Source organism: Lissotriton helveticus, chromosome 2_1 (assembly GCF_964261635.1).
Source record: "Lissotriton helveticus chromosome 2_1, aLisHel1.1, whole genome shotgun sequence".
In the NCBI taxonomy this organism is placed as follows: Eukaryota; Metazoa; Chordata; class Amphibia; order Caudata; family Salamandridae; genus Lissotriton; species Lissotriton helveticus.
The window spans coordinates 309,719,821-309,791,909 of record NC_136059.1 but is presented as its reverse complement, the minus strand read 5'-3'; the positions used below and the strand labels follow the sequence as shown (position 1 = coordinate 309,791,909).

At 44.4% G+C, this 72,089-nt stretch overlaps 1 protein-coding gene across 1 annotated transcript; it reads right to left on the bottom strand.

Moving 5' to 3' along the window:
* Window positions 1–28,039: 28,039 nt before the first annotated feature.
* Window positions 28,040–61,561, bottom strand: GRP (gastrin releasing peptide). Its single transcript, XM_078677270.1, has 3 exons — window positions 61,307–61,561; window positions 56,813–57,060; window positions 28,040–28,352 (listed from the first exon to the last, which is right to left on the bottom strand). Exons 1-3 carry the CDS (start codon window positions 61,461–61,463, stop codon window positions 28,299–28,301), a joined length of 459 nt encoding a protein of 152 aa, XP_078533396.1. The 5' UTR covers window positions 61,464–61,561; the 3' UTR covers window positions 28,040–28,298.
* Between the last annotated feature and the right edge of the window lie 10,528 nt (window positions 61,562–72,089).

The window sequence follows — 72,089 nt, the reverse complement described above, 5'->3', positions numbered from 1 at the left end:
CAGTCTCAATTGCGTTCTATTGTACAGCTTGGCTGGACGTTACAAAATCTGCGTTCAGGCTATGTGCCTTGGCGTTTAATCAACACAACGTCACTATTCAATATCTTTAACCTTACTGATAAACAAATCAGTATGGCACAGAAGGGGGCTGATTATACAATCCTGAGCATTGAGAAACTCGAGAGATTACCAGTGACAATGTCAGAACGACCTGTCAGTGAATGGATAATACATGGGATAATTAATATTCCAATATCAACCTTCAGGTTTCAATACTGCCAAAAATATATACAGGCTGGCATGTTCGAAAAATTGGGAAAAGGGTACATTAAGACAACATGGAACTTGCCCTATTCACATGCATGTGTCAGTAATAAAGGACAGAAAGTGTTTCTTAGTGGCAATAATTGTGCGATGTCACTAAGCGGTACACTTCTGTGTAATGGAATTAGTTTGCATGGAGCCTGTGAAGGGAACTCAAATAACCTTTCATGTCACCAGCTAGGCGCACCTGCATCAGAGATAGAACCATTCCTTAAAAGATGCTATAACGGGAGTTACATTCTAATTGTGGATCGCAGATGTTGTAGTCTTATGCCCGGGACTCCTTATCTCGTAACTACGACTGCGAAGGTCATGTGCTGTGGACACTCATTGTTCCCCAGCTCCTTTCCAGACAGGGAGGCAAGGGCATGGCCTAACTTGAAAATTACTTCTATTCGAATAGATACTTTAAGCAGAATGAAAACAGTGCTTCTTCAGACGCCGACCAGACTCACGTCATCAAAAGAAACGTATGATCTCCTAGTCGCAAGGACGACTGCAGAGATTCACTCATTGTTATCAACTAATTCCCCCATACATTTCGCAGAAATCCTGAATGAAATCTTAAATATTTCTGATACCAGTGGAGTCTCAAAAGTATTTAAGACAGTATTTTCGATGGCGTTAACACCATTCAAAGCCATACTGGGTATTTTTCCAGATTTCGTCCATTCGATTTTTGGCGGACTTCCCCTCATTTTAGGACTAATTGCAGGAATCCTATTCTTGGTCCTGATATTTCGTTATGGCAAACCGTGTCACAGACAAAACACCTGCGACAAGGGAAGAAACAATCCGAGCCATTGGATACCGGGACCGGATATCAAAAATCCTGGGACTATCCCGGCTTAGAGACCTGAACATGACTTGGTTTCTTTCATTTCGACCAATGTGGCATCAATGTGTTTTACCTGTATTAAGGTGCCTGCTGTGCGGAGAAGAATGCGTGTTGGACACCTGTCTGACGCTACAATCAGATGCGCCAATGGATGCAGAAACATTGTTGAGTCCAATAAAGGCTCATGCTTTGTGCTGCCCTCAACGGCTGCCAATCCTGATGACGGCATTCGTGGAAACTTCACCACTACGATTAAGGGGTAGTGGAGTTCAAGATGAAAGCAGCATCGATCAGGTACGACCTTCTGTCAGCAATACTAATCAAGACGTCAATGGAGACAATCATGCGCACGAATTCATGGTTACACCTTTTTCCGAGTTAGTGGAACTCTCCCAGGAAGCTGTTGACAGCTTTTTCGACAGTCTAAATGATATGATGTTCTCACCAGAGCAGAAATAGAGACTTTTGAGCAAGCTAGCACACGGCGTTCCAAACACCCTGAATTTGGCCTTCAACTTAATAGCAAAATAACATGAACAATTTTCCCTCAAGTTCACGGACAGCGATTTTTTCAGCAGCCCCAAAATATTTTTACGAATTTTCGGGACACTTATCTTCTGCTTAAAGTAAGAACTATTCTTAGAGAACTAAAATTTCTATTTTTAGAAACTTTATAGACATTAGCTGCCCGCTGGTATGTTCATAATTATTTTTATTCTGTGATGAAATGGTCTCGAACCTTTTTCTTCTGTATTAAGAGCCATTTCATGTGTAAATTCTCATATACCAATTAGCAATAATGTATACATATGCGTGATTACTTTAGCATTATTCTACAGCTTGAGTGCATATAGTACATGTGAATATTTTTTTCCGTATATTACATTATTACATTACATTATTCGAAATGCATTGTATGTTTTTTGGGGTGGTAAGGTATACACGATACTCTACAGTATGTTTTACTATGCCTAGATTCGTAAACATGGCCATAGTTAGCGTGGAGTGGGTGTGATGTATTCCTATAGGTTCTGTATCGATCCCCCTATTCCTGACCCTGTTCTGGTTAACAAGTTAACTAGCAGCCATCCCATGATGCAGAAACCGTTATCTGATTAAGCCACACTACGGCACAGGAACGTGTTATCTGATTAGGTCATAACGCTTGCCATCTAATTAGACAAGCGATATTTCTCCAGCCCCTGATAAGGCATACGGAGTTCTCAAAACAAATCAAACCTATGACAACCTGGGAAAAACCCTGCGGCCATTGTTTTGATTTCATTGAGAACTTCAGCAAAAGAATGTGCTAACGACCAAGTCGTATGACATCCTTATTGACGTATCTATGTCCATCCTTACGTCAATCTCGGCACCTTACAGGTATAAATATTACCGGTATTGCCTCAAGCAAACACACGCGGTGGTGACGAGATCGGAGCAGCCAGACTTGCCGAAGCCCAGAGCAGAGCAGACCCCGCTGGCGCAGCCCCGCCTTCCTGACGCGCTGAGAACGAGACGCTGCTTTCTCCTGCCGAGAAATCCAGCTCCGGCGCTTCCGGGTAGCCCTCGCAGGCAGCCTGGAATATCGAGACCAGAGACGAGAGATACCATCCCTCATTCATCCCAGATTCCAGGTACAGAACTGAATAACCCCTTGCAGAGAATTCTTGAGTCAGTCACTTGGCAAAACAAACTTAACTTAAACTGCTACTTTCTATTCCCGCCCACGTATTAGGCTTAGGTCAGGTACACCAATGCATCCAGCACAATAGCTGTACTGGATAAAGTGTTTGCTGCGTGGGGTGTTCCTAAGGAACTTAAAACCGACAATGGCCCTCCTTTCAATAGCCATTAATTCAGTGATTTTGCAAAACACCTGAACTTTCACCATCGGAAGGTCACCCCTTTGTGGCCTCAGGCCAATGGCACCATTGAGAGATTCATGGCCACGTTGAAAAAGACTTTCCAACAAGCTATGCTAGAAAAAAAAGATCTGCAGATGGCTTTGAATGAAGTACTAAGGGCTTATCGAACCACCCCCCACGCGACCACTGGAAAATGCCCTGCCACACTCATGTTAGGTAGGCCCATCAGGACAAGGATTCCTACGTGGGAAGGAGCTCTAACACCGGTGTCCCCGACACGCATTCATCACGAAACTGTTAAAGCTGATTGTGCGGAGAAGAATCGAATGAAAACATATGCTGATGCCCGACGGCATGCCAAGCTCCCCTCCTTGCAAACTGGAGATTGTGTAGTGGTCAAACAAGAACAGACCAAAAAGACTGACTGCAGGTTCAAAGATGAACCTCTTACTGTTATCCAACACAAAGGCACTGTGATGTATTCCTATAGGTTCTGTATCGATCCCCCTATTCCTGACCCTATTCTGGTTAACAAGTTAACTAGCAGCCATCCCATGATGCAGAAACCGTTATCTGATTACGCCAGACCACGGCACAGGAGTGCGTTATCTGATTAGGTCATAACGCTTGCCATCTAATTAGGCAAAAGCAATATTCCTCCAGCCCCTGATAAGGCATACGGAGTTCTCAAAACAAATCAAACCTATGACAACCTGGGAAAAACCCTGCGGCCATTGTTTTGATTTCACCGAGAACTTCAGTAAAAGAATGTGCTAACGACCAGCTCGTATGACATCCTTATTGACGTATCTATGTCCATCCTTACGTCAATCTCGGCACCTTACAGGTATAAATATTACCGATATTGCCTTAAGCAAACACACGCGGTGGTGACGAGATCGGAGCAGCGAGACTTGCCGAAGCCCAGCAGAGAGCGAAGCCCACTGGCGCTGCCCCCGCCTTCCTGACGCGCTGAGAACGAGACGCTGCTTTCTCCTGCCGAGAAATCCAGCTCCGGCGCTTCCGAGCAGCCCTCGCAGGCAGCTTGGAATATCGAGACCTCAGACGAGAGATACTATCCCTCAACCATCCTAGATCTCAGGTACAGAGCTGAATCACCCCTTGCAGAGAATTCTTGAGTCAGTCACTTGGCAAAACAAACTTAACTTAAACTGCTACTTTCTATCCCCACCCACGTATTAGGCTTAGGTCAGGTACACTGGGGTAGGCGTAGTTAGAAGCACCAGTTGAGTACTATTAGTTAAATGTATATGTGTATGTATATATTCTGTCCATTTTAAATAACGTATGGCTTAGAAACCATATCAATGTTTTTACAGTATTATTTTATAATTCTGCTTTTATTGTATGCACTTTACTTAACCATAAGTATTGCGATAATATCGATCCATTTCTCTTGTACGAGAAAAGAGACTGATCAATAAATAACATCTTTTATTGAACACGCCCGTCTCTTCCTTTTCTCTACAATCTGGTGAAACTAAGAATGCACGTACTGACTGAGTAAAATAAGTTGTCTTTTGTTTTCACACGACTCTAGAGATACACTCTTGATTAGGGGAGAGCAAAGTTGTCATGTTCTATGGTTGTCAGAAACTAAATCCCTTCTTGTCTATCCAGGGAGATTCAACTCCTCCTTGCCTATTCGAGAAAGTTTCTAGTGAACTCTGAGCTAGCTGGCAAACCCAAAACTTTAAGTCTAATATCGACAATAGAAGACCTAGTTAACGTCTGGTCTAGGCCTATACTATTGAAGGTATTATTCCAATGCGCAGAGCCTATTGGGATAATAGGAACTACACTACAGCGCCCCTCGAGGTCTGATCATCTCCAATAAAACCCTTATCTTCTTAGAAGATGCAACATTCCGAAAAGATTGGGCCCTGATAGCTTGGAAATGTACAAGGGACTGGCTTATTTTGATCATGAATACAGCCAAAAGAACAGCAGATACCCTCTACATTAAAATCCTGGCTAGTGAACAGGGCCCGAAAGGAAACATTCTTTTGGTTACATACAAAAAGAAATTGGAAGAAGCCAATAACGAGATAGGAGAATATAAAGACTATCTTTTAAGATCTAACGTAGACAAACTTCAGAACGACCTTAAAAATTCTCTAGAGAAAAGGTCTACCCCTACACCACGGAAGAATACATTCAAAAGAAATTGAAGGATATGATGAAAGGCCCAAACAGGGAAGTCAGGAACTCAAATAGAACGAGCACAAGCAGTGAGAACAGTGACTATGAGAGGAAACCATGCAGAAGAGGAAGAGGGAGGGGGTTATTTGGAGGACCACGCCCCTCATTTAACCTAATGTACCCCAATTTCTCTGGTCAAAGTTTTGGGTGGCCGCCCATGTATCAACAATTCCCACATATGCAGGGAGGCCAAACACCACAGTTTCCACAGATGCCAAATCCTTTTTTAGGGATAGGCAGGGCCAAGCAGAAGGGTACGACAGGTGTACAATGGAAGGACCTGGATCAGAGGGTGACCAGGAGCATGGCGAGGGATCCATCACCGGGGACAAGCAGGGAGTGACCCTGGTGATGATCATGACTGATACACCCCTAACAGGCCCCCAGGAAGTACTTTTTAACAAGGGACTTGGGTTTGTCCCCACTAATACCCTAGATGTATTTAGGATCCTCCAGGAACTGGCAGGATTCTTTTGCAACATTAGACTCAGCTTCTTCTTTGAAGATAAACCAGAGAATACTGAGGGGACACAAATGTTCACCCGAAGTCCAAATTTACACCTCCCCATTGTGACCCCCCCCCCCATTGAAGTGAAAACATTCGAACAAGCAGTTATTCACGAATTGGAAACTGTTGCGAGACAAGAAACAGTTCCTTATAAGAATATGACTAGACAAGAAAAAGAAGCCCTAGAACAACTGAGGAACAATTCGAACATCGTGATAAATTCGGCAAACAAGGGGAGAGACATAGTGATCCAGAAGAGAGACACCTATGAGGAAGAGTGTTGTAGGCTCCTCTCAGACGATAGAAGCTACAGCATGCTTCGCGGAGACCCAACCTCGGACATTAAGAAGCAAATAGCCTCTGTGGTTGAGGAAGCGGTGAACAACGAATGGATTACAGTGAAGAAGGGAGATTTTTGTGTCAAGAAGATCCAGTGACACCATATTTATATACCCTCCTGAAGGTGCATAAACCGATGAGACTATCGCCAGGGAGGCCCATCGTATCCAGCATAGGTTCGATCCTGGAGCCCCTTTCACAATTTTGTGATTTTTTGCTGAAGCCATTGGTACAGAACAGCACAGCTTACCTGGAGGACACTACGGATGTCCTCAATTTATTGAAGGACCTGTATTTTTATCCCAAGAGGGAGTTCCTGATGGGATTAGATATAGAGTCACTATACACAGACATACCCCAGAGAGAGACACTACGAGTGGTGGAAGAGATACTCTTTAACCAAGACTGGGACTTCTGCACCCTGAGGCCATTCATTCTGCACCTCACGGAGATAGCACTAAGAACTTTTTTGAGTTTCAAGGTACATACTATCTCCAAACCCATGGTACTTTCAGGGGGAGCATTTTTGCGCCCAGTTTGGTGGGACTTTATGTGGCAGCCTTTGAAAATCAGTACATCTACGACCCACTAGTACCTGGAGATGCAAAATAAAAGTTTGGAGGCACTACATCAATGACGTGCATCTGATTTGGAAGGGGGATGCCCAGTCCATTAGAGATTTCTTGGATTGGTTGAACAACAGGAACACCCTCTTGCACTTTACATCGACCATCACGATGGAGAGTCTACCCTACTTGGATATGGAGAGCTTCTCTAGCGAAGGACGCCTACACACTAGGGTGTTCCATAAACCCACCGATAGGAACAGCCTCCTTCTTTTTGAGAGCTTCCACCCAAAGTCATTAAGGATAACCTCCGGTGGGGCAGTTCCTGCACCTTCGCAGGTACTGTTCCAACACAGGAGACTTCAGAACAGGAGCCGATACACTGACGGACAAACTACTGAAGAAAAAGGTACCCATTCAAGACAGTCAAAAGAGCACGGAAGAGGGTGACCAACTAAAACCGTGAAGCACTTTTGGAAACAGTGGAGAAACCAACTACCAGCAAGACAATCTGTGTGACCACTTTTAACACTGCGTTGAACAGCATCAAGAGGATCATTCTACGCAACTGGAGAATTCTTAACTCCAATGGTGTACACCTAGAGAAACCCCTTATCTCATTCAAAAGAAGCCAAAACACTAGGGACCTAGTGGTACAAACCAGACCTAGAAACACATCGACGAGATCCGTCGCCAGGATCGACCAGGAGAACACATGGGGACTCCCTCCAGTCACTGGACATATGAGATGCGGGGCATGTGGCGCTTGTCATTTGACTGCAAACACGAAAACCGTTGACATCGATCTGCACCACCCATGGGAACAACGCAGGCATACTAACTACAACTCGACCAACGTCATCTATATGATCAAATGTCCGTGTGGTCTGATCTACATTGGAATGACAACACATAGAGTGAAAGTAAGGATAATGGAACACAGATCCACCATCAGATACCAAAGGACAGCCACTCGCCTGACGACTCATTACAAAGACGGGCAATGATTTATTCTGAACAGTCCTGGATAAACCTACTATTACTGCAACTGCCCATAACCCAGAAAACACTCTTTTTATAAGAGAGAAGAAGTGGATATACAGGGTCCGTAGCCACATCAGTGACTTGAACGATGATATACCCTGGAACATACTGAATAACTTGTGAGACACCTTCGGGCCACAGTATGACCTGTTTGGCCACCTCCTTAGGGCTAGCATATGGTATCTAAGGCACTCCTATGCAGAAACCATGTATGGGCAACACTTCGTAACATTGTCCATTCCCCTGCTCCCATGACGTTGTCCCTACTGAGACCATCTCTGTGTCAGGGCAAGCCAGGTTAAAGGACTATTCACATACCATCACATACCAAGGGTTACTGTGTATATTAAGGAATGGGCACTATATATATATATATATATATATATATATATATATATATATATATATATATATATATATATATATATATATATATATATATTTCTCTTCTCCTGAATGCATACCCAGTGTGGTAGGATGGCCATTACAACACTGTCACCAGGAACCTGATTTTAAACGATAAGGAGGGTTCGGATCCTAATCATAGGCAAGGGTAGAGCCCACTCCGGGACCGATGCATGCAGTAGATCCACTCATTCACTGCACATGCGCTCCTCTGTTTCCTTTTCCTCCAATATGGAGAAGGAGGTTAGCAATCTAGACCATTCCTTGCTTAGAATCAATCACCAATCGCATTTGTCACTCACGTGATGACACGCATCAGCCGAGTTAGAGGATTTACCGGCTCCAGCCGCGCAGCCCACAGCAGCTGCACGGAGCCGTGAGAGACAATGAGTCTGCGTTAGCTCACCTTGACGAAGTAAGTCCTTTCTTTCCAATCCCACTCTGGGGGGTAAAGTGTGCAAATTCTGAGCAAAGCACTTTAACAGATGGACCACATCCCCACTATTTCTCGTGGCTATAGTCTTATGGAGTATTCAACCTCTATGGTCTCTGCACGTGGGGGTCACGGCTCCAATAGCTACACCGTGACAGTTAGTAGTCAATCAAAGCCATACCAACCTCATCTGTGAGATTCGCGTTTACAACCTGTTGAACAGTAACTGCTGCATACAACCCTTATTTCTCCTTTTTTATCTCAGTATCTTCACAGCGTGTGACTATAGGGAGTTGTCCTCCCCCTGCCAGTTCAAGCATTGTTTTTATGAAACTCAGTAAGATTTGTCGAATGAATGCTCGTGTCTCTGGTTAAAGCAATGATGCTCTCTGGGTAAAATACATTTAACGAGCGTGTATTGTTGAGTCCCATGGGACGTTTAGCCTCACAAATTTCAGAGGAGGCTAATTTTAAATTGTTACGCCCACAGTGAATCGTTTGTCTGATCTGGAGAATTAAAACCCCTTTTTCTACCCTCCTGCTCAATCTATTTTTCTCATTGAGGGCACCTCACTGTATATGTTGATGTATGTAATTTTGTTTATTTACTTACAGGTTTCCCCCGAGGAGCAAGTTATTCTTCCCCTATTCTGATCATTCACTCAGATTTGTGTCTACGCTCTACCCCATGAGTGAGGAGGTAGGGATAATACCTAAGGGATCTTTCTAGTTTTAGTCCTGATGAAAGCCAGGGAAATTGCGTTAGCCGGCTGAAACATGTTGACAGTTTGCAGATTGGAGGAGTAGAGGGTTCATTACAGCCCATCATACCACCATCCACTGGTCCTTAAATGACCTTTTACTCTGACCAGGGAATTAATCCAGTACTAATGAATGAAATTCTTTATTGTATAGTTAATAAAAACCATTACAATGTTACATGGTATATTAGTTAAAAAAAAAAGAAAAAAAGTGTACTTATGAAGAGAAAAAGAGTGCTTCGAGTACTCATATTAAAACACTATTGATAAAAGAGGAAAGAACATTGGCGGTTCTGTAAGTCCAAATGATTCTTGTACTCGTTCAAAACTAATGTAAAATACAGATTAAAAAAATTCGAGATTTCTAATTTGTATGATCGTTTCTTCTGTTTTCAAAGTTATTAACATACTTGATTGCTCTACAAATAAATTGAGGGTCCACTGAGTCCAGCATTTGTAGGATCGCTGACCGGCATGTGCGAATTCCTTTCTCCTTAAATTTTGCCTTTAGTAAGCATCGGCGTTCACTATCCAATGCTGGACAAATGCAAATCAGGTGGATCATATCTTGCACAGCTGCACCACATAAGTTGCACCCCTTTAGACCTGATGTTCTCCAGCCAGGTTGGTCCGCATTTGTGGATCATTTTTCCATACGTAGAGTTAAATATTTATGTCTGAAGTGCGATGGAAAGGCAAGCCCGAAATACGCTGCGGGTGCCAGCTTTTTGTAAGAATGTAATACCATCCATGCGTGTGATCGATGTCTCAGGGTTGCTTTATCATTGTTCAAGGAATGCATGTTGGCTGCCTTTTTTGTTACCTTCTTAAATGAGGATAAAGGTAACTTCCTGTTCCACAATGATGCCAACTCTGTGATTTCAAGGGAAGATTTTAGGTACTTCGCATACTTGGAGTTGGGATTATTTTGGATGACTTCCCAAATTGCAAAGTTGATTTCGGTTTCACGGTTCAACCAGATGCCGTTCCAAAATTTGACTGTCTCATAATTTTTGTGCAATGTTTGTAACTGCAAGCCAAGTTCGAGCCGTACCTGCGTGGGAGAGGCATCACATGGTACTCCAAATATGCGTTTGTACACTCTTATTTGGATTTTATCTAAGAGTGGAGCACTCCTTCCGCAATGTAACACGCTACCGTAGGCTATTGTTGGAATTAGCTTGGTTTTGATAACTGTTAAAAGGGGAGTGAGCAAGGGACCTTTTAACTTCTTGGATAAAGTGCTGAATGCATGTAGTAGGGCTGACCCTTTCTTCTCTATGGCGACAAAGTGCGTGCAAAAGGTGAACCGTCTGTCCAAAAGTATCCCCAGATACTTGTAGCTTTCTACTACTGCCAGTTTCTTATTGTTGATGGTAATATTTGACTGTTTTATACGGTGCTGGGTTGTTATCATGACCTTTGTTTTCTTGATGTTTATTTCCAAGAGTTTCTGTTCAGTGTAGTCCTCCAGTTCCTGCATGAGGCGTTGCAGTCCTATTTTGGTGTGACTAAGGAGTGCGACGTCATCGGCGTAGGAAAGATTTGTGATGGGCAATGTTCCTAGCCGTGGAGGATGTGCGTTGACCCCATCTAGTCTTGGTGACAAATCGGCCATGAATAAGTTGAACAAATGAGGGGCCAAGACACAGCCTTGCTTTAGTCCTGCGCACGTGCTGATTTTCTGCGTAAGCCGATGACCGTTGTCAATCTTTGCCTGCATCCAGGTATTGGTATATGGTTCCATTATTGGGTTTAAGATCGCATATGGAAGACCCTGCTGCTTTAGTTTGGCCCAGAGTAACTGTCGGCATACACGGTCAAATGCCGCCTTGAAATCCACGAAACATAGATATAGAGTTTGATGATTTTGCAAGCTTTTCTCGGCTATCAGACTTATTGCTGTGGCATTCAGCATGGAACCTGTACCGCGGCGGAACCCGGACTGATTCACGGGAATTTTGTTGTTGTCATCTGACCATTTTAGAAGGTCAGCTAATACCAGTGAGGCATAATATTTGACCTCGGCGTCAATGAGCGCTATTAGGCGGTAATTAGCAGGGTTTTTCCGATCACCGCTTTTGTAAATTGGGTTGATGACTGCCCCTCTCCAGCTTTCTGGGATCCGACTAATGATGTGTATTGTCCGGAACAGTTTGTTGAAGTTGCTGGCCCAATAATGGGGGTCTACTTTATAAATTGCCTGGGGAATGCCATTCGGTCCTGGTGCACTGTCTTGCCTGCTTTTCTTTATTATTTGTAATATATCTAAATCGTCATATGTTCGTGGTATATCGTCTGGACCTTTCTATTTGTTATCCGCGATGTCTGTCAAATCAGAGGCTGTTGTCAACTGTGTCTCAGCATTAGAGATTTTAAATACTGAGACTGCTTTTGATGGTGAATATATCTAGAATTTATTGAAAAGGTGTCATATAAATGTGGTACCCATGCCGTTTCTGTGATGCATGTCGTGCTTATACCATTTGCAGGTCTATTTAGAGAGTTTACCTGCAGCCAAAAAGCTCTGGAGTCGTTTTTTTTACGTTATATAATATTTTTGTAAATGTAAACAATGAGATTCTATCAATGTGAAAGGGTGCAAAAAAAATTATTTTTATATTGTTTTTATAGAATTTTTGATCCAGTAGAATACTAGGCTCTCTCTTAGGATTGAAAAGACAAGAGCACAATGTGCTTGTTAAAATACCCCTCACACACTAAAAAAATCCTTTAGTGTCATGCTTCATCATAGGGGTCTTCCCGTCCCTATAACGGGGCGGGGCGTGCTATGACCAAACGAACTACGCGGGCGCACTATGAATGTGACAGGGCTATGTGTCGGTGTAGGGGTGTCAGTGAAGTGTAGGGACCTATCTAGTGAGTGCAAAAATTACAAAAATTAAAAATTCCCTGGCTTAGTAGAAAAATATATTTTATTTGCTTCTCTAGCTGGGAACGTTAAGAAGGGGAAAGTGAGGTAGAGCAATAGCTAGCTACCTAGTCGACATGTTTCGTAGGCAGTCCCCTACTGCCTACTCATCAGGACCATATAGTGGTCCCTACTACTAATAGCTCGGTTCTACAGTGATAAGCCTACTGTCCTACAAATAAAACAGCAAAAATAAGCTGAATATTTGAGCTTCAGGGCATGAGCTGGCCCGAGTGAAGCGTGGTACTTAGCAATGAATACCAAAAAGAATAATGACCATTGGTCTCTGTAAATAAAAAGGGAGAAAAAGAGAGGGAGAAAGCAAAAACAGATTCAAGTTTTTCTTCGATCGAAATGCTGCTATAATTGATCTATTGTAACATTGATAACATTGTGAATAGAGCGAATCGCCTTTCGTTTCTAAAAGCGTTTATTTTGCTTTATTTAATACAAAGCAATCATTATACACCTCTCATGACTGGTTGCATATACCAGATGTTTCACCCAGAACCCTCCAACTGAAGTGGTTCGCAATTGTGTCATCACCCATACAAATGTGACTCAACACACTCACACATTCGATCCTACAGATAAGAGACCCTTGTATTCCGTTTTTCTAAAAAAGCGGTAATCTAGAAAGATGGTAATGTCAGTCGAGGCCAACATTATAGCATTATACATACTTTCTTTGTCAATGTTCAGTGCCCCATGAGCTTGCAGGCGGAGGCTGTTCGGCACGGTCGACTGAAAGAATAACAAATAAAGCCGCACCCATTTGTTATATACAGCTCGTGTCTTCATTTTTGAAAAAAAGCCCTGTGACCCATTTATTAGAGACTCGAGGTCTGAGTCTATTACTTACATCACCGGCATGAGAGTGTGCCTCTATTCCTACCTCCGTGCAACTCCGAGGACTGTCGGTCTCTCGCTTGCAGCCCAATTATAACAAACCATTCTCTTCCGCGTTGTCTGCTGTATCAGATCAACGCCCACAGAATGAACTAGAGCGCTGACCTAAGATGGCCGCCGCTATTCGGCACAGAGTGGGGAAAAAAACGGAAGTCTTTCTACGCTTTCCACTACTCATTCTAAGGAGAGCGCTGGTATATACAGAGCATTCTACATATGATTTCATATTTCCAAATTATTAGTTTCCATATATTTATTCATATGTCCTGCTTAGAAGATCTCAAATAGTTCCAATAATTACCAGGCATTATTCATATATCGAAATTTGTTCATGGAGCTCTGTGGTCTCATTATGCAGTGTGTGAGAGACTTGTTATAATCATTGGGGTCAAGATATGTGGAATTATTAGTTTCCATATATTTATTCATATGTCCTACTTAGAAGATCTCAAGTAGTTCCAATAATTACCAGGCATTATTCATATATCGAAATTTGTTCATGGAGCTCTGTGGTCTCGTTATGCAGTGTGTGAGAGACTTGTTATAATCATTGGGGTCAAGATATGTGGAATTACAGTTGTCCCCAAGGTATGTCATCGTTCAAACCTGTTTTGTGGGATTGGATGCGAAACACCCACCTCTGTTCTTTTTCCAAAAGGAACCTTTCATTGCCCACCTGTTCTATCACAGTCCAAGATATTTCTTCGGGTCTATGGTTCTTTTCCAGGAAGTGGTTGGTGAGTTTTGTACTTGTTTTTTTGCATTTTATAGTGCTCTTGTGCTCACCTATCCGGATTTTTACGGCCCTACTCGTCATTCCTACATATTCAAGTTTGCAGGGGCAGGTGATTAGGTAAACAACATTTGTACTATTGCAATTACTGAAGTTCCTTTGTTCCCAAACTGTCCCATTGTTGAAGGTCAGATTGTTGCTTTTCCTTGTTAGACAGCAGACTTTGCAACCTCCACATGGATGATGGCCATGTACAAAGTTCGGATTCTTTTGCCCATTGTTGTTATTAGATTTAGGTCTTGTGTGGACTAAGACATCCCTTATGCTTTGTGCTTTTTTATGTGAGAAGATTGGTTTTGGTATTTGCAGACCACCACTGTTCAAAATCTTCCAATTTTTGTTGATAATCTTTGTCACTTGGTTAGAACTTGTGTTATATGTGGTCACGCAAATAGGTCTTTGCTCCTCCTCTTTAGGTGTTTTTTCTTCCAAAAGACTTTCTCGGCAGTTGTTTTTGGCTCGTTTGTATGCTTGATCAATAATTTTATTTGGGTACATTCTAGCTTCTAATTTCCTTTTTAGGTCCTTAGACTGAAGTTTGAAATTAGTGATCTCTGTGCAGTTCCTGCGAAGGCGCAAAAACTGGCCATAGGGGAGGTTGTCCCGTACATGTTTAGGGTGGAAGCTGTTATACATCAATAAACAGTTTTTTGAAGTATTTTTAAAGTGGGTAGTTGTCATTAATCTTCCATTCTTAGGAAATATATTCAAATCCAGGAAGACCAAATTGCTGTTAGAGGTGGTACTTGTGAATTTCAGATAGTCATCTTGTAAATTCAACCAACTTAGGAATTGTTCGGAAGCCCTTTTATCTCCATCCCAGATGATAAGGATATCATCGATGTATCGTTTCCACATCTTGATGTTATCTCTGAAAGGGTTGTTAGAATTCAATATTTTGGTCACCTCCAGGTGGTGCACATAAAGTCCAGCTATGCTAGGGGCAAATGTACTTCCCATGCTACAGCCGTGTTTTTGTAAGTATAAGACGCCTTTATATTCGAAGAAATTTTCTTTCAGTGCTAGGGAGCAGCATTCCATCACCACATTACGCGGTGTCTGATATTCCCAAAAGTCTTCAAATAGGACATCTTCGACAATCTCCAATGTTGCGTGGTGTGGCAGGCTGGTATAGAGACTCTCCACGTCACAGCTAATCAATAGCTGAGTGTTGGGATCAAAGGTGACATCTTCCAGTAGATTCAGTACATCTTTCGTATGAACGAAACGAACGTTGAAGTTTTTTGGACTATCGGTCTAAGAAAAGCGTCTGCGAATCTTGAGATAGGTTCCAGAATAGACCCGATACCAGAGACAATTGGTCGTCCCGGAGGGTTCTGCAGATTTTTGTGAATTTTAGGTAGCGTATACATATATGGGATTCTTGGATTTGTTTGGCAGAGGAATTCTCCTTCCTTTTTCGTAATCCAATCATGTGCTAAGGCCTCCTCTACCATTGTGGAAGATGTCACCTTTGATCCCAACACTCAGCTATTGATTAGCTGTGACGTGGAGAGTCTCTATACCAGCCTGCCACACCACGCAACATTGGAGATTGTCGAAGATGTCCTATTTGAAGACTTTTGGGAATATCAGACACCGCGTAATGTGGTGATGGAATGCTGCTCCCTAGCACTGAAAGAAAATTTCTTCGAATATAAAGGCGTCTTATACTTACAAAAACACGGCTGTAGCATGGGAAGTACATTTGCCCCTAGCATAGCTGGACTTTATGTGCACCACCTGGAGGTGACCAAAATATTGAATTCTAACAACCCTTTCAGAGATAACATCAAGATGTGGAAACGATACATCGATGATATCCTTATCATCTGGGATGGAGATAAAAGGGCTTCCGAACAATTCCTAAGTTGGTTGAATTTACAAGATGACTATCTGAAATTCACAAGTACCACCTCTAACAGCAATTTGGTCTTCCTGGATTTGAATATATTTCCTAAGAATGGAAGATTAATGACAACTACCCACTTTAAAAATACTTCAAAAAACTGTTTATTGATGTATAACAGCTTCCACCCTAAACATGTACGGGACAACCTCCCCTATGGCCAGTTTTTGCGCCTTCGCAGGAACTGCACAGAGATCACTAATTTCAAACTTCAGTCTAAGGACCTAAAAAGGAAATTAGAAGCTAGAATGTACCCAAATAAAATTATTGATCAAGCATACAAACGAGCCAAAAACAACTGCCGAGAAAGTCTTTTGGAAGAAAAAACACCTAAAGAGGAGGAGCAAAGACCTATTTGCGTGACCACATATAACACAAGTTCTAACCAAGTGACAAAGATTATCAACAAAAATTGGAAGATTTTGAACAGTGGTGGTCTGCAAATACCAAAACCAATCTTCTCACATAAAAAAGCACAAAGCATAAGGGATGTCTTAGTCCACACAAGACCTAAATCTAATAACAACAATGGGCAAAAGAATCCGAACTTTGTACATGGCCATCATCCATGTGGAGGTTGCAAAGTCTGCTGTCTAACAAGGAAAAGCAACAATCTGACCTTCAACAATGGGACAGTTTGGGAACAAAGGAACTTCAGTAATTGCAATAGTACAAATGTTGTTTACCTAATCACCTGCCCCTGCAAACTTGAATATGTAGGAATGACGAGTAGGGCCGTAAAAATCCGGATAGGTGAGCACAAGAGCACTATAAAATGCAAAAAAACAAGTACAAAACTCACCAACCACTTCCTGGAAAAGAACCATAGACCCGAAGAAATATCTTGGACTGTGATAGAACAGGTGGGCAATGAAAGGTTCCTTTTGGAAAAAGAACAGAGGTGGGTGTTTCGCATCCAATCCCACAAAACAGGTTTGAACGATGACATACCTTGGGGACAACTGTAATTCCACATATCTTGACCCCAATGATTATAACAAGTCTCTCACACACTGCATAACGAGACCACAGAGCTCCATGAACAAATTTCGATATATGAATAATGCCTGGTAATTATTGGAACTACTTGAGATCTTCTAAGTAGGACATATGAATAAATATATGGAAACTAATAATTCCACATATCTTGACCCCAATGATTATAACAAGTCTCTCACACACTGCATAATGAGACCACAGAGCTCCATGAACAAATTTCGATATATGAATAATGCCTGGTAATTATTGGAACTATTTGAGATCTTCTAAGCAGGACATATGAATAAATATATGGAAACTAATAATTTGGAAATATGAAATCATATGTAGAATGCTCTGTATATACCAGCGCTCTCCTTAGAATGAGTAGTGGAAAGCGTAGAAAGACTTCCGTTTTTTTCCCCACTCTGTGCCGAATAGCGGCGGCCATCTTAGGTCAGCGCTCTAGTTCATTCTGTGGGCGTTGATCTGATACAGCAGACAACGCGGAAGAGAATGGTTTGTTATAATTGGGCTGCAAGCGAGAGACCGACAGTCCTCGGAGTTGCACGGAGGTAGGAATAGAGGCACACTCTCATGCCGGTGATGTAAGTAATAGACTCAGACCTCGAGTCTCTAATAAATGGGTCACAGGGCTTTTTTTCGAAAATGAAGACACGAGCTGTATATAACAAATGGGTGCGGCTTTATTTGTTATTCTTTCAGTCGACCGCGCCGAACAGCCTCCGCCTGCAAGCTCATGGGGCACTGAACATTGACAAAGAAAGTATGTATAATGCTATAATGTTGGCCTCGACTGACATTACCATCTTTCTAGATTACCGTTTTTTTAGAAAAACGGAATACAAGGGTCTCTTATCTGTAGGATCGAATGTGTGAGTGTGTTGAGTCACATTTGTATGGGTGATGACACAATTGCGAACCACTTCAGTTGGAGGGTTCTGGGTGAAACATCTGGTATATGCAACCAGTCATGAGAGGTGTATAATGATTGCTTTGTATTAAATAAAGCAAAATAAACGCTTTTAGAAACGAAAGGCGATTCGCTCTATTCACAATGTTATCAATGTTACAATAGATCAATTATAGCAGCATTTCGATCGAAGAAAAACTTGAATCTGTTTTTGCTTTCTCCCTCTCTTTTTCTCCCTTTTTATTTACAGAGACCAATGGTCATTATTCTTTTTGGTATTCATTGCTAAGTACCACGCTTCACTCGGGCCAGCTCATGCCCTGAAGCTCAAATATTCAGCTTATTTTTGCTGTTTTATTTGTAGGACAGTAGGCTTATCACTGTAGAACCGAGCTATTAGTAGTAGGGACCACTATATGGTCCTGATGAGTAGGCAGTAGGGGACTGCCTACGAAACATGTCGACTAGGTAGCTAGCTATTGCTCTACCTCACTTTCCCCTTCTTAACGTTCCCAGCTAGAGAAGCAAATAAAATATATTTTTCTACTAAGCCAGGGAATTTTTAATTTTTGTAATTTTTGCACTCACTAGATAGGTCCCTACACTTCACTGACACCCCTACACCGACACATAGCCCTGTCACATTCATAGTGCTCCCGCGTAGTTCGTTTGGTCGTAGCACGCCCCGCCCCGTTATAGGGACGGGAAGACCCCTATGATGAAGCATGACACTAAAGGATTTTTTTAGTGTGTGAGGGGTATTTTAACAAGCACATTGTGCTCTTGTCTTTTCAATCCTAAGAGAGAGCCTAGTATTCCACTGGATCAAAAATTCTATAAAAACAATATAAAAATAAATTTTTTTGCACCCTTTCACATTGATAGAATCTCATTGTTTACATGAACCGGCTAGGAGGGTGATTCTATCAGTACCTCTATGCTTCCTCTTTTTGTTTTGGGATATAATATTTTTGCCCAGAAGGTGGTAACCTTATTTTTTTCTCAATCCAGATTCGTTTCTTATAGGATTTCTTGATGAGACGGACATCCTGCCATATCTTGGAATGCGGACTGTGACCTTGTGCTCTCCTCACAGACTGCCGTAAACTCCTTCTCAAAGAGCGAGTTGTCTGACTGAGGTGGTTACAGTTTTGTTTATTGGGCCTTGTTTTGATATTGGTTCCGGTCTTTGGTAAATTGTTTGTGAAATCAGTCCATGTTTCAACTGTCAATTCATTGCCCGTGGAGAACCTTTGCATTAGATTCTTTGCATCTAGTGCTATTTGCGGTAGTGTTGCGCTCGTCCACCTTAAGCGTTTCAGATTTATTGTTGGTGTTTCCCCTGCTAGTATTGGGGCATGTAGATGTTTTGGTGGAGTTAAATTAATTTCTATATACTGAGCCGAGTGGTCACTGTCTGGAGAGTATATGATTTGGAACTTTTTAATTAATCCAACTACGGTGTAATCCAGTATTGTGCTTGAGCAAGGTCCGATATGGGTACTATTGGCGGGTCTATCTTGTTTTATTCTCCCGTTTAAATCTCGCTGCTCAAGCTCCCACATCAATTGCCGACCCACTTTATCGATTCTCATTGCATACAGGATCTCCTGTGATTCAACAGCCCAAAATTCATTTGCAGAGATTATGTTATCTTCATCTTCATGAGGATGTAGTAGATTGGCGTTGAAATCACCTGTGAGTATTATATCCCAATTTGGTTCTTCGAGACGGAGTCCTGATATAACATCGCAGATTTTATTGAAGAGCTCTTGCTTTACTATGCGTTTTGGGTGGGCGTATATATTGATGAGGATAACTGTTCCAATACCGTCCTGAGGGTCCATTTCAAGTTTAATTATTTGCATATCAGCAGTCGATGCGGATAAGTGGGAGGATTTTATATTAAGTGCGGTGGAAATGTAAACCGACAGGCCCCCCTTTGCTCGCCCGAAGTGCTCGGTTCGAGTAGCACTAACATGAAAACCTATTCTACCTGGAACGTCATCTGGAGCTACTAGCCATGTTTCTTGTAGTGCGATGATTTCATAGGTGTCCCAGGAATCTGTTTTTCTTTTGTCAGTTACAATGTCTTTTGCACCAGCGACATTCCAGGATAGAATTTTTACGGGGCTCAGATCCATTTTGCCCTCCTGGGTTTTAATTCAACCTTCTCTTATTGAACAATTTGGTTTAGAAAAGTATTCGGGTTTCGTGTTATCCGCACCCCTGGCACCTTGTAGCACCGAGTGTGTCGATCGTCTTGCCAGTAAACTGTTCTCCCTTGCAGTGTGTTTCATTAAGAGAGGGGACGGGTAACCTGGTATTACCTCTGCCTTCAAGGTGATTCCCCATTCCTCGAATTTAGTGATTTCATGTAATATCTCCTCGGCCGTTTCTGCGTACCTCCAGGTCATTAAGATGCATTCCTTTACTATGTTTGTACCAAGGTTCACGAATTCTATTGACAATAAATCATCTGACGTTATATGGTTGAGAGTTGGAATTGCAGTCATCAGATGTAGGATGTTTCCTCTATTTAAATAATCTTGTGGGCCTCGTGTTTCATAATTTGGAATGAAAATAATCCTACCCTTTTTGTTCGATTTTATTCCTTGCGTTACCACAGGACTGGACAGCGCCCGATTGTTTATCCACTGTCGCGTAGTATTTTCTTTTACTCTGTTCCTTATGTCATGTGATGTATTTTTCGTGTTGTACTTATTCTCATACCTCTGGGTGTCTTCCGGGTGCTCAATTGCAACAACTTTTGACTTTTCACATTTCGAGCCACAGAACTCAAAATTGAATGCGTGTTCATTGAGTGGTTTCACTTTGAGTGGATATATCCTTGTTGCTTTTTCCGGGTCACCAGTTGGCTGTGTGTCTTCAAAATCCGTTTTTATCTTTACTATTAGCTGACATTGAGGATTTTTGTCGTCTTTCGCAATGACTTGCCTGTTATTTTTGGTGTCCCATCTGTTAGAAAATCTGATGGGACTGCACCCAGTTTGCTGGGTAAGGAGTACTCCTTGTTTGGAGCTGTCGTGTTTGGGACTTTCCACCCTTGGGCGTTCCTGCTTATCCATAACGCGCGAGTTATGCTTCTCTCCTATTAGGGTCCTTGTTGTCAAATCTTGGTCCTGCTGGGCAGTCTGGGATTTTTGTATTAATTTAATCCCGTTAACTTTCGATTGACCTTTTGGGTACCCTACTATAGTGTTTGGTTGTGTAGGTACATATTCGGCACTCTCGAGACTCCAGTTAGCGCTGCTCTTTTCTGAGGAGTGAGTCGCGTATTCATCATTGTTACTTACTTCCATGGATAACAATGGATTTAGTCTTGGCACATGAGCTGTCTCAGTAGAGTGTGCCTCCATGTCATTTGGCTGCTGCTCCCCCTCATTTAGATTTTGAGGCTGGTGTTGTTCTTGATTCTTAGCCGTTTTGCATGACTGGTTTTCAACCTTTGCTTTTTGAATTACGGAATTTGTTGACGTTTTGAAGAAGTTGAAGATTGGATAATTGGCCAGGGCCTGCGTGTTACTGGATCTACTGTTTAATTGTTGTTTTCTTATTTTTCTTGCACGTTTTCTCTGTCATTTCGTTAGTGCTTGTTGATGGGGTTCTGCAATATTTGTTTTTTCCAATCCTGGACATACTTTTACAATCAGGGATTGACTTTGATTAGTCTCACCCTGGGGATCTGCCCCTGTTGTAGTTTGTTCTTTAATTAAGTGACCAATTTTTGTATCAGATATCTTTTTTTTTGAGGTTTGAATTTGTTGAAAGTGAAAATGGCAATCCGGCTGTGTCTTCATTGGTCGTGATTTTGTGAGGGTCAAATATGCAGTTGCTGCCATATTTATTGTGTTTATATTCCTGCAAAATGTTTTCCAGTATTGTCGGTAAGTCCTTTAATTTTTCAAGTATAGGACTACATGTGCAATTTGAAGGCTGATCCCAGTGATTCTTATAACCCTGTAGAGTTGCAAAAGCGTTTGCCAAAGTATCCAGTTTTTTATTTATATCAGAAATATGCTCGGCAATTGTGCTCATGAGGTTTATTTGGATGTCAAGTTTGTCAGACTGAATGTTCAACGTTTAGACTGCCGTTTCTAGTATTTTCGCCAGAGCGCTGTGTAATTTGATTATAGATTCTAGATTTTGACTGGTGCCATGCTTTTCTGATTGTTAGCACTGGTTGACCTTGTGGTTCAATGTATTGCCTTTGCTGATTGTGTTTACCTCGCCTTTTCCCCCCGCCTTCTCAGCTCGTTGTTTGATATTTAATTTGGTCGAGGGACTTGTGTTCCCTGGGATTTTTGGTGATACTTCGTCCGACAGTTCCATTGCACTAGATATCTCTATTATGGTGGTATCCTGTCAAGATGCTAGATTTGTTTTTTTAAATGGATCCGCAAGTATGTAAACTTCCTCATCAGACCCACTTGGTATCTCGATTAAATTTACTGTTGCTGGCTCCAAAGGTGCTTGGTTGCATATTTGACCGCCTACCAGAGTTTTACTTTGAGCATCGTTGGATGCTATTGCGAACTTGTTCAATTGATTTGTTTGCTTAGGGTTAGTTTCACTTGCACTCCAATTCGGTTTGACATTGACATTGACTGGGATTATGCTTTGCACTTGTGAGGTTGCTTTGTTGACGAAAGGGGTTTGGGTCTCCAACCAGGAACTACACACCTCGTCTTTTTTTTTGGAGTCAAAAGTTGCTTGGTTAGGTCGTGACTCTTGTCTGGGTGTCGAATGATTGTTTGGTTGATCTTTATATGCTGCGTCTGAGTTGGTGGTGTTAATGCATTGCTGGTCATTACCTGTCCCTTGGGGGCTGCCCACCCCTAGTTTCTCCAGGTTTATGTCACTTATTGGTATGACTAGGGATGTAATTGTCCTTGTTGCTTGCTTTTGACTTGTGTTTGGTGAGCCATTTGTTTGCGAATTTTCCCTGGAGCTATCCATGATCCTTTTGGAGGGGCTTAACAGTATTTTATACTTGAATTGGTCTGGCACCTGGTCATGAGTTCCAACTTCCATGTGAACTTGGGCTTGTGTTTGAATCTGATGCTTATTATTTCCTTTGGTTATGGACAGGTGGGCCTCTTGGGCCGTTGATGTGCACCTGCCTGATTCTTCTTTTCCGATACCATTTGCTGAACAAGGGTTTAGTTTTGGTGTGGTAGATGAAATCAGTACCGTTTGCGTGTTCACTTTACTCGGTGTCAGAGGTTTTTGTAAACCATTTGGAGTTACTGGCATTGTGTAGATTGCTGAAACGGGGTCTTTCAAGAATGAAAATTTGCCCGTGTGATTCATGGTTCCAAAAATCGAATACATTGGAGGAACTAAGGTGGCTTTGGGAGAATTGACTGCGTTGTTATCGGAATTATTAATTACTGATTTGATTTTTGATTTCCGTTTTGTTGGTTGTGGTGGATTCCTTCGCATCCTTCCCGATCTCATTATTCCGCGGGACGTCTGACGTCTGATGTAATGTGAACTGAAATTATCGCCCCTTTGTGTTTATTGTTTTATTGTTTCTACTTTTTTTCCCTTCTCTCTCTTTCCTTGCTCTTTACAGTGACTTACAGGTTCACTGGGCCTGTAGACTTGTTACTTTGTTGCCTTATTGAAATTGTTGGCTTAGCTGGATGAGTCAGGTCAGTGGTTGAATTGTTGATTATCGCTTGTTTCCTCCCTCCTACGCTGCCATCTCTTTACTGCTCTTCATAGCTCCTTAGCGCTCTTTCGAGCTGTCCTGTTATCCTACTATGACACAGGACAGGCGATAGAGTGGCGACTCTGGAGATCCTGTTAGGGGAGGGAGAGAAAATAGGGAAGTACTGGCAGAGCTGCCGGATCGTTCAATGTCCTCTCAAAAAGTTTTGATGATGGCAAAGCGAGGTGAAGGTGAGGTGAAGGCAGCGGGAGTAATGAGGCGGGTCCGGGCCGGGCTGGACGAAGCAGGTCTAGGCTGGGCTAGGCTGGGCTAGGCTGGGCTAGGCTGGACTGGACTGGACTGCCACCATAGACCAACCCAAAATTGCCCCCGAGCTCCCGCAAGTCTCAGCACCCGCCGCCACCACCGCCCCTTTCACCACTCCCTGCTCCTCACCGCTTTGTTCCCGGCTGTGCTTGCGTACTCGCTGACAGTCCTCCTCCGAGTCCTCCTCAATATGTGCCAGTGTGTGCCGCTGCCGCTCGGTTTCTCGATTTGCCGCTCTCCGGGTGTGGGCTCTAACTCAGCCCCCCGACCTGTGCCAGCCCTGCTCCTGCTGCAATCCTGCAGTCCTTCCTCAGCTTTAGGCACGGACTCAGACACAAATCAACCCGGGCCCGGACCCGGATCCGGGTGCGGCTGACAGATCAGCTCGGCTCCTCGGCTCCAGTTCACGGCTCACGGCGCACGGTACACAGCATACGGCTCCCGGCTTCCGGCTCACGGCTCCGATGGCTGCTCAGCTGGCGTGCACCACCTCCTCTGCTCTCCTCTGCTTGGCTTCTCGACCGCTCCACGATCAACTGCTCTGGTCTGACCTGGGAGGATCCAGTACTAATCATTAAAGTATATATTTGGAGTTCCCATGGTCAGTTTAAATTGTTTCTCTGCACCTTTTTCACCTGATCCTGCACTGTTTCATTATTCGTTGTTTTGTCTTCCCCTCCCTATTGCTCCACCTCCAACGTTGGTCTGCGCGGAGGTGTGTTAGCAGCCCTATGAGGAAGCATGCCACAGATCTCTGTGGGTGAGGGCAGTATTAAAACCCTTTTGTGTTTTTTCACCTCTAGATCACAGCAAATTTTTTTGTGAAGCCCCATTTCTACGTGTGTGTGTAGGTTATTGTAGGAGGTCGAAGTGGGGCATTTTCCTCCTACCCCTTAGCTACCATGTGTGTTGAGTGATGGGTCACAAAGCACCCAGATTCATTTACATTTCAGGGATCTTATTGCCCATGTTTTATTGATTTATTTATAGTGTTTTATAAAACGAGAACATGACCATCGTGGTATCGGAGCGCTGTACAAAGAGAGAGCTAATGAAAGTTGCATGCATTAGTTTTACTGTTAAAGTTTGTTTTTTCTTCTTGGAGTGTGCCTATTGTGTTTCCAAGAAAGAAGTGTATGACGTGCAAAGGTGTGTGTTTAGTGTGCCAACCGTATATATCCTTACTTCACTATGTTTTGTTATGGTTTTCATCCCTGTTGTGTTACTTTGTTTTCACAGTGTTGCTTAGGATTGATCCCTGTTTCTGGTAAGGCACATTTTTCTTCTCACTCAGCGGGGATTTTTGATTTTGAACCGTGGATTCGGTTGCACCCAATAGTTCACAGTGATTTTCCTCATTAGTGAAATGCAGCAAAGGCTGTGTCTCTGCATAGGCTCACTTTGAAGTGGCAAGGCCAGCCTGGCCTTTTATTCCACTGGGCATTTCCCCGGTGGGCGGAAGCCCTGGGAGTCCACCACTGGTGTCTCAGTCTTCACCCCCCACCCATTCTCCAGCTCCTGGAGGGTAACTGCAGCAGGCACAGGGAGGCTTCAAGAGAGAGAGAGGGGGGTAGAGAGAGAGGAGAGAAGGGGAAAAGGAGATGGTGGAAAAAGAGGGAGGGAAAGAGAGGGAGGCAGGGATAGAGAGGGAGAGGGAGGAGAGTGAGAGAATGGATGGATTAATAGAAAGAGAGAGAGGGACCGAGGGGGGTATAGAAGGAGAAGAGGAGAGAGAGGAGAAAAGGGAATAGGAAAAGAGAAGGAGGGGGCGATAGAAAGGGAGGAGAGAAGGGGAGAGAGATAGTGGCAAGAGAGATACAGAGGAAGGGAAGGGGAGGAAGGAGAGAAGGGGCGAGAGAGATGGTGGAGATAGAGGGAGAGAGGGAAGAGAGGGAGGTAGAGAACTGGGAGGAGAGAGGTAGTAAGGGATGAAAGAACCGGAGAGAGAGATGGAGGTAAGAGATAGAGAGAAGAGAGGGGGAACGGGGTAGAATGGGGAGAAGTAGAGAGCGAGAGATGGTGGAAAGAGAGAAATGGAGAGGCTGGAGGGGGTAGAGAAAAAAGTTATCAGAAAGGGAGGAGAAAAGGGGAGAAAGAGATTTTGGATAGAGAGGGAGGAAGAAGTAGAGGTAGAGAGGGAGAAGGGGAGGGAAGCAGTAGAGAGAAAGGGATCAGAGAGAGTAGTCAAAGAGGAGAGAAAGGGAAAGAGGTGGATGGATGGAATGAAAGAGGTTGCACGAGGAGGCGAAGTGAACAGGGCTGGTTTGAATACTTTTGCCAGGGCTGCTTTTGGTTCCTAGTCTGTCTCGGTTTTACTCCATCATTGGAGGCATTCCTAGTTTTGTGACCCTAGGTTTTGCAGTGATCTCTCATTTGCTAGTTGAGATGCACGTATACATGCATTTGCTTCAGTGGATAGAAAGGGAACGGATTAGTTGCACTCTTTGTTTTACGATAGTCAACATTCGTGGCTGAGATGTGCCTGATCTGTATCGTCCTCCCCCAGGGATGAGGAGATATTGTTGGGGTCATGTTGCATTGCATCCTAAACAGGAAAACGTCCTTCCCCTGATGGTTAGGGTGCATATAGCCTGTATCATCACCCCTCAGGGGTTGAGGAGATGTTGTTAGTGTCATGTTGTGTTGCACCCTAAAATTGCAAAAGTCCGTCCACAGTGTATATGCTTTCCATGTTGTATTGTAGTCCATCCTCTTTCCTTGTCACGTTGTGTTGCAAACTGATGTTGAATCATGTGGTGTTGCGCCATGAACTTGTAGTAATCTTTGATCAGTGGTTAAGGATATAGTTTTCTTGTTGTACTGCAGTCCATCCTAGATTCCTCCCTCACTGAATGAGGAAATGCTGTAAGGGTCGTGCTGTGGTGCACCCTGTGTTTTAGGAATCGTCCGTCAGCGGTTGAGGAAACGTTCTTCCATGTTGTATATTGGCGTGATTGTTAGTCACTCCACAGCCACATTGTTCTGTGTGAACCTTTGTTCTGTGTTGTGTGTATTATGGTGTGCATGTACAGTGCTTAATTTGTATTAAAATAAGTGCCAGGGCTCTCGTCAGGAGGCCACTTCAGCGCCCACTACCCACTGCCAATGACAGTATAACAACTACTAACCACCACACTCCTATAAGTGTAACAATTCAGACTATTTCAGGCCGTCAAAGCTATAAGAATGTCTTGGGCAGGTAGGTATTAGTCATTGTTAATGTATATTGAATTATTCAACAACTGGTGTTTTGCTTATATCTAAATAAAACAAATAGCGTCACCATGTGGCAGACTGTAATGGTGCCATTGTTGACAATTAAGTGCCGAGCACCGGAAACCACCTGCTCAAATGAAGCACTGTATGTAGGCATTTTCATACGTCTCTTTCTTGGTTTGTTGTGGTGACACTGTCACTCTTGGTGTTCCATCAAGCAAGTCTGGTCAACATATCTTGGCGTGTGCATTGAGGGTGTTGAGTGATTTATCAATTGTTTCCTCTGCAGAAGTGGGTCTTTATGTGGTTTGGACTGGTTTTCGAGCGTATGTGGTTTGAGTTGTGCATTTCAGCATCTTTTCCCTCATACCTGTATGCGTTATGTTGTTGACTTTAGTAGCTCATCTTGGTATGGGGTTCCATTGTATGTTTGTAGGGTTTGTGAAGAAGGGACATGTATGTTTGCCTTCCTTACTTGCTTCCTATGTGTGCGATCTTGCCTTTTCTGTTCCCCATGACATCGTAGAATGTGATATGGTGGAGGATCCGTGACATGAGTGGCTTGTGCAGGTAAGAGCTGTGCAGCGGTGAGGCAGTGGGGCCGGGTTGGGGGGGGGAGGTTTGACAGACAACCACAAGGGAAAATTAAATAAATAATTAATTTTCCCTCATCGTCGTCTGTCAAAATTCCCTTCCCCCTCCCGGCCCCACTGCTCTTACCTGCACGGGCTGCTGCTGTTCCTTGAAGGTGTGCCCAAGGCAGTTAGACCTGGGTAAACTACTGGTAAAATCTGCTCCTGGTGGGGTTTGCTATAGATACTTGTACCTATGTCTTGTGCCTAATCCTCCTGTTACTATCAAGCTGTCTGCATGTTGCTGGGCTTCCTATATGCCAATGTACCTCATCACACACTACCTCTGAAAAGAAGCTGTTTGAGCCCTGGCTTGTCCCCTTTTACAGCCTCTGTAGCTCAACAACGTTTACTTTTATTTATTGACTTTAAATCAATAATATTTCAACCTCAAAAGATGAACAGCTCAGACACTGATGTGGTAAAATAAAGCCATGTAATTGAAAGACAATTCCACATTAATTATTTACAGCAAAGCAGTACAAACAAGACTTATCTGCTTGAAACCACACATTTAGTTAATTCTGAACACACAATTGTCATGTATTTTACACAAGATAAAAGCTTGTTTACAGAAAGGAAATAGCATTTGTTATCTGCTACAATCAAATGTTTGCCAGACATGTCTCTTTCAGGTGTCTTTCCCGGCTCCCAAATTCAATGTTATTCTCATGAATCATTTTCAGCTCGGAGAATTTTCTTTCATGTTCATAACTTGAACTAGATAATCCAGCATCTAGGAATGAAAAACAGAGATTAAATTCAATTCACAGTATTCAACTGTCACGAACAATGTTGCACTCTTTATAAGGCTTAATTCATAGTATACACATCTGCAAATAGACTGCACCTCATTAGGGATCATAAAAGGGAAATTAACAAGCAAGCTGAAAGATGCTACCCCCGACAATGCCATTGTTACTCCTGGTCTCGGCTCATAAAGGTAGCAGCAGCAACAGAAAGTAAACAGGGCTCTATGGCGATCTTCATCCAGTGGCGGCCTATCAGAGGGCGTCGGGGCTCGGCCCCCCTGTTTCCAGTGCATGATGAGTGTCTGTAAGGTTGATGTAGGGTCAGTGTGACACACTCATCATGTTAGCATCATGTAGCCAGGCACTTACCATGAACTAATGTCTAGGGATCAGACAGACGAGGTTTGCCAGGCTTATGCCCAGAAGACAGTGACATCATCAGCCTGGCAAAGCCCTGTGAGGATTCCACCCTGATGACAAAGGGGAGCGTCACTGAGGGAGTCAGCCATGGGTGATTTAGGTTTCAGCCCTGAAGTGCCCAGGGCTGACTGTCAATCAGCAAAGCCTCACGCCACCCTTTCCCAACTTGTCACAAAGTAGGGCGGGATCAACAGTCTCACTTATTTGACCCCACCTGGTGTCAACTTCGGAAAGGTCCTCCTTTAATTGACTGACACTTGACATGGTTAACCAATGAGAGGAGGCGGCTGGATATTCCTGTTCCTGATGCCTGAGGCTGCCCAAAGCTTACATCTCCGTCCCAGGCCATCATGCTTCTCCCGCCTATGGCCCGCTGGTCCTGCCTTTGCGCTGTAAACCATCAGGTACTTGTTTAATTGAATGTTTGGATGTTTCTGTACCTATTAATGTATGTATATTTGTGTGCATGTGCTTGTGGAAGTGTTTGAGTATTTGTCTACATTTATGTGCTTATGAGTGGGGGGTCAATATGCCCATGTGTGTGGGCTTGTGAATAGATGGGTGAGAGCATGTCCACCGGTGTCTTCTTATCGATGGGTGGAAATGAGTATGTGCGCATATGCGTCAGCCCCTACAACTTATACAGTTAAGTATTCTCCATTGACTGCATCAAAGAACTTTGAACTCGCAAAACCTGGTGTGAGCGAATTTGCAGACTTTGCAAGCGCAAAAACCACAATAGAAATGTACAAAGGAGACGTTGCAAGTTAAATTAATTAACTCTACAGCAATATATATATGTGTGTGTATATATATATATATATATATATATACACATACATATATATATCCACGTTGCAGCACTTCTGAATAAGTAAGAAAATGTGTATTCCCTTTTCTTGCAACTCACTGGGATTTCATTAATGGAGACACAGGAATTTGATTACTGGAGGACGAATGCAGAAACGGTGGCAGACCACTGAATCACTGAATACCAAAACAACTCATTGAAAGGAGGTAGCGTTTATTTGCCAAGTGAGAGCTCTCTGTGAACGACAGCTTCCACTTTGTCTATGTGAAGTACAGGCATCGCACAGAGCATCTAGCAGTCTGTGGGATCACTGCAGCCTCTCCCTGATGTCATTTATTTTACATTATATTTATTTTTATTGCATCCCCTATCCCTTATGGGGACCGGGACAGAGGCTCCAGTCATGGTATTTTGAAATGTGAATCGATTGCTGGAGGTTTACTGTCCCTGGTGGTCAGCCTCCAGGCCTGCATCAGCATCCATTCTCAATCACTCACAAATAGAATCTTGCCTCATTAATATACATGAGTTAAGAGTTCTGATGGTGGCTAGATGAAAAAGAGATGTTGCGATCCGCTATGTGTCCCTCCTAACTTCCAGCCTTTTGATATCTTTGCCCCTTCACTCACCACATCAACATGGCGCTGCGTTTCAAATTTTCTCCCTGTTTTCCCGGTTCAAACTGAAGAGTACCTCTGCCAGACTGAGCCACCACCCTTTTTCGCCTGCTGCTCTTTCAGTGCCGCAAACAGCCATAGACGTCAATTCACCAAAATGCCGGGGGTAGTGGAAGTGGCATAATGCGCTCTTTGACCTCCACTTTCACTCACACACATATACACACAAATTCACACATATATATATATATATATATATATATATATATATATATATATATATATATATATATATATATATATATAGAAGCTCCGTGGTCCCCCTCAGTCAAAAGGAAAACTCCAAGCACTCCAGGTACAGCAAAACGAGGATTTTTATTACGGCTTACAGCAAGCGAGAGATGACAGACGCGTTTCAAACACAAAGTCCTTCCTCAGTGTCAATGCAAAGCTGCGCGCGGCTTGTATTCATACACGCCTTCACAAAAAGTGAAGGTGGACTCGTGGTATCGGTGTTGGTGTAAATTCATGAGAATTACCAGGGATAGCGTGGCGGCCATTACACAATATGAAAAAACGTCATAATACATTTTATAAATCAACCATTATTGAGCAATAGAGTTCATAGCCCGCCTTAACCAAAGTAATTGTTAATACAAAATCAAAGGCATAAAGATAAATAAATAAACGTCTAATCTGGCCGTGGATCGGCTTATGCCTGGTTTCAACTCCTAATTACATTCTACACCTCGATAGAAACCAGAGAATAACAGAAAATTTAACCGTAAATTTTAAACCAACAATGGCATGCCTTTCACCAGAGATTGAAATTAAATCTCGCCGTGTATCGGCACTTCTCCGGTATTTATAATACATATTAGTTTACCGGAGACTAATTCATAATATCAGGCTGTTGCATGCCTAACTGTAATTTTTAGAAAGAATGAGTGCATGGGAGAAATCTATATACATATGGATACATGATTTGCAAAGATTGCATCAAAAGTTCAAAAGTTCAAAAATCCACCTAGCTTTTGTGCAATGTGTACTTTAAGAATTATTACAATAAACATATTTCCAGGATGTTAGAACTCATGCGAGAGACCCATCATAGCTCGAAAAATAAAGCAAGGAAACCAAGGACTAAGTCCAAAACAAAATCCAAAACACTATATACAAACAGATCATGATTGAGCACAGAATGAACCAAAATTTGGAACTAGATGTTCAGTTTCAGTGATAAGTTCCTAGGTATAATACACCTTGTATCTAACATTGCTATCATTTGGTAGTAACTGGTTGGGGTGGGGGTAATAGAATAACTCATGTAGTTTGTAATATCACGAGTCACAGTTATTCATTATCATACTTCTCATTATTTCTTTTGTATAGATGTTATATTACTCTCTCTCCATCCCAATTTCATTAACGACCTAAGTGTACTGTGAATTCCTCCCCGATATTAAGCCCGAGTGGACTCTTGGTCTGCAGATCTATAATATATCTGGACTCTAATCTGCGGAGACTCAAGAGTCTGTCTCCTCCTCGAGGATGCAAGGGTACATGGTCAATACCAAAATACCTTAGCAATTCTCTATCACTCCCATGGACTTTAGCAAAGTGCCGCGCAACAGGATAGGCAGCATCCTTGTTGGCTATTGCTCTCTGATGTTCAAGTATTCGCAGTTTAACGTTGTTTATTGTGCTGCCAATATACTGAAGTCCGCATGGGCAGACCAGACAATATACAACGTAGGGAGTGGTACAGGTAATAAATTTGTTAATTGGCCTCGGCTGACTCAAACCAGGGACATTGTATTTCAGTGTCCTTCTGCTGTTATCGCAGGCACGACACTTCCCGCATGGGTAGAAGCCCTTCATGTCTCTCAACTTCCCACTCGATTTTTGTTCAATCGGTTTCAGATGACTTTGTACCAGATTGTCCCTAAGGGATTTGGTTTTCCTAAATGTGAGGAGCGGTTTCTCTGGGACATCATTCCCTATAACCGGATCTGTGCGTATTATGTGCCAGCTTTTGGTGAGTATTCTCCTCAACTGATTGGCCTCAGCAGAGTAGGTTGTGACCATTCGAAATTTACCTGTGGTCTCAGAATCTTTTTTAGTTTCCATGGTTGGGACTAGGAGTTGTTTTCTGGGGATTCTCAGTACCATATATATATATACACTCTCTCACACACAAACACACACTCACCGCAAGCAAGCACACCATGGAAGGGCATATTCCAGCTTATTGTACTACATTTTTATTACACTATTAGTGAATAATATCTTTTATTTATTTACTATTAGTGTAATAAAACATTGACAGAAAGTAAGGAAAATGGAGCCCCCTGTGTTTTTGGCACTGAATTTGCCACCTCTGAGGCCGGGGGTCGCAAAGGCAGTGCTAGGGGTAGCAAAGGGCAAGCCAGGGGTCACAGCTACAACTCCTGATGACCTCTAAATGACGTCCAAGCAAACTGATCCAGCTGGTTGATTCCAGACGAAGAGGTTCTTTAATGACGACCCGCAGTTTTTGGGGTGCTTTACGTGAGCACCCGTTACATTATTCATTAATTTTTTGTAGGCACAGGGAGATTAGATGATTTGACCAGAATCACACGACTTAGGCAGTGATGGATAAATGTATTTTTGAACAATGCATACATTGAGTATCTCTTATTATCACCCAAATAATCCTCCCATTGGCGTAAAGGACATCAACGGGATTTATGCTGGCCAAGAGTTACATCCTGAGGCATTGGCATTCATCCCATGTGCCTACGCATCTGAAGTATCTAATAGAGCTATATCGTTTGGCCACTATGAACGGTGCATCTACAAGCTCTAAGATCAACTGCATCTCTTGATGACATATGGGTCCTTTCTTATGTCTCCAGGAATCATAATTTCCACTTTTACAGTGAATCTCTTGTACCCCCGCTGGCACTGGCCAGTGAGGGGAGGAACTACGGATACTACATGTATACTAGAGGGAGGAGGGTCACAGGAGGAGCTTGGGGTGGGGAGAAGATGGAGGGGATGTACTTTTTATCCGCGTAGTCCTTATAGATGTGCTAAAGTATGGCCGGAAGGAGGACTGAGGAGCAGATTCAGGTGTGGTAGGCTTATAAAGGGGTGGTGTAGTATCCTGTATGATGTTCATAGGAATTACTGAAGAAAGGGTGCCTAGTTTTACGATGTATGACTTACTACTATGCACCTGGTTATGTACTGAACGTGATGGCTCACGCTAGTCATGATTACTTTCCTCCACTTCTCTTTCATATATTTGCCTTTGTATAGTACTTTACGGGATGTTAACCTGGGATTGTTATTAAAATTCAACGAAGAAATGTGCAAGAAAAAAAAGTACCCTCTTTAACCACAAGACGCCTGGAGCGACATCAATGTACAATTTAAGGCATCAAATAACATATTTCTCCTGTTTTCAGCTCTCAAAAATCAGCAAACATCCGTAGGCAGGGAAAGAGTTTGGTACCAGATACTACTCAACCATTCTTCCCGCCCTCAGAGAAGATGGAGCTATCATCGAAGATAGGTACCTTGACTCCGAAGACCGGGGGCCGCAGTGAACAGCAATCCACGGCTGACAAATTGGCAAAACAGATCCTAATCTACACCGATCGACCTGTGATTACACCTGAGACCATTCACCCTAAATTTGTTTTGCTACTAGAGAATATCCTGGAGGAGATGAGGGGGCTGAAAGAGCTTCAAACAGACAGGCGGCTTTGCTAAGAGGAGTCTAGATAACATGGAGAAAAGATGACCCATTAACTGAGAGGATTGAGGTGACAGAACTGCACATTTCTGAGATTGAAGAACAATTTCCCACAACGATAGATCGAAACACACAGCTAGAGAAAGAAGTAATCCACTTATGGAACAAACATGAGGAAATTGGAAAATGCTCTAATCTGCAGGTTACAGGTATTTATCAAAATACAGTGGGTTCTGCTGGCTCTTTCCTCTGGTTGAGTGTTGATAAGGACACATGTTCTCCCAGAATATACCCAAGACCTTACAATATTAGGGGCACATATAGTCCCTTTGCAGATACCATCAAATTTAAGTCATCCCGGAACCAATTTACTTAATTTCTGGAATTAGAGGATTCTAGAGTTCATTCTTAAAAAAGTTTCCTTTGTTCAGTAAACTAAATTATGCGTGCTCTATCAGGAGAGGTTTCACTTGTTTACAGGGACGAAAGAATCTCAGTACTTTATCAAAGCTATACACCATACGGGTTATAAGATAATCTCGATAGAAGGGAGTAACCGCACATATCATGGGGCCAAAGCCATCACTAAGAGGTGCTGTTCACATGCTGATAGGCGGGTGACCCTAAAAAAAACGCAGGGGGAGAAGCATGAAATTCAAGCATCAAAAAAACGTAGATATAGGGAGGTAACTTGTGTTTTTATGGATATTTGGTGGTTATGGAGTGACTGATCAAATCCAGCTGTTTATAACATGCATTATGTATTTCCTGACCATTTTGTTAGGCAATGTGTACCAACAGAAATAGTTTGACATCGAGAGATGATGTATTCTGTACATTAAATTGATGAACTTTATGTGGCGTATTGCAAATGTCATATTTTCTCACGCTGTGATGACAGACAAGTTAAGAATCCTTTCAATTAATGTGAGTGGTCTAAATAACAAGCGAAAATTACAGGTTATTTAAGCTTGGAGTTTACATTGGGAATAGAAACATATTTTAAAAACTGCTGTTTGATTAAAAAAAATAACTGAAGTATCTTGTAGCATATTTCCTTGGGAGATTTTGACAACCTCAAAATGACTGCAATGCTATTATCATCTAAAATTAACACCATAAATTGATTATCAAAGTATTTGTGGGCTGAATGCATATTTTCATATCTTAATGCTTTATGTGCACAAGATGCACAGTACTATATTTTGATATTGGGGAGAGCTAAACCCCCCTCTGCTATGTAACTATAGTCGATATCCGAATTGGGGTCTCCAGTGCTTAATTTGAGACAGTGGTTGCCATTTGGGAACACTGGCACTACTTTTCGGGGACTATCACTTACTTTTTCTCACTGGATATTTCGCAAGAGAGGATAAACGTGCACAGGGGGAAAGAAGGAGGAAAAAAAGGAGAAAAACCGTGACAAAGGGAGAAAGCAGGTACCTGCAAGAGTGAGATAAAGGGGCAGTGAGTGTCTGGTAGCCAATTAAAGAAGTATGAAGTGAATTCCAGACTATGTAGCATTGGTAATTGGTGCGCCCGTGCCGGCGGCGGGCTTCTAAGCATGGTTGAGGGCACTGGCACTTATTCTTCTACACATGATGCACTCAGAGCCACCCTACCTAAATTGCCAGGGACAGGAGGTTCCATTTCTTTAGCAGAGATTTAGATTTCGAGCGGGAGAGTCTATAATTTAAATCTTACAAGTAGGCTAAATTAGTTACTAAGTTGATCCTGAGATAACGCTTTGCATGACTATTACATGACTCTCGCATCTCTGACACCAATGTTTCTAGGGCACAGTTACATAATAAAACTTCTATTTTAGATGTATTCATTTTGTAACCGGCGTGTTCTTGAAATTGAAAAACAAATCTTTAAAACTCTCTGAATTATCTCCTTATCCGGCTTCAGAAACATAGAGTTTCATATTAGCCATATTCTGAAAAGCTGGATCTATCCTTCCAAAGAGTGACAGCAAGTGGTTCGATAGAAAGGCAAATAGAATAAAACCTGGCTGGTCCCATGCTTCACTTCAAAAGCGCCAGCATCAAGGGAATTCAAAATCAGCCTAGCCTCAGCACACCCCTATGTAGACTGCTTAAAACTCTCCTGGGCTGATTAAGAAAACCAAAGCTTTTCAAAATACAAAAGAGAATATCCCAATTCACAAGGTCAAAAGCTTTCTCATCATCAAATAAAAGCACCATGTCCAGAATCTGTTTACTATCGAAAACATCTAAAGCTTCTATTAAAATTTTTTTATAAAAATGTAGTTGCGAAGAAATCATTTTGCTCCATATGGCTCAACCTATCAGCTGTGCTATTTATTCTACTGGCCATTAATGTACCTGTAATTTCATAGTCAGAATTAATTAATCTAATCGGGTGATCCACGTTCGTATCTTCAGGGTTCTCGCCTTTAAAACAAAAAAAAGTCTTCCAGTAGAGAGAAATTTCAGCACGTTCCAGGTTATAGTTAGCAAGTTTTAGGATATGAATATTCAAATCATCCCAAAATAGTTTTAAAAATTCTGCAGGATACAAGCTTTCCCGTTGAGAAGAGTTGAAATGATGGCATCAAGTTCCTCTATAAAATTGTTCTGTCAGACTAAGTACAGCTTCCTGCAAACGCAACGGAATGGGGATTGCTTTAAGAAACCATTCCAATTTTGTTTGATCAATTTCCTGGCTCTTAGTGTAAATATTATTGTAGTACTCTAGAAAGATCATATTCATTTCGTTTCTGTTTGTAATCTAGACTTTTGTTAAACAATATACTGCCCTCATAGCTCTTTGCATAGATTTCTCCTGTGCCTGCCATGTCAAAAGTCTCCTGGAATAATCTTTTTTTTATAAACGTTGGTTAACAGGTACTATTTCTCAGAAAAGTCTCTGAATAATAACATTCACGGATATCTCATTTCTAACACTTTAGACCTGCTCTGTTCGAATCAGATTTATGCATTATATACTATTCATATGCTTTGTTAAACTGCGTTTGCAAATTTTTTATGACTTCAGATTTACTCCTCTAGGCTATATACCCTTTGCTAGTATTTGCACTCAGATAGTTGCCTTGAGGAAACACTAGCAGTTCCTTCGTTTTATAAAAAAAAATCCAATATTACAATATATTATATTTCTTAAAGCCTGATATACTGAATACTAGCACAAAGTGATCAGAAAAAACATTTGAAAAACCACAAAGCTGCCCGAACCCAAACACAGAGAAAATTAAGAAAAAAGATGATCAGTGAGGCCTCAATGTATGTTCTTTTTTATCATGTCAGTTTGCCATCCGGTGGTCTATTAATGTCTAGATCCTTCTGACAAGAGACCTAAACCCTTGCTGCTTTAGGCTTTTCTGCCTACGATTAAGGCAGCTTGCAGCTGATGAAAATTAAAATCATCTCACATATATTCATACATTTGAAGGGTAACTGTGGTTGAAAAAGTACCTAATAAAGGGTCTGTATTATCCTCAGGTGGGGCATACAACTCATTAGGGTCACTGGTTCATAAAACATTAAACAGCTTACCCAAACCCAGAGACCTTATTTGTCATTTTGCCTGTTGTGTATTTCAGTGTTCAAACCCTTGGAAATAAAAATAGCATCCCCCTAAGGGCAGCAGTTGTAGAAGAAGAAGGGGTAAATCCCACTCAATTCATACATGGTGACATTTGAGAGTCTATGGATGTGGGTTTCCTTCTAAAGGATAGTAGCTGGATTGTAAGTGAGAATCCTGGCTTCAATCAGCTGTAACGTTTCTCCTGTTATTCAGACCATTGCTCTTTCTCTACCTCTTGCATTTGATGATTCAATGTCGGCGAATTGTAAGCTGCAATTTCAGGTTTAGTGCTGCCCAGCCTTGTACAGCCTACAGACGGCCAATGTGTAGGCCACACAGCCACCACCTTCAAGATGGCACCCGTCTGATAAATAGTGATGCTGAAAGTGTCAGTTGGCTTGTGTACTGAGTCTTTATCCACGTCCTCCTACTCCATTTGTAGGATTTCCACTCTGTCTGGGAAGCCAGTAATGGCAGCGGGCAAGTCCCCAAGGCCGAAAAGCTAAAGAGAAGAGGGTTCAGCGGAAACAGCACAAGACAAAGACTTCCTTGTGGCTCCAACATGTAACCCCCTATTTCTCTGGCAGCCAGATCATGGCTAGTTATTAGTCATGGTATTACAATGTTATATGATGGTAACTTCTATACAAAAGCGTTTTCCAATCTAATTTTCCTTCTCTTTTGATCACGTGCTCCATCTACTTTGTGCTTCAATCGTATGTCCCCCCTCCCATTTCCCTTGTTTATTTTTTTACGTCATTTTGTTCGCATTTACTAATAATACAAATCCGTTTTCATCAAAATCTGAACAGAACTAGTACAGAAAATAACAGAATCCACAGCACAGCCGTGACATCCCTCACACCCACCCTCTGAGCATTCCGAGTACAATTACAATCACAGGTTAACACACTACACACACTCCCACCTCCAGCCACCACCTACTTTTCGCTGTGCCTACACTTCTTCAATAGCCACAGACACTTATCTCAGAGTGCCAAAGTGCTTCCACTACACACCCAAAACCTTGCAATGTTTCTGTGGGTAACCCCTTGGCTCATACACTGACTCCTCAGCGAGGGTGCAATGGTCGATGCCGCGTTACACATTCAGAGTTGCTATTCCCTTGTTAACTTCTTCATGTGATTTGTATCTCCAACGTGTTCTCTGCAAAGTGCTCAACTGTTCTAGCGTCTAGGTCCGCCAACAGAAAAATACCTGAAGAGAACAGAGAACCTAAACTGCAAAAACAGGGATGATGTTGATTTGATACAGAACTTTGACTACACCAAAAGGATGTGCTGAGAGTCAAGCTCAGCGTTGGGGTCACAGGCCACAAAGATCACGGTGTAAACTGGGTGAGATGAAGGATTCGTAGCCTTTTTTGGAATCCTTAGAGATCATAGGTTTACCCTTCCTGTACAAAATACTATGCTCAGACTTATGTTAAAACCTTCCCCACTGTGTGAGTGTGTTTTGTACTGTGCAGCACAGATGCAACGTTTCAAAAGCTTGGAGAAAAAAGTTTCTCTTAGTTTGCGCTTGCCTCAAGGAGGGGCACATTTTAGGTGGTAGCGTGGGAACGCCCATGTAACACCCATGGTTGCCGATTTGATACAAAGTAGCGCAAAGCACTATTTTCATCACCTTTGCACAGGTAGAGCAAATATTGTTTACCACTAGAAAGTAAATAGTTTCTCAAGACTTTGTGTTGGTTTATGGGTAAGATCACAAACTATTTGGACTGTGGCTATTTCATGTCCTTGATAGAAGGTTAAGGCATTGCTTGGTGAAAACTCCTTTTACTACCATATTTCAGGAGGTAGTACTGTGGGGTAAGAATGTTTGTAGTGTGGCATTTTGTTGTGGTGGTGACATTATTTAGTTTTTTGTGTTTCTGTGCTGCATTATTGCAGTGTGATGTTGTGATGTACTGTGGTTATTGCATTGCTTTCTGTTTCAACTGTTTTGTTGTGTTATGCCCAGTTATGCTTTGTGTTATGTTGCTTTGTGTATGTTATTGTGCTGAGTTGTGTTGTTTAGTATAGAGATGTAAACAAATGCTACTCCATTTCAAGCCAAAAGTTCTTTTGTGACCACCGCGCCTTCCTTAGGCCTGGTCACCCCCTCCTGTCCCCGCTGACACCGACCACCACTTGAGAGCCCCAGCCTCCTGAGAACCGGCCGCCAGAGCGCCCCAGCCACCACAGAGCCGGCCGCTCGCTCCGATTTTCCCGCCGCTGCCTCCCTGCGGCCCCGCCCCCCGCCGCCCATTCGCCGAGACCCAGCCGACCCGCCCTCCCGGCTCCCCTCTTAAGGGGACCACGGACAGCCCTCACCAGTGACCACCGCGCCTTCCTTAGGCCTGGTCACCCCCTCCTGTCCCCGCTGACACCGACCACCACTTGAGAGCTCCAGCCTCCTGAGAACCGGCCGCCAGAGCGCCCCAGCCACCACAGAGCCGGCCGCTCGCTCCGATTTTCCCGCCGCTGCCTCCCTGCGGCCCCGCCCCCTGTCGCCCATTCGCCGAGACCCAGCCGACCCGCCCTCCCGGCTCCCCTCTTAAGGGGACCACGGACAGCCCTCACCAGTGACCACCGCGCCTTCCTTAGGCCTGGTCACCCCCTCCTGTCCCCGCTGACACCGACCACCACTTGAGAGCCCCAGCCACCTGAGAACCGGCCGCCAGAGCGCCCCAGCCACCACAGAACCGGCCGCTCGCTCCGATTTTCCCGCCCCCCGCCGCCCATTCGCCGAGACCCAGCCGACCCGCCCTCCCGGCTCCCCTCTTAAGGGGACCACGGACAGCCCTCACCAGTGACCACCGCGCCTTCCTTAGGCCTGGTCACACCCTCCTGTTCCTGCTGACACCGACCACCACTTGAGAGCCCCAGCCTCCTGAGAACCGGCCGCCAGAGCGCCCCAGCCACCACAGAGCCGGCCGCTCGCTCCGATTTTCCCGCCGCTGCCTCCCTGCGGCCCCGCCCCCCGCCGCCCATTCGCCGAGACCCAGCCGACCTGCCCTCCCGGCTCCCCTCTTATGACGCCCACTCCCACGCGCAGCGTTGACGCGCAGCATTCGGCGCGCCAAAGGCAAGCTCGTCTGCACCCGTTCGCGCCTGGACCACACCCAGCGCCGGAACCCCTGGCCCCTGAGGATGCCAGCCCACCCGCCGGAACTATGACACAGCCACCCTCAACGCACTCAACATCGGCTGAACCCCCGGCTGCTACCGCGCCACCCTGAGACGCATCCACGGACCCTTCACCTGCCACTCCTGCGACTTCTCCTGCACCCGGACCTGCACCGCACCCACCAAGCCGAGCACCAGCAGCAACCACCTCAAGTGCCTCCTGCTCAACACCCGCTCCGTCCACAGACAGGCCGTGGAGCTCTGGAACATCCTCGACTCGACATCCCCAGAAGTCGCCTTCCTCGCGGAGACATGGATGAACGCCTCCTCAGCGCCCGACATCGCCATCGCCATCCCGGACGGATACAAGATCACCCGGAGGGACCGCGTCAACCAGACAGGAGGAGGCATCGCCATCGTCCATAAGAACACCATCCGCATCACGACCAACACCGACGACACCCTCTCAGCCGCTGAACATCTTCACTTCCAGATCCACACCGACCCCAAGACCACCCTCAGAGGCACCCTCATCTACAGACCCCCGGGACCACGCACACAATTCAGCGAAGACATCGCAGACTTCATCAGCCCACAGGCCCTCCCCTCCGCTGACTACATCCTCCTAGGAGACTTCAACTTCCACCTGGAGAACAACAGCGACCGCAACACCACCACCCTTTTGGACAACCTCGCCAACCTTGGACTCAAGCAGCTGGTGACCACCCCCACCCACTACGCCGGCCACACGCTTGACCCCGTTTTCTCCTCCAGCAAGGACATCTCCTTCAGCCACGCCACCGGACTCCACTGGACAGACCACAGCTGCGTCCACTTCAGCTTCAGAAAGAACACGATCCACCACCACCAGCAACAGGTTCCACGCAGAAGCTGGAACAAGATCACAGCCGACCAGCTCGCCGCATCCCTGAGCCAGAACCCCCCCGCCAGTTCAGCGAACCCCAACCAGGCCGCCAACAACCTGACGAGATGGATCAGCAACTGCGCAGACGACCTCGCCCCACTGAGGACCCCTCCCAGCAGACCCGGCAGCAAGAAAGGATCCTGGTTCACCGACGAACTCAAGAGCTCCAAGAAGAACTGCCGAGCCCTCGAGAAAGCCTGGCGCAGAGACCCGACACCAGTCAACATGACCACCCTCAAGCTCGCTACCCGAAAACACCACCAACTGATCCACGCCACCAAGAAAACCGCATTCAAGGACCGTCTGGACAACAACGCCCACAACAGCAAGGAACTCTTCAACATCGTCAAAGAGCTCTCCAACCCCAGCGCCAGAAACAACGACATCACCCCATCGCAAGACCTCTGCAACACTCTCGCCGCATACTTCCACAGCAAGATCGCAGACATACACAACAGCTTCAGCACACAGCCGACGCACCCTACAACCGCAACAACGCCCCCCACCACCACCCTCCGCGCCTGGACCCCGATCAACACCGAGGAGACCATACGCACGATGAACTCCATCCACTCCGGATCTCCAACCGACCCCTGCCCTCACCACGTCTTCAACAAGGCCGACGTCGTCATCGCACCTCATCTCCGGGACACCATCAACACCTCCTTCGACACCGCAACCTTCCCGGAGAGCTGGAAGCATGCCGAACTCAGCGCCCTCCTGAAGAAACCATCAGCCGACCCCACCGACCTCAAAAACTACCGCCCCATCTCGCTCCTCCCGTTTCCTGCCAAAGTCATCGAGAAGACCGTCAACAGACAGCTGGCCGCCTTCCTCGAGACGAATGGATCCCTCGACCCCTCGCAGTCTGGCTTCCGGGCCAACCACAGCACCGAGACCGCCCTCATCGCAGCCACTGACGACATCCGAGCCCTGCTCGACAACGGTGAAACAGCGGCTCTCATCCTCCTGGACTTCTCCGCGGCGTTCAACACTGTCTGCCACCGCACCCTAGTGCAGCGCCTCAGTAACGTCTGAATCCAAGAGAAGGCCCTGGAATGGATCATCTCCTTCCTCGCCGGAAGGACACAGAGAGTCCGCCTCCCCCCGTTCAGATCAGAAGCCACCGAAGTCATCTGCGGCGTACCACAAGGATCATCACTCAGCCCCACGCTGTTCAACATCTACATGAGCCCCCTCGCGGCCATCGCACGCCAACACAACCTCAACATCATCTCCTACGCCGACGACACCCAGCTGATCCTCTCCCTCACCAACGACCCCGCCACCGCCAGAACCAGCCTACACGAAGGGATGAAAGACGTAGCCGAGTGGATGATGAACAGCCGCCTGAAACTGAACTCAGATAAGACGGAAGTCCTCATCCTGGGATCATCACCATCCGCCTGGTACGACTCCTGGTGGCCCCCTGCCCTGGGCAGCGCTCCCAAACCAACGGACCACGCACGCAACCTGGGCTTCATACTGGACTCCTCCCTCTCCATGACCGGACAAGTCAACGCCGTCTCCTCGTCATGCTTCAACATCCTACGCATGCTACGGAAGATCTTCCGATGGATCCCCACCGAAACCAGGAAGACGGTCACCCAGGCCCTTGTCACCAGCTGTCTGGACTACGGAAACTCCCTCTACGCCGGAACCACTGCAAAACTCCAGAAAAAACTCCAGCGGATTCAGAACGCCTCAGCACGGCTCATTCTGGACATCCCCCGACACAGCCACATCTCCGCACACCTAAGAAACCGCCACTGGCTCCCCGTCAACAAGAGAATCACGTTCCGGCTCCTCACCCATGCACACAAAGCTCTCCACAACGAAAGGCCCAAGATACCTCAACGACCGCCTCAACTTCTACACTCCCACCCGCCATCTCCGATCGACCAGCCAAGCCCTCGCTGCCGTCCCCCGCATCCGAAGAGTGACAACGGGAGGAAGATCCTTCTCCTATCTGGCCGCCAAGACGTGGAACTCCCTCCCCACCCACCTCCGCCTGACCCAAGACCACCTCGCCTTCAGGAAGCAACTCAAGACCTGGCTGTTCGAGCAATAGCGGACTCCCCCTCCCCAAGCGCCTTGAGACCCTCCGGGTGAGTAGCGCGCTATACAAATGCCTGATTGATTGATTGGTTTGTCTAGAAACCATTCACCACTGCCTAAGATGGTAAAATAGCGCTGCTCCAGCTTTTCAATCATTTAAGACACCAACCAACCCAAACAGTGGCAGAAATTAAATTAGCTCTTGCGGTGCTCACGTTATGTGAAATGAACAGCTGACAAATGTTTTGCCTTTTGTCATTGTAACCTTATTATGGTTCATTGAACTGCAGCATGACTGGTAGCTTAATTCCTGGCCCCCTGCGTGTCTTCAATGCTACTACCACTGAACACCCACTGGCAAAACTCCCATCACTTGTCTGTTGTCTCCTTTTTTCACTTAAAGATGGGCCTCAACCTATTGTGTGAACGTGTCCGTTTTGGAGGGCTATTGGGTTTCCAGATCAATTGGGGTAAATTCCAACTGTTCCCCTTACAACGGTACACCCCCGATTTTCTTCTACAATGGTGTAATTCTGAGCTGTGGTATTTGGGCGTACAGGTGTACAGAGAAAGAGATGTTATAATATGGGGATGCCTTGATCAAAATTACAGACAGCATAACGCACTGGATTCTGCTGTCTTTATCATTGGCAGTGTGCATCTCATTTATGAAAATGATCATCCAACCCAAATTTTTATATTTGTTTCTAAATATCTTATGCTTGCCACTTATTTCTAGCACTTAAAGCACAACTGATCCATTTGGCATGGGCGGGTAAGCAGCCCCGCCTGCCCTTCAGTGGGATGGCCTTACAAGACCATTTACAAAAGGGGTCTTTGAAGCCCTGGATCTGGAGCTATATTATTTATGTGCTCAGGTGCATTTCGACTTTTATTGGTAAAAACCCACCCCATACATATCACATTCCAGCAAATGAACAAGGATATATGGTTCCTATACCCCCTTTTTCATACTTGGGTCAATGATGTCCCATTTCAATATAGCATACGATATAGTCATGTGTGCATCCTTGGCATGGGGCAAAATTGCCAAAAAGTTATAGAAACCACATACCACCCATTTTTCCCAGTCACGCATGAAGCAACATGCAGACAGATGCTACAGAAATATAGAATCAGCAAATGGGATGACCTCTATCGAGAAGGTACCTTTGTTACCCGGGACTCTTATCGATGGGAAGGACCCGATTCCTTTAGATACATTTCTATACATATGCTTCAGAGATAATGTAAAAGCTACAACACAGGACTTCTCACAAGAACCCCCTTCCATAGACCCATTACACATTTTAAAGCAGTCAGTCCCAAACACCTAGTATCTATATTATACCACGCTGCACAGCAATAGTCTCCAGACGCAAGGAGTGAGTGCAAGCCCACAGGAAGCAGGAGCTGGGAACCCCCATTGCGGATAAAAAATGGCACTATTGTTGCACACAGATGGGATGAATTGCCCGTAGTAGCAAACTATGTATAATCTATTACAAAATTTTACATAGACTGTACTATGCACCTGTCAAATTATACCATTTTCACCTATGTGCCGATAATTGCTGTGCACAATGTGAGATGTTGGGAGCTGACTTCCTTAATCTGGGGTGGGCCTGTGCCCCAGTACAAGCATACTGGAATCACTGGAATTTGAGTATCACTGCAGTGATACTCAAATTAAGACCCCAGGGCCGCATGCGGCATACTGGAATTTGGGGCATACTGGAATTTGAGTATCACTGCAGTGATACTCAAATTCCAGTGATTCCAGTATGCTTGTACTCAAATTAAGACCCCAGGGCCGCATGCGGCCCTTCTGACCTTTACATACGGCCCCTGGTTAAGAGCAGCACTGGGCTAATGTCTATGTGACTCAGCACTAACATAAAAAATATGTTAAATAAACTGGCAAACATTTCTTTAAACGTTAATGGAAATTAAAGAAGAGAAGTAACTAGGGTGTCCTCAACTACTTAACGTTAGGAATACCTTCATTTATAAAGACATCTTGCAGTAAAAGTATTGTTAATTATTTATTAACATGCAGAACTTTTTCACCTTAGTACATCAGATTATCAGTGCATTGAGAAGTACTCTTTTTTAAGTGATAGTTTTCAAACATGAATTGAGAAACATTCATTCTTCCCTACGCCCTGGTAACAATGCCAATAGTGCACGAAGAGGCAAATCAGTTGTCAAGTACACTTTTTGGGGACTGGGGTTTCTATTACACATGAATAACATATAATTTCATTCATACATACCACTGCGATTCGGTATTTGGAAGGGACGCCCTAAACACGCCCCTTCCAAATACCGAATTGCAAATCCATTTTGCGATTCGGTAACAGGGTTTGATACATGTAAAAAGCCACGAATCGTCCCGTTCGCGAAAGCAAATTTGGTTTATATATGTGGCCCTAGATGTATACGTCTAGGTTCCCTTACACCCACCTTACCACGAACCCCTCTCCAAATCCATACCGTCAACGTACTTTATCATTGCTGCCCTCGGTCACATCACAGGCCAAATTTGTGGCCCCGTGGAAAAAGTTTGTGAGTACCAATGCTCTATTGAGACATGTTGCAGGGATAGAACAATGTATTCAAAAATATGTGGCACTGAGTTTGCTATTAGCTAAACGACGTGTCGCATGTCGGTGGGGGAAGAGGAAGAGCCCCCAAATTGAAAGAGTGGATGAATGATTTGATCTATTGTCAGGACCTAATGACCACATATGCAGAACTGCTGCCCCCGAGATCTCTCCCCAGGGACCTATGGGACCCATTGCAGGCTTACCTACTAACTTAAATGTGAGGCATAACGGATGAGGATGTGATCACATGGTTACAGCGCACTACACCGCCCAATTAGGAGGCTCCATTAAAGTGGGCCGCAGGGGCTGTGGACAGTTTCCATCTCTGATCTTTTTATGGGTATGAACAGATACAAGACGGAGCAATTTAGAATATTCTTCTGATTATATACGTTTGGTTCTAGCTGATCCTCTATTTTCATTCACTGTCTAAAAATGTGCAATAAGTGTTGTATACTGCACAGGCATTGGTTAGTAACCGGAATGTGCACATGTTGATTGTGCTTGACCTTGTAGAGTGATACATGTATGACATATTATTTGAAAAACTCTAATAAAGAAAAGTTCAACAAAAAAAAGGATTTGTGTTGCAGATGCTCACTACAATAAGAACCACGAGCAGGAAGTGGTGCTCTGCGTCCCCCTGGCAGGGTAGGACATGGACGCAAGAGGCCCTGTCACAACAGCTCGTCGTAAATCCCCTCTGCCCCTTATCCCACCCTGCACTCACAGGCCTGAGAGATTTACTGCGCTGCCCAGTGTGGTGTGTTTATCAACATGTGAGCAAGCCTCGGCCGGGCGCGTGATTTGGACGGGCTTGTGAGGCGGCTCCTGGGCGCGCCAGCTGCGGCTGCAGATGGCCGCATCCTCGATGCGGCGATAGCCCCCTTTGTTTCTGTCACAATCTGCGGCCCACCTCGCCTCCCTCTCTCAATCCCCTCCGTGTGCTGTGACGCACGCAGGGCACTAGGTCCTTTCCTTTGGGTTGTAACCTTAGCTATTGAGATCCTATATCCGTGTTGGCCAACTCACTTATCAAACACATTCTCCCATTTGCTCTCTCTCTTGCAACACATTCGAGTGGTGACTCGTGCATTTAACACATTCACAGCAGAAATCTATGAAAAGATGCCACAGCACTCAGAGGAACTTCTGGAGCCATGTGCTCACATTAGCCTATCTTAACCCTAGCCCTAACCTTCTCACCCTCTTCCTCCATCCCTCACCCTTCTTCAAGTGCCACAGAACAATGTCGCCCCCACACTTTTCTTCGGTATTTCTGTGACAATTATTGGCCGTCTTCTGTAGTTTGTGGTGCTTATTGTTTCTGGGTATAAGAACACACAATACTTCTCTGGAGATTACTTCAAGTACTTATAGTACTAAGCGATGACAGAAACGAGGGATTTAACTGAGGTAGGCAAGGCCGAGTTTGTTTCCAGTTACAATATAGTTACAATTGGAACCGAAATCTTGACAGAAGTTGCAATCTACAAACTGCAGAAATTCAGATTTTGTCTACATGTTATTACAATTTCTTGCTTCTCCAGGATGAAAATTGACTGCTCCCCAAAACCTTTTTTTCCCTAATTCACAGATTGGTAGGAGTCCCAACGCGATTCCTTTTCCTTTGCTTTACCACCTCTGCGAAACTGTGGTCGGAACCCATTGATACACAGCATTCTGAATTGCAATTTGGAAGGAACACGCTAAACACGCACCTTCCAAACTCAATTTCTAAGCCTGTTTTGCAAAAAACGCAAAAGAAATTTAGTAGTCCCAAACCCTGTGATTTAGCAAATTGCAATGGCAACACCATGTTAATGTGATACCTTCTCATAAGTTTATATTTTACATATAAAAACAGAATGTGGAAATAAGTTAGAGGACACCGCCAAGTCTGAAACCCTTTGCGGGTTGCAAATATCACCACAAATTGAAGGTTTTTTACTGAGAAGACATAGCCTTGAAAAAGTTGCAGGATATCCTCCCTGTATGCAACACAACACATGTCGGCTGTTGGAGGTTGGTTGAAGATCTACAAAATTAAAAGAACTAAGAAGAGAAAAAAAGAATCTTGATTTTTTTCTCATGAATTGTGTTTATGGGATGCACTGTTAATTGAAAAGTGTCACTTTAACTCGACGTGTGCTGGGGAGGGTTTTTGTATTCTGTTGGCCCAGGCCTGATTTTGGGGAGGCTGGTGGTTCTCCTCACCTTGCAGCACCGTCATTTGAATAAGTCACGTCTTGTTATTTTGCTGTTTTATTCTCCTTAGCGGCGCCTTTTCCCTATACAGAATACCACTTTTTGAAATTTTTACATCCATGGTGTTATCCACAGCTGAACAGGGGAAGAGGATTTGGCAGCATGTACAAGATTAAACTGTAGAAGGCTAGCTGTCAACCACGTGGAGTTTTCCACCGCAGGGTTCCAAGTCATACATTCTTTCCCACCTGGCAAAGAAGTAAAAATCACTGGATTCCACCTGTAACCCTAACTTCTCCTTCAAAGAACACATCACCAATAAAACCACGACATCCTGGCACCAGCTCTCCTTCCTGAAGGAAGTAAAGTCTTTCCTCAAGGAAACAGACTTCAGACAGTGGACCAAGATTCTGTCCTCTCATTTTCAGACTGTAGCAACGGACCAGCTCTATCGTCTCCCTGACATCACGATTATGGTCTGAGATCACGTCCTACATATGGCAGAACCACACTGGGTCCTCTCCCAAGCCTGCACCGGGTGCATCATTTACCATGTTGCCAGAACTAACACCACTGGACACTTGCCTAAGAAAGTAGCATTCTCAGCTTAACAAGGTCATTTCACAATCGAGGAGATTGCCATGCTGGAAGCAATAAGTTGGTGAAAGGAGAAAATCATAGGACAATCTTTCGCCATCTTAACTTCCAGGTTCTGGAACAACATCCCAATCAACATCAGATCTGCCCCAACCCTTCTGTAATTCAGAAAGGAACTGTGAACCCACCATTTAAGAAAATACTATGTCACTTCATGTTTCACCTCACCACCCACCCACAATTTAATCCCTTGACTGTAAGCGGTCGTGTATCGTTACGTCCACAATCATCCTGCTTCATGGTACATGATCCTGTATTGTACTCCAGGTCTCCCACTCTAGTATAGTCCTCCATTGCTCTCTAGCCAATGCTCGATTGCTGTCCTCCAGTGAGGCTCCATACCGACATGAGTTTTTATGCTCTGCCTTTTAATGCAAGAGAAGAGGCAGCAGACGGCTCGGACGTACCCAGACAGTAAGCCAAATGGTGGGTTGAGCCCCTGAAGGTGCTGGGTAGTGTTGCCGCAAGATTTATATTATAGCAACAAACAACTCTCTGAGGCAAGGCACATTGCTGTTTCGTTGCCATGTTCTGCCGCCCAGTTGTTTCATCGCACACTTACTACTTTTGTGGGACTATCATAACTCTTTGCACAATAAGCAGCCATGTTGTGTACAACCTGTTGGCTGTCCTATATAATTTCCAGCTGTTTAATGAAGCTTTCAGTAACTTTTAATATTTTTCATGGCATACCTTTGAATGGTTTTGTTGGTTATATTATTACATTACAAAAAGCGATATGCGAAACGTGTAGCCTGAAGCTCAAATAAACCTTATTCTTTTCACTTTATTTTGTGATTATGTGTATTTTTTTATTTTGAAATCACACATTTGAATGTGGAGGTCCGCTTTCGGGTATCTTTCTTTGGCTGCCCTGGAAACACAGCCTTTGTGTAAAGTGATGTTTCTCACAAGAAGTGGAACTGGGCTGACTCCACACTTGAGCACCCACAATATGGGCACACTGACATGTGAGACCTTCCTGAAGCAGAAATCAAGTATCGACAAAGACAGGAGGTGTGGCATAGGAACTTACTCTTCTTGAAGAAAAGAAACTCAATCCCCAACCCGCACACCTGCCCTCCACCAAATGACGGTGCTCAGGAAGACTAATCTGCATCTACTTGTTAAACAAAAGGACTCTTCAAATTTCCTAAGGCAGCCTGATTTAACAATGCTCACTTCAATGTCAAGGACTCTTTCCTCTACCTGAAACTACACTTCCACTGCCTGAGAAGCTATCCTCAACCCATTCGGTGCCATGCTTAACCAGGGGCATCCAGACAGATCTCACTTTGCTTTGGTAATTATTACAGTGAGGTAAACATCAGAAGACTTCCTCCAGCCTTTGACCATTCTCCTTTTCATTGTTTGCATTAGATATGTGCATTATTTACCCTGTATATTCTCTCACAATGCTTTTATCCTGAGGTTACTGTTCCATTGAAGCGCAGCCTGAAGCTCTCAATATTTCCCTATGTATGTGCCCAACTCAAACTTTTTTTTTCAACCCTTGAGCTGATTAGCTGTCTTTGCTAAAGTGGTGGTCTAGCAGTAACAGTGGGCAAAGTACTTTTCACCTGATTTTAGAGCCTACTACAAAGTACCTACAATCACGCTAACATACAAATAATTATGTTTCTTTGTATAGTTTTGAATCCTCAGAATGCAAACTGTTGGAAAAGTCTACGCTAAGTTACTGAAACTCTTCATAGAAATTTTGACCTTGACTTAAAACTTCCCATTCTCCCGGTCTGAGTACAACCTTCTCTGAGTCACATGCATATTTTCATTAACCTCTATTATTGTTCTTCCCCAAATTGTCCACAGCTCTTTCAAAGATCACACCTGTCTTCCCTTGAAAGTCATACCCTGCAGCCTAGCAGTACCTGATCTTCTCAAGCTCAAGTACTAATTCAACCAACCATCTGCATGGACTAACATATACCTCCCCACAAATGAACAATCCTACCTCCTATTAATGTAGTCCACCACAAAGACACTGGAGTAAACAAACAGAATTGTGCTCTAGAGCACACAGCCAATCCCAACCACCCAAAATAACCAGGCCTGCTGCAATAAATCGCATTAATGCCTCATTAGGGTTAGGAAGCGCTAAATAAATGCAATTACAATACAATACAATATAAATAGACAACTCAAGCCTCACTCACATTCACATTTTCCATTTAACATGCTATTGTAGCCCCTGAATCGGTCTGTAGCAGCAATTCAATTCTATTTTCAAGAGTAGCAGGTTCGAGAAGTGCCATTGACTGGCATAGACCTCAGTGATCAGTCCAGAATGCTTTTAGAGCATTGTCCTGTTGAACGGGGAAATTACCGGATTTAAGTAGGTGGAGACAGAGGAGGCACAATGGAATGCTGGGCCCAGAGGATCTGTACCAAGTATTAGAAGCTCACTGCGAATCCACTGTTTTCAAAGAAGACTCTCACTATTTAGACAACTACATTTCTTTTATGCTATAATAGTCTAAAAATACTGTACTTCAATATCATATATTGATTCAATTCTAAAACAGCCATATATGTTTTTTTAACTATGTGATAATATATTTAGTTGAGAATTGGTCAATGTGAGCTTGAATCTCCTGTAAACTTTAATCTCCACAGAACAGGAAGTTCCTTGTGGAACTTCATCCAAAAGAAAAACTAGGCCCAAACAGTTATTTCCAACTCTAAGAGAGTTACCTCAGGATAGGTGGATTTAGGTGTGGGGGTGCCAGCCGAAATCATATATTCCACCCATCCAGTATATCTGTACCTAAATTTGCCCAACTTGTAATCGCGGGTCATAATGACTTTGAGTCAGAAAACGTCAGCTACTAAATGAAAGATAAATATGAGTTTGTGAATCCCACATCTGGATCAAAATAACTAGGATCTTCAGATTCTTTCAACCACAAATTAAAATTATCATTCCGAAAAAATCCACAAATATGGTGGATCTACTGTGGTCATTAGAGGAGATTAGAGGACTGTCGGCGGACGGCAATACAAAAAAATTGAAACATCAGCAAATTAAATTTTTTTATGCCATTATGACCACGGAGACAGAAGGAAATTTACTCCTAAGAAAGGATGTTTACATGGGCAAAAAGGGCTTAGAAATCAACCGAATTTTAAAGGTTGTAAAGAGAGGTTTTCTCTATTTTCCTGGTAGAGAAAAAATTAAAAGTTGCATATTCTGATACAGATGGCGCCAATAATTTTACCAGTGATTATCCACTGTGCTCTGAAGACAATGGTGAAGTATGGTGGAAGAGGAGTATGTATAAAAACAATTGTGCATACTCGTGGGGGGTATTTGTGAATATCAAATGTCAAGAGTCTACACAAATTGACGGCGGAAGGCAACAGTGAGATTGTAGATCAATCTATTCACTGAATCTCAAGCCAAGAATATTGACTTACAAGAATATTGCGGAAAGAATATCAAGAGACAATATATTGAAAAATAAGTGTGAAGAGGAAAGTCTAGATTTACTATTTTCCACACCATATGTACGTACTGTGAAAATATATATCACCAAGGTACATATCTGTGGAGTTAGGCATAGAAAATCTATACTTACTTACCTTTTGATGTTTTGGATTCAATTTTTTAACCCTCGATATTTGCATGCCTTGATATTTTGGATTCAATATTCAGGCTGCACACCATCAGCAGGATCTGATTTAAATTCTTATGCACTGTACTGCCTCCAACATGTATCTGATAAGATACTGCTTACCCCATCAAAAGAATGCAAACTCTACCAACAAATGCACCCTCAAGCCCCCGTCTTTTCACTTGGTCTTGTTTTGGAGTTTTCCTGCTATTTGTTCAAGGAGCAATGCTACCTAACAACCTCCCAATGGACCTGTGTCTAGAAAACCCGCTTTCTGAAATTTAGGAGTGGTATTCAATATTCCCAAATAGCCGAAATTCCACTCCAATCCACCAAGGAGCTCTCCCTTGAAGTACACCTTATTGAGACTTGCCCACATGTATTATACTAAATGCCATCAACACAACCCGACCCTAGATTTATTATATTAAAAAAATTCTTTATAAATCTATCATAAAATCCTAACAGAATCCAGAAAATAGTGATGGTCATGTAGATTTTAAAGACATGTACTATCATATTCTAGTTTGCAATTTTATTTATAGCACATTAAAAAATGATAAAGGGCTTTCTATTGCGCTGACGTGAATATTTTTTTTTAATTGGTTATGAAAATACAATGAAAATAACATGGTATACTACATGTTGTCAATGAGATGGCCTGCAAATTATTTTGAAATCAACCAATAAAGTCAAGGTCATTAGAACAAAGCAGTATAATAAAATATTTTCCAGCAACATGCTATGAAAGTGAATGACTGAAACTAGGGGCTATTGATTTTCAGAGAGAGATTTTTATTTCAAGTCTAGGCGTAATGTGTGTATGAATTTGTAGGCACTTTTTTTTTTTTAAATGAGCATATACTAAATTAGTTGGCAACACCAGGGAGTTAAGTGGGCTGTGCCCGTCCGGGTCTCAAACCCCAGTAGTGGTTAAAAACCGACATTGACATGGGTCGCTAGTGGGTTCTGTATTCATGTCTGAACTGGACAGGCAGAAACACTGAGTGGTTTCTAAATAATGTATGAGAAAAACATGAAGGTGATCTGTATCAGGGATTTAATTCCTGTTTATGTGTCACGTTTTACTTAATCTTAACCTTAGTCTTGCATGCCCTCAGACTGTTTACTCCTTCCCGGGTGATATGTTTCTGAATTTATTTTCATGTAGCCTATTACTCTTGTGTAGCGCATGCTCTGAACTAAATCACCTGCAGGTATTTACAACGGGCCACAGTAGAGAGCTCTAGACTTGAGGCAGAAGGTAGTGAGTGTTTCTCACAGTGTCTGTCAGTGGGTCAATTTTAATTCTGTGAAAATATGTGTGAATAAGGTGCACAGTTGTCAAAATATCGGCACAGGGAAAAAAAATAAAAAGCAGTGGGTGTGCTGTGTGTGGGATGGCGATGTGAGGAGATAAGAGGAATTGCATTCAAGAAGGAGTGAAAATCAGGCTGCTGAAGAGGAAAGAGATGAGGTGTAACATATGGACGGGGATATGGAGAAAAAAAAGGCATACATGTTTAGCACTGAGTGAACATAATAGGCGTGAGTGAGACACTCTGTAGACCCTTTCCACAGGCCTCAATAATGTTTAATTCACAGTCTCATAAGTAAAACATTTTCAATGTTGTTTACAACAAAATGACTGGCAAAGCCAATAGTCCTGGTTGGTTTTAGGTGTATGCCAGTTGTTTTATCCACATGGCTGCTGGAGTTGTTCATCTGCTGTGCTAGATAGCAATAAAAACGGGTGTGGTCATGACGAGCTCAGCTCGTCATGAGCATCTGAGAGGTGTATGCCATGACAAGCTGAGCTCGTCATGAGCACCGAAGGGGTTAAACATTTGAATGCAATAGTAGAAAGCTCAGAAAGGCACCAAAATACTGCTCGGATGGTGCATCATGCAAATCCCAGAAATGTTGTTTTTATGTGTTTAAATCGTGCCCTAAATTACGTAGGCCACACCCCTTTCAGAGACCCCAACTTTTTTCATCCCACTTAAAGCTCTGAGCAACACTGATTGTGTCACAAACAGGAACAAGAATCTGTAAAGGCGATGGGCCTCGTCTTTTGGACCTATAGGAATTGCTAATGCTTGTTTTGCCGAGGCTGTGCAGAATTGGGGAAAATAAACGGGGCAATGATGTGTATGCGTGCAAGTACATGTATCCAGCATGATGCAATGGCAGGCCAGCGAGATGAAGTATGCATGGGCATGCGTCAGTATTTATGCGTGCACATTTGCCATGAGGCCACCATTTTCTATATTTTACCGATCCAAGATGTTAGCCGTCACTTGGAGTGGTAAATTAACAAAAATACTTTAATTGTGTGCAAAAGTGCATTCAGAAAATGGAGTGGCTCCGCAGCAACTGGCAGGTGTGGGCCCTCCCAAAAAATGTTTTAAAATATATATATATTTTTTTGTTTTTGTAGAGTGCTACAGCAGAAGGAGAGGGACAGAGGAGTGGGTGGGGAAGAAGGCAACACAGGAGACACATGTAGGATCTTGAGGCAAGGTGGAGTAAATAAATAATAAAAAATAAAAGAGGCTGTGGTGGTAAGCAGTAGGGTGTGGTAGAAGGGAGCAACATGGAGCATGTGGGATTGGGGGAGTTATTTAAGGTGGGCAGCAGAATGTGAGGGAGAGAGCATGAAAACAGATGTGTATACTCATGAAGTGCTAAAGAAAAATGAAAAAAGTTGTTTACTGAATGTGAGCAATCTAAGGATACAGGTCATGCAGTCAAAAGGATGATAACAACACTATTCTCCAGAGGCAGAACAAACAGAAGAAGAGGAAGACAAGCGACTGAGAGTGAAAAGAAAGCTAACCATTGGCAGTCTAATATATGTCTTTCGCAGAAGTACAGCTAAAAGCTGCGTGTAGGCGAGATGTATAAAGTAAGTGTGACCCCCTTCCAGGGTCAGCTCCTTTTGGAGCAGAGAAGTGTTGCCCCACTTACATGCCCCCCCAAAACCCCAGAGATATAGAATTAAATGGTAATTTATTACCAATTTATTTTTTATCGTCCAGTCCTGAATGGAACATCAGGACGGGGCGGGCCTGCTGAGTGAACAGTGAGGAGTGGTGGGCATAGGGCTGCCTTTGCACTTGTTTAAAGTGCGAATGTGTCTTTCGTCGGCTGTCTTGAGATGGCCAACCATGCATACGCACTTTGTATCTCACAAGACAGCTGGGTTGAGAGCAAGTGCAGGCATCCACTACTATCAGGAGCGCCTAGACAAGGCCGCTCCCACCAATCAGGGCACTGCTCACTTGCTGGTTAACAGGCCCGTATTGGTCGAGGGAGTTTTCTGTGGCCTGACTGCAATCCCTGCAGATGTAGTCGGAGTAAGGAGGACGTCGTCAGGATCCGATAAGTGCTTTTCCTTTTTCTTTATTTTGTTTACCTGCCCTCCCACTCTCAGTAGATGCCACCCGCCACTGCCCCCTTCATATGTTATAACGTGTTGTTGAAGCTTTCAGGTTAAGAGCACTGTAAGTAAAATATGTTACTATTTTCCAATACAGTGATACTCAATTTTACCAATCTTGTGTTGTCACCCCACCAACCAAAAGTCACAACCTTGAAAAGTCTAATTATGTGTGTGTGTGTGTGTGTGTGTGTTTCAATCCATCAAGCTATTTTAACCCTTCAATAAGAATTTCACTGAATGACCGTGTTCTGGAGCCAAGGCTTGATAAACAGAGCATATCACATGAGTAAAATCACATGAACAATGTATCTAACCCTAGTAACGGATGTATGTATAGCAGAACATACAGTGTTATTTTGTTATTTTGTTCAGCTTTCTTTCCTTGTAAATGCTCGGATACCCGAAAGGGTCTTGTTCAGACAATATAAAACCTTCAAAATAAAATAAAAATAAAAATATCACAATTACAAGATGACACATAACACATTTCGATCATTGGATGGGAATCTATGATGTCATTATCGGATACCACATGGTGTGTTACAGGATGCAACCGTTCATATAAAAAACATGCAATACATTTCCCTCATCCATGCCCTCTTCGCTGTACCTCTTTGATGCTGCCGTCTTCCAAATCCCAGGACTTCCGGCTGTTGACAGGAAGTTCCTCCCTCCAGGGCTGCCCGGCTCTGTTCTCGCTCACTTCCAATAGCCGCTGCAGGTTCTTCAGGGTCTCCTCCCACTGTAGGTACCTTTCCAGCTGCTTGTGACTTTCTGGGAAGTCCAAGAAGGGGGTCTTCTCTCCCCCCTCGTAGCCGTAGGGAAACTCTCCGGCGCTTTTTTTACCCATTAAGTGCCCTAGAAGGAAAGTTAAAGAGAGGTGAAAAGACAAAATGTGGGACCTCAGTGCTTTGAAAAAGAAGTATATCTGCAGGAAAGTAACCAAGTTGATATTTATAACTAACATGTTAGAACTGGCAATTGACCCCTTTCAACTGCCTTCTACTGGACCCAGTGATACTTATGGGCTTTTGACCACTGGATTCTTTGGAGAAAACCAAGTGGGATTCTGCTGGCAAATTAAAAAGACCAACTAAACTCGATAGACATCAGTAGATGGAATGTAGCGCACTGAAGTATCATAAAATAACGTTTATCGCAATGCGAAACTCGAAAATAGTTTTAATAGACCTATGGGGTGAACTAAAAGGTTCTGCATGGCATTTAAGAAGAGGTCTATAAATGTACATGTAAGCAACTGAATGTGCTAGAAACAATGTGTAACTGGTTAGCTGGAATACAAGAAACTCAGTAGTGTGGTGAGTGGTAAAAATGGGAGAATCTTCACTAAAAATTTGTGCCAAAGCTACCCCCATCCAATAAAGCCACAAATCTTCTGCAAGCACTGAAAGTGGGGTTCCTGCCAGGGCCGACTTAAACAATGGTGGTGCCCTGTGCGACAATGTTTGTTGGCGCCCCCCCAATTTACCACCTCTGCCAAGGATTCCCTCACTAGCTCCCTTCAACAGTGCCCCTCAAGTTTCCATAACCACCGTCTCTCAGATTTGTTTAGCTTTAAAGCACCACTCAGACCAGTTACATCAGACAGGACTGCAAGGTGTAGTGTAGGAGTGACAAATTCACGATACTGGTAGGCAATATAGTTTGTGTCCTTATTCTGGAAAAGCCCAATTCAGGATATAAAACATGACACCATTGTCAGTGGTTCTTTCTTCAATAATGAGAATTGTTTCCTACCCAAATGAACCTTTTTGGCGAGATTAGGATAGTGAAAGACTGAGAAAAAAACATGTAGCTCTAACATATGCAGTTTGAATGCAGCTATTTGATGGCAGTTAATAGCTCAATATTCTATATAAGGATTTGGACTTATAAACTGTAGTAAGAAAAGGATCTCTCTTGCAGAAGCAGTAACTCGCTGACCTATTTACATTATGTGATCTGCATGGTACACGTTCTTAACAACAGGCGGTTTAACCCTCTGAGCTACCTTAAAATGAGTCAAACGTCCACTAGACAAACTGGTGGCCTCTTTCAAGGAAGTAGAATAATCACCGGAGTTATCTTGACATTGTATTTGATGCCAGGAACGCGGCAGCAGGAACGCCGCAGCAGGTGTTTTAAAAATGATAATATGCTCGCAAAAGATGACGCCCTCACCCCAAGTCAACGCCCGGTGCAGTAGCACCGATCGCACCGCCCTAGAGCCGGCCCTGGTTCCTGCTTTCTGTTGCACCTTGTTGGCTCAACCTGCAGAGAGGCGTCCGAGGAGGGTGGGGATATTCACGCAGTCGAGTCACACTCGCCGCCGCACTCTATGCACGGACATAGCGCTGCTGCATGAAGTCGGTGCTGTGTTTCAGCACCACGGACAGAAGCTGTTTCACTGCGAGGAGTTTCCCTGTGGCAGTGCTCGCAGTGTTGCTGAGACGGTTTCATGAGCAGCGGCAGACGAGAGCGCTAACCACAAATGACCTGTTTCAATCGCAGCCAGTGCAGCGTACCAAATCCAAACACCGGCTAAGCAGAATCGCCACGACCCAGAAGAGATATATTTTGTACTCCCCCCACTCCCTGCCTGCATTATCCTCCCTGTGAAGGACTAGCCGGTTTGTGTGCAGATGGGTGATGTGTTAAGAGAGCTCAGCGCTCCAGGTAGTGTTGTTTGTTGTTTGGGTTTTTTTTGCAGCTGGAGCACTCCCCATTCACCAAGAGCCCGGCCGTTTTTCTGGACTCTTCTTGTTTCTTGGCGCCTCCTGGTGCTGGTGCCCCAAGGCCAGAAAAACAGAAGCCAACCTATGACGCAGGCACGCATGGTGGTGCTTTACCTGGTATCCAGTGTGTTTCTGTGATGCCCTTGTTGTATGTTTGCCCTCCTTTTCCCCCAGCTGGCTCTTTCGAGTCTGACGCATCCGCCCCTCGCACTCCTGTGAATGAAGGCCCTCTCTCCGCCTGTCTTCAGTGGACCTGCTTTTGTCACTACTGATTATGCCTATAGCACCTCAGTGGGTTGAACGCTCGCCACTGAGATATGCGGAGATCTGGTGGTCACGAGCGCGCATCCATACGAAGTCGACTTGTCCTACCATCCTTGCGAGGTCACTAAATTGAAAACACCGACGTTGGGAATAGAATCGCCTGTTCTTTCAAGATCTTAGAAGTCGCAGGGGAGTTTCACGAAGAGCTAGGTATAGAAGCATCCATTCTTATTTTAAAGACTGGGATACCGGGATGTTGTTGGTACCATTTTACCGCCAAAAAGAGCTGGTCCGCGATTGAAAGTTGCTCCTCGGGTGTCAGCGAGGACATTATTCCCTGACTTACCTGAGCGACCTGGGAAATTATGTCACATATCCTTAGCTGTGGTCCATCAACCAAAGGAACGTTCTAAAGCTTTTGGCGTGGGCGATGCTGGATTGGGCAACGATAACAAGATTTGTTGTTTTTGCCTCTGGATGGCTTTTTGAAATATATGGAAAAGAGCACCTTTCAGCTGGAGTACCCTGTCTACTTCTAGTTATGTAGCTATGTAAGAATTCAATAAAACATAATAACTCTGTCCCATGAGATAGCACGCATCGCAAACGAAAGGTTAGCTAAAAAAACTTTGAATGTGACTACTATATGCTAGAGGAAAACCAAGCTTCATTCTGTGAGCCTCGCGTGGACGAAAGGCTTATTTGGGGTTCACGTTAATTTAAGAATGTGCAGTTGTTTTGGTACGGACAGAGCCCACTGGGCTATCTTGCCGTATAATTGATCCACAATAAGCGCATGTAGTTACTAAGAAAAAAATAGGCCTTTGCAAAAAAAACGCATACACTAAACATCGCCATAGCTGAAAAATGCTCGAAGGCGCACACGTTTCCTGGAAGATTCTGATACAGTTGTGTCACACCCACTAAATGAATATGTAAATATAATTTACATATTTTACATAATTTACATATCGAAATTATACTTTCTCACGTTTGAGGATAAACATGTTCTATACCATTGCGTACCACGATTAACTGCTATAATAAATATTCGGTTCAAGTTCCGAATGAGCATCAACTTGTGGATGGGACAAGAGGTGTTCCCTCTGGAGGCAAACGCCGCAGTAAAGTATACGTTTTGCCCTTAATTGAATGTTAACTGCATGGCAATATATCTGTAGTCCGGTAGTTCCATGATCAGATTGTCCGTATTGCAAACGAATTAAGAATTGTGTGCCAGCAACTTTGTACAACCAAATAAAAACACACCAACTAGTGCAACATGCCTATTTCAGGTTATGCTTATAGCAATAGTGCACTGGAGGGTGAGTGCAAAGGACATTTTTTTTTAGTAGTTGGTGCAAAATTGCTCGGTCGCCAGCCCAATGAACGTGACCTGACGTTAATGTTTTAATCAACCCCAAATGTTGTTGTTCTTGCACACCACTGCCACAAATCCTTTAGCCGCTGTCCTTTTCATAACTCACTTTCATTCGCTTTGTGCTACCCTGTAAACGAGGCAGGATAAAAACGTTTCATCATGGCTATCGAATGTGCGCTGTTCACTGGACATTTTTACATTATTATTTGCATTGAAAGAGCGCCAAAAACGAAATTTAGATAAAGGGAAACATCATCTCCATTGGGTCAGCCAACGAATATGTAATTTTTAATTTTTCGTTTAGAGCAAAATGATAGTGCGAAATTATCCGGCCACCAACACAAAACTGATCAGTCACCTGGGCAAAGTACGTGACCTATTAATTGACGGAATGGACCGCTTGTAGTTAGACGAAAAACAATTTAAAATGCGAGCAAACTTTTTACCCATCTAGCAAAAATAGTGTGAAGTGTATGCGGTGTATGCGGTGAGATATGCGCACAAAAAACGAACAAAACACAGCCAATCGCAGAGTAAACACAAGACAAAAAAAGAGTAACGTATTAGGGGTTAAACATTAACTGGCTATAATACACAAAAGACGGAATCTGAAAAAAAACCAAATTGCTTTAGTTTAAAAAGATGAAGGATGGGAGGTAGCCAGGCGGAGGAGTGATGGGTAAGTGATGAGAGCGAGATGGAGGGGTTGCAGCCTACAACTTACCCACCGCCCAGTGGCTGCCCCTGGGGTAGATCTTGGACAGGGCGGCCCCCTCCTGGGGCTGCGGCGCCGGCGCCGCCCGGCTGCAGGGCACGCGGCAGAGGAGCAGCGCGAGGAGGAGCGCGGAGAGCAGAGTGCGCGAGAGCTGCGCGCGTGTCATGGCCGGCTCCGGAGCGGGGCGCGAGGAGGCTGAGGAGTAGTGGGGCTGAGGCTCCCCCTCTCAGACTGAGCTCCGCGGGGCGGGAGGGTGCGGCAGGCGGGCTCGGGGAGCAGCGCGGCTCGTCTCTCGCTCAGCGGCTGCTTCTCAACTCTCCTCCGCTCCTACGGTGGAGGAGCCTTTATACAAGCGCGGGGCTGCGCGCGGGTCCCGCCCGATGACAGGCTGCATCCGCCTGACGTCTCTGCACACAGGGTGCGCGTGCCAGGCCTGGCCGGGAGAGGTGACCTGGCACCCAGGGGTGACACCCCCTCCCCACTTCCTGCTGTGTAGAGATGCCAGATAACCCCCCCCCATCTTCACCCCCGCGCCTCCAAACACATCACACGTGACGCAGTCAGATGCAAGATAAGCCTATATTCACCAAGCTTTCAGCAGCTGCTCGTTAAAGTCTACGCCAGCCTCGTCACTGTTTGCCAGGCTCGTCGCAGAGCTGTATTCAGGTAATTTGTCAATAGACAAGAGTATTGTCAGGTGATAACGACAGGGTTCCACTGACTTCCCTATTAGCATAAACGGGCCATTCCTCTTCCTCTAAAAGTAAGAAGAATGACTTCATAAGGACTCGAGTTGGTTCATTGTACATATGCTCTGTACAGTGTACCCCGATATTTCATTGTGACTGAAGAGTTCGCTCTGAGGTGGAGGGGTACCCATAGTGCACAACTCTTTAAGAAATGGCTTCTACCTTCCCTGCCTCGCTTTGTTCGGCTGCTGGTGGTGGCAGCATGGTATTAGCAGAAGGGTCAGGCCTTTACCTATCACTTTAAGGTGGAAGTACCTACCTGCCTCCCCTGTTTAAATAGTTATGCCAGTCCCTCTTAAATGAGTTATTTCACGTACACACGTGTGAAAGGTATAGGTGAGCAGTACCCACGGAACAGGGTGATCAGGTAGCCTGTGTGCTTCTTTTGTTGCATGCACCACGGAGTCCATTTTGGCTGTGGTTTGTGTACCTATGCCATAAAAAATGGCCGAGGGCCTTCGGTGGATCGTTTGTTAACTGAGTAACCTGCACTGTAACAAAACTTCCTCTTCCCCAGAGTTTCTCCTATTGCCCCTCGCAGAATCGTCATCGCTCCACACTCTCATCCTACCTCACCTGCGTCAGAAAGGATTTGACATGGCAGTATGAGCCTAAATTCCCACCCACAAATGAACTGGTTGGAACCAGCGCATTGAGAACCCCTGTCTAACACAACCTTGGCATGCCTTGACCATGTACTGTCACGAAAGAGACATGCAGGACTTTACTGGTGACTGGAGGGGCCCTTAAAGTTTGCAAGTTGCACTAGAGCTGATTGGTCTACCCAGATGATAAATACTGGGCAGTTTGCCCATGACAGTGTTTCAAGACCTTTTATTGAAAAGAGAAGCTATAGTAGCTGCATGCAACACCCCAGTGGAGGTGAGAAGATGGCTATGTTTCAAGCCAGGAAGGCTCTGCTGACTGTTGTCATCTTACCAGGCTGGTGATGGAGCATGGGTGCAGATTCCTGCTTGAAGTGCCACTGCACTGCCTTGAGAGAAGAGTATTTCTACCGGCTTCAGAGAGGAGTGCTGAACTGTGGTTTGCACAGGAGAGCCAGACTAGAAGAGAAGTCCCTCAGCTCAGCTAAGCAGAGAGGTGTCCTGACTGTGCAGAAAAGGCAAGCATCATCACCGTTTTCATGACTTGGTGACCAGAGGAAGGATAAGTCCTGAAGAGACTTGTAGTGAGCCCCCTTCGACCATGACCCCTCCAGTGGGCCTCTAGTTGGATCCACAGGGCCTCAAAGACTATCGCGGTTCGCTTTCGGGGTCGAGCAAGTATCATAGACATGGTTACCTGAACCCTGCAAACCGTGTCAAAATCCATGGGGCATCTGGACAGTTGTGAGCTGTTGAAGTCCCAACTCATGAAGTCCTTTGTTTTACCAATCCATGTCTCGAGGGCTGTGTGCACTCATTGGTATGGGGAAATGTAACATCAACAATTTCTAAGATGAGCACCTTTGAACCTAAAATCATCACCACTGCTAAAAAACGTAACCAACCATCAGTTTTTTACTGTACATTTCTTAAGAACTGAGATTGTGGTGTTCAAGTGCTGCATCACTTTTATATTAGTGTTGGGAGGCGAGCTTTGCTCTGCCAGATGAGTTTGCGGAGTTTTGGCCACACCGTGCTCCACTTGGAGAGCGGAGTTAAGCAAAAACTCGGCCTCCGCCGCATGGCGGAGTTTTGCTGGCCCCTACCCTTGCGAAGGGCTGCAAAATATGCATCCCGCTGGCTGAACTGATCCTGTGCTGTAATTGAGACCCGATTCGATCCTGTAATGCTCCAAGAAGACACTTCCCTGCATGTTGAGGACGACCCCCTAGACCTGTCTTGCTGAGGCTTAACAAGGGAAGTCTTCAGCATATGAAACAGCATTCACATTTTGAAGCAGGAAGCATAACAAGGCATATTCACCAGTTTGGGTTGAGGTGTGGCTGATAAGGGGAGGCGGGTTTCCATTATGACCAGTGACGGCTGTTGCCATGGAGGCTCCAGTGATCTGCAGTCAAATCACTCCAACAAAATCAATTACACAAGTATTCGATGGTCTGCATAATATGCAAGTATGCTTACCTCAAATCAGCCTTATGCCCGTATTACATATTGAAGAGGACAGCATTAGTCTGTAATTTCAGTACTTCCGGGTTGCTTGGCAGCCAATTCCTAGGTCACAATCTACTAGTGTGTAAAATGACCTAGGATTGGAGCATTGACTAGACTTCAGCCTATCGTAGAACGCTGCACAGACTTCGGAAAATCAATTGGTTGTGGCGCCTACTCATGCCTCTCAGGTGTGTAAACATTGTCCCAGCAGCATTTCTCACATTGCCTAGCTTGACGAAGGTTGGAATGGTTTCACTTGGCTGGCGACGTACTACTGCCATCTCATGTCATGTAATTAATGGACCAGGAAATAAAGTAAACGTGAGCCGGGCTGCAGAAGCTGTCTTGCCCAGGCACGTCTTCCTGCCCCCATGCCCAATTCAGAATGAGAAGGAAGTGGCTGGCAGTTTGGAACAGAGCTGACCCCAGTGCTGGAGTGGATTCGTTGTGCTAACGGCTATGCCATAAAACATGGTAAGTGAGTCCTTGTGCTGTTCCTTGGTGTTCCCGATGACACTGGGGATGGCCGAGCGGTGCTTCGGCCGCACGCAGAACTCTGTGTAATTTGGCAGAGTTTTCCACTAACTCTGCGGTAGAGTGGGCTCTAGCAGTGTGCCACGCATTTCCCTTTGAGGCCCCACCCCTTTGTGTGCCAAGGATCATGGCTCCACTGTGGATGGGTTCTCGTGTCCTGCTGGCTGGAAGTCTTTTGTGTGACCTAGCAAGACTCCATCAAGGGCTTGTGGAAGGCTAGTATCAGCCTGAGGCTTTAATGTGGTGTGTAATTTGGGAAACATCCTTTACAATGCAGTCTTTACCACACAATGCATTTACCATGCATTTCCTTTACCACCCATATGACTTTACCATGCCTGCTTTTACAATGAAATAGTAAGTATATATCAGGTAAATATGTGTGCTATATATGGCTGCCTGAAATTGAACCATTGTTTGAGTCCGTGAAAGCGTCAAGGGTTCATCAGTGTGCCACCGTAGACAGGCTTTGGTATGGTCTCCAGCAACCTCGAAAATAGGGATGCGAGAGAGTAGCGGTGAGCAGCCATTGACTTTATTTTTAAACACCGAATGCATCACCCACTGGAGGGATTGAACTCTTAATACACCACAAGTTCCAACATGCCTCACAAAGATGTCCCATCAGGGCGGCCACTATGGGCCAAAAATTATAAATGCAGGCAATCATTTGTTGTGGTGGTTGATGCTCAAATGCTTACCTATGAAGAAGATCAAAGTTGACCAAAACGCGTGAGATTTTGCCTATGCAGGAATAAATGATTTACTTGACTCACCATGGGAAAGCAGCTCAATTCTTTTCCGTGAGGAGAGGGTGTTGTGATTTTTCAACGGCTTTCTTCTGCTCCGAGCGACACACCGCCAGAAAGCGCGCCATGGCTGCCCAAAATTAAACCATCGAGTCCGCAAAAGCGTCAAGGGTTCAGCAGTGCGCCACTGAAGACTGGCTTTGGTATGGTCTCCAGATACCTCAAAAATTTCTAATCTCTGTTTTGCCTCTTTCTGCTCATTGCTGGCTTTTATTTTGCCTCCTGCTCGTTTTGGATCTCTTTTGCCTCTTTCTGCTAGTTGCTGGCCTCTATTTTGCCTCTCTCTGCAAGTTTCTGACCTTTATCGTGCCTCTTTCTGCTTGTTGCTGACCTTGATTTTGTCTTTTTCTCCTCGTTTCTGACCTCTATTTTGCCTCTTTCTGCTAGTTTCTGACCTCTATTTTGCCTCTTTCTCCTAATGTCTTATCTCTATTTTGCCTTTTTCTGCTCGGTGCTGAACTTTATTTTGCCTCTTCCTGCTCGTTGCTGATTTATATTTTGCCTCATGCTTCTCATGCCTGACCTCTATTTTGCCTCTTTCTGCTAATTTCTGACCTTTGTTCTGCCTCTTTCTGCTCCTTTCTCACCTTTATCTCTTTCTGCTCCTTTCTCACCTTTATGTTGCCTCTTTCTGCTCATTGAAGACCTTTATTGTTCCTCTTCCTGCTCTTTTCTGATCTTTATTCTGCCTCTCGCTGCTCGTTTCTGACCTCTATTTTGTCTCTTTCTACCCGTTTCTGACCTTCAGTCTTCTGCTCATTTCTAAGCTTTTTTTGTGCCTCTTTCTGCTCATTGCTGATTTTTATTTGACCTCTTTATGCTTGTTTCTCACCTTTATTCTGCCTCTTTCTGCTTGTTGCTGATCTTTATTTTGCCTGTTTTCTGCTCTTTTCTGACCTTTATTTTGCCTTTTTCTAATCGGTTCTCACCTTTATTTAGCCTCTTTCTGCTTGTTGCTGATATTTATTCTGCCTCTTTCTGCTAATTTCTGACCTTTATCCTGCCTTTCTGCTCGTTTCTCAATTTTATGTTTCCTCTTTCTGCTCTTACCTGATATATACTTACTATTTAATTGTAAAGGCATGCATGGTAAAGGCATATGAGTGGTAAAGACTTGCGTAGTAAAGACAATGCATTGTAAAGGCAATGCGTGGTAATGACATTCATAGTAGTTATACAACCGTGAAATACCTCACTAAGTCAGTCAACTCTGACATAGTCTTCCTTCAATCAACCATGACTGTAATGTGACCACCATGCCACACCTGCCAAAGAACCCAGTGCACACTTGCGCATTTGATTGTTGGACCCGTGGGCCAGAGTTTGGGTCTGCAAAGGCAGAGATGCTCATCTGCCCTGTACTTTAACAATCAGGATAGCAATGTGCAAACACCGTAGGAAAGCCTCTCAGTGACTGTATATTGACGCAACTTTAGTAAAGAGGTTTTAATGCAGTTCTGTAACTAGGAAGGGGCTAGAGGCCATGGCTGATTTTATTCATCTGTTTTCCATGTGTAGTAGTTAGTTTTATGTGTATTACAGTACTTTTTGTTTTAAAGTAAGGCACTGACTGAACTGGTTGCTATTATTAAGTGATAACACTCAAACCTTGGTAGTGTGTGTTACCGAGGTTTGTGTTTGTAGCCCACGCCACCACTCTGAGTAAGCCTTCGACAGCTGGGCCTTTCTATACAGAAAGTCAACACAGTACAGTGGTGTACTTTGCCTTCACTTTCAGGTCCAATAAGGAGGTCCCAGGGCACTAATTGCCACAATGGAAGCTATTTATCCGTTGATTGCCATGGGCCCCTGAACCACATCTTACATGTTATTCTGGGTCTACTTCTGTTAAAGCTCAATAAGCATATGCATTCTGAGTATTTACCCATTTTGTTAATTTTGCATACTGTGCTGGTACTGCATTGCTGTGTCTCCTTACGCTACCTATTGTTCCGAAAGCTACCTAGTTAGTAACCACAACATGGAACTGACCCATAACAATATAGTACAGGTGTTTTCTCAAATGTCTAAGGGCAATTATGTGGTCTTACGTTACATAGTGTTTCCATACTATTGACTTAGAAGAGACAGTTTAGGACATCTTAGGGAATGGGACGGTTGGCAGTAGGGAAGAAATCCACGACAGAGTTTCTGCAAGCCACAAATAGTCTTACTTAAAAATGTAAAAGGATTCCTGTGAGGATTCCCTTGTTCACCTTTGGTAGCTTAGCTCACCTTTCTTGGGGAGAATGCACGTGGGATGTGTTAATTGGTCTATCAACAATATAGTCAAGAATTAAAGACTGTAAAGTGCGCAAACAAAATTAATTGGAAAGATAATCATCATCATTAAAACTTTATTTCGGCCGATCAGGCCATAAAAGTGCATAAAAGGCAATTCACAAATATTTACACAGATTATACAATGATTACATTTTCATACTATATGCACGGTTAAAAACACATTACCAGGGGGGCGTGGCTACCGCCCAAAGAAGATGGCGGCTCTCTCTTAGTTCTCCCGGGAAGCGCGGATGGCGGTGAGCTCAGCGTGGCTCCGAATCTCGGCACCAGAGGAGGGAAATATGGGAGGTGATGTGGGAAACCTCGAGGTCCTGATGTATACCTCTTGGTAAGCCCTCCGAAGCCTCCTTCCCAGCTTTTTACTACTAAGTGAGTTGAGCGCCGGCTCCTCAGGACTGGGGCCGCCATTTTGAAGTCTCGTTGATGGAGCTTCGCTCCAAGCGGTTCTTCCTTTCAGCGTAGTGTCACTTTTGTGCTGCAATTGCCGCTATTTCCTCCTTACTTGTGCTTCGCATTGGCAGTGTCCTTTGCTAGAATTTGGCTGACTTACCAGTTTCAGCACTTTCTCACATATGACAATCCTCCTCACAGCATGCAGATGCAGTCTTATTTTATTCAACGCTGACGTGGTTTCAGCACTTGCCTTCAGCAGTCACATTTTCTTCGGATATTTGCCCCTTTGGATGTTCAGGACATTCATGAAAAATGCTCAATTTTACAAATGGCGAATTTCGAAAATAACTAATATTTTTGTTCTCTCAAGTTCTTCTTTGCCATATTGGAACTTTTACTATAACTCTACAACTCCTGCATGTTCCTAATGTTTTGCATCTTTACTTCAATATTATAAGGCGTTCCACAATACATTTTTCTTCGAATTTCAAGTGTTATCTCCACTGACTATACTCTATTTCAGTTATTAATAAGGGTACAATACACTCCTTGTTGGTCTTGTCATATTATTGTTTTGATGATACCTCCAATTCTGACCCCTGAGGAAGCCGTGTGCAAGCCTGACCTGTTGTTGGAGGAATCTCTTGTGCCCCTGCGTGTTCAGACTTGGGATTTTACAGCGCCTCGCCGGACCCGCTTCGCGGGTCCCGCAGCGCTTTGCTGTCTTCACTGTTGTCGCCTGGAACTGGTGGTGAGGAGCGCGGGGCAGGCATAGTGTCAGCGGGGCTGCGAGCTAAAGCGCGGGGACTCCAGTGTCCAGGAGTCCTTGCGAGCCCGATTGGAGTCACCTGGGCTGCCCTCCCCGCTGGCCACGCCCCCCCGCCAACGGAGTGAAAAGGACTCTTTGCTACCGGCTTGCTGGGACCCCTGAGGAAGCCGTGTGCAAGCCTGACCTGTTGTTGGAGGAATCTCTTGTGCCCCTGCGTGTTCAGACTTGGGATTTTACAGCGCCTCGCCGGACCCGCTTCGCGGGTCCCGCAGCGCTTTGCTGTCTTCACTGTTGTCGCCTGGAACTGGTGGTGAGGAGCGCGGGGCAGGCATAGTGTCAGCGGGGCTGCGAGCTAAAGCGCGGGGACTCCAGTGTCCAGGAGTCCTTGCGAGCCCGATTGGAGTCACCTGGGCTGCTCTCCCCGCTGGCCACGCCCACCCGCCTATCAGCGTATGAGGGCGTTGTAATCAGTACAAAAGTCTCTAGGGCTGCCGCTTCGCGGGAGCGCGCCGGGAGAAGCCCGGGACAAGGGCGGGACCGTCTAAGGCCGTCATAGGCCGGAGTAGGCTGGGCTGGGCCCACCCTCTTGCGTTAGACACCTGAGTTCTGGTCTTATCATTTTATATAGCTCTCCATATACTACAATCTTATCTAAGTAGAAATGCCCTCTCCGGCAAGGGAGGGTACCCCCATGAGGCAGGGAGGGGTTAAATATAGGACTCTAGAAAACTACTTTCCCCGGGCCGCGGGAGATGGGGATAAGGAGAGCACCTTAATCCGGCTCAGGGCAGAGCGAAGACGCTCCATAGACAACTTGAAACACAGACCCCTTGATGAAAATTCTACCTCACCCAGTGAAGAGCCGACCTCTATAGATGATGTCCCTCTCCTCCTGAGGGATTGCACCAACACCCCACCAGTCCAACCCACGGGTCTAACCTCAACAATCAGTCCTAGCCCAAGCAGGGTGACCATTGACTTAATTTCTCAACCCCCCCCAGCTCCGAAAGCTAGGAAAGCCAAACCTAAGCCAGCCGCCGCACAAGGAGTATATGGGCCCCCCCCAAACAAACGTAGGAGGAAGTCGAGGGGTGCCCAGGGTAAAAATAAATCAAAAATCCCTCACTCTGAGTTTGGGAGGACATCTAAATTCCCCCCACCCATTGAGAGATTAGTGGATGAAGTAAACCCCAAACCCACTGTACAGGCTGTTTCTGTGCCCGCCCTGACAAAAGACATAGAAAACAATATTGCTAATGTCCCCCTTTCTGTTGTCCCGCTAGGTAACCTGGAATTCCTGCTGAGGTCGTTATTACTACCAATCAGCGAGAGCATCAAAAAGGTCGAAATTAGACTTACGATCCTGGAGGCCACATTAAGTAGTATAAAAACTCCGGCAGGCCTCCAGGGAAGATCTTCGGAGTCTATTCCCACTCCTACGGCCCCCCAGCAGCCCCCAACTAGTGTAGGGAGCTCAGCCCCCCCACATGTTGTAAATGTCAAGGCCCCTCCACAACCCCCAAGGACTAACTTTGTACTAACTAAGTCACTTAATTCAAATAGGTCGGCCCCCCCCGCAGACCCTGTCCCTCGAACACAATCTGTGGATAGTGTTGCTCCAACACCTTTAATGAAGCCTCCTTCCAGGTTACGTAGGCCTAATCTACCTCCAGAGGCAAACGATTACACGGTAGTCATGGCGGGCGTTCCTTCACTTGAAGCGGGGGAAGTTGAGGACTTCTGTTCTTTAAAAAGCAGGGTAATAAAGTGGCTAAATGTGAACAGACCCCTCCCGGTATATCTAAATAATGAAATTATAATGGTTAGAAGGGTGCCCTGGGTGGGGAGAACACACAAATCCATAATAGGGGATTGTATATTGGTGAGCTTCAGGGACGCTGGAACTGTCTCTCACATATGTCAAGGAAAGAATAGATCACGGGAATCAACTATTCAAACCCTTCACGTGTCTTTTTTCTTTCCCCCTATCCCTGCCCCTGTACACCCGCCTCAGACCTATGATAACTGGACAAGGGTGGGTCGGAGGGGAAGACAGCACGAATTCAACCCCAGGCCATCATTCAGCCGCCCAGAATCATCCTTTCACACCTTTAACCGGTTTAATTGTTTGGGCGGCCTTGAGGGGGTTGATTGACAAACAGATATGGTCCCCTTGGAAGGTGGGAAAAAAGGGGCCCTAATAGTTGAATTGGAGCCGCAAAGTTCCCTGGCACAGCAAACTTCATCTAGCTGTGTCGGGAAGACTGTGTTAGATGGGTCCAGGGTTATAGATACTGAAAACTTAGGAGGGAGTCACGGGCTGGACAAACAAGGGTCCGAAATTGAGATACAAATGGGGCCTCTAGGGGGAATAGAGCAAAGTTGTGAGGAACTGAGAATGATCTCTTGGAATATAGCAGGCTTGGCAGCCAAATTCAACAACAAAGAGTGGCTTGATTACATTAGAAAATTCCATGCAATCAGCCTGCAAGAGACATGGGCCCCGGAGAACACTTTTCATTTGCAGGGGTACAAGTGTTTCTTTGTACCCGCGCAAAAATCTCGATCAGGGAGAGCCATGGGAGGACTATCTATTCACATAGATTTAGACCTCCCGGGCAGTTGGTCTTCTCCAGATTGCAATTCCCAAGGGATACAAGTAGTTCGGTTGACCGGGAGGGGGCTAAGATTCACTGTTTTTAATATCTATAATAACGAGATTGCGGGAGATCACATCCCATTTGTAGCTGAATTAGATCATAGGCTGGGTCAGGAAATAACAGCCCAGAAAAAGGGGCAGTCAAATGCGCTGTTGGTAATGGGAGATTTTAATTGTCACCTTTGTCCGGCATTGGTCCCAATTAATACAAACTGGTCCCAATGCCTTATGGAGAAGGAGCCGCACTTCTCCCACACTCCGACAGGGTCAGCTTTCGGTATGCTCCGGCTCAAGTTTGACCTTGAGCACACTATTAATATGATAAGCACACAGAAGGATGGTACACTCCCACCCACATTCAAGGGCAGAGGATGCTCATCCGTTATAGACTACATCCTGGTCTCAAGATCCCTGCAAAATAAGATAATTAGAGTAGGGATTGAATGGAGTAGTTTCAG

Coding starts and splice junctions, on each gene's coding strand:
- GRP (XM_078677270.1), bottom strand. CDS start 61,463: ATGACACGCGCGCAGCTCTCGCGCACTCTGCTCTCCGCGCTCCTCCTC. Junction 57,061..61,306: donor GGGCAGCCACTGGGCGGTGG/GTAAGTTGTAGG, acceptor CTTTCCTTCTAG/GGCACTTAATGGGTAAAAAA. Junction 28,353..56,812: donor AAGACGGCAGCATCAAAGAG/GTACAGCGAAGA, acceptor TTTCATTCCTAG/ATGCTGGATTATCTAGTTCA.